General features: G+C 41.6%; 1 protein-coding gene across 1 annotated transcript; it reads left to right on the plus strand.

Annotated features, from left to right (window-relative positions):
- Window positions 1–9,673: 9,673 nt before the first annotated feature.
- On the plus strand, window positions 9,674–57,989 carry NOL6 (nucleolar protein 6). Its single transcript, XM_063453824.1, has 26 exons — window positions 9,674–9,797; window positions 12,646–12,876; window positions 13,170–13,286; window positions 14,850–15,029; window positions 19,801–19,969; window positions 21,550–21,684; window positions 22,716–22,879; window positions 23,274–23,394; window positions 25,108–25,166; window positions 25,774–25,875; window positions 26,015–26,130; window positions 27,384–27,561; window positions 28,923–29,045; window positions 29,828–29,976; window positions 30,249–30,321; window positions 30,763–30,900; window positions 32,929–33,046; window positions 33,846–34,000; window positions 34,479–34,642; window positions 34,833–34,985; window positions 35,248–35,345; window positions 36,674–36,798; window positions 38,647–38,736; window positions 54,260–54,460; window positions 56,182–56,283; window positions 57,432–57,989. The coding sequence occupies exons 1-26, from the start codon at window positions 9,747–9,749 to the stop codon at window positions 57,579–57,581; spliced, it is 3,462 nt and encodes a 1,153-aa protein (XP_063309894.1). The 5' UTR covers window positions 9,674–9,746; the 3' UTR covers window positions 57,582–57,989.
- The last annotated feature ends 14,100 nt before the right edge of the window (window positions 57,990–72,089 follow it).

Raw genomic sequence — 72,089 nt, forward strand, 5'->3', positions numbered from 1 at the left:
GTCCTCTCCCATCTAAGATCCCCACATACATTCCACGGCTTTCTACCACTCGATATCGCTTTACACGCATCAAATAGCAGAACACCCGAAGAATGTACGGATTCTAACACCGTTTTATTAATTAGGGTCCCCTGAGGATCTCCATTCCTGAGAGTCAACCAGATTGTACGAGGCTGATACTCCGGACTGAAGCACTTAGGTTCTCCTACTCTTAAATGGCACACACTATAATCTATATTTAAGTATTTACATCTCGATACATCTCCTTTACATTCGTATTGTGAATGCCAAATTAGGGTTTGGGAAATATGGTTACCTGTTCTCGTAGTCTTAATGCATACCTCACAGCTAGGAGTGTCGGTACCTCTACCTTCCTGAATATAAAAACACATATAAATAAACACTATCAAAAGCACATCTTTCGCCGTCATCCTCAGTCTTCGTCCGTGCGATGGCGCCTCAGCTTCCAGGATGTGAGGGGCTGCAGGGAATGGAGTTCTGCTCATCTTCACAGGTGTCCCTTCGAGACTTGCCTGGCTTATACACTATGTGATGGTAAGCGGACAGGCTTTATTATGGCCTTCTCACTCACACCTGTAACAATAAAATTTGTAATCCACAATAATTCCTCGTTACTCCGACTGAGTAGTACGTTTTAACCGGATCTTGCAGGGATTCTCTGGATCTGCTGTAACTTGCCAAGAATCGACTGCTGCTGGTTTAACCCTGGAGTGATGTATCCACGGAGTCACTTCTGCTACTTTTATTGCTGTAGGGGTAGACAAAAGAACAACATAAGGACCTCTCCACTTGGGCCCTAACGGTACATTATTCCACTCTTTAATCCACACTTGATCTCCTGGATGATAACTATGAACAGGGGGATAAATATTCACAGGTAATCTATCTTGTACCCATTTCTGTACCTCCTCCATAGTCTTACCCAACTCTACAACCTGCTGCCGAGTAATTCCTTCTCCCAACTGACTCAAGTCCCCCCTTAAGTTACCAAGTACGGGAGGTGGTCGCCCATACATGATTTCAAAAGGAGAGAGGCCCATCCTTCTGGTAGGGGTACTGCGGATTCGCAATAAGGCTATAGGTAAGAGAACGTTCCACTTAAGTTGGGTTTCCTGACACATTTTAGCCAACTGGTTCTTTATAGTTCTATTCATTCTCTCTACCTTACCAGAACTCTGGGGTCTATATGCAGTATGAAGCCTCCACTTTATACCAAGCATATGAGTCAGTTGTTGTAGGCACTGGTGAACAAAAGCTGGACCATTGTCCGATCCTATAGAACAGGGTAGTCCATATCGGGGTATTATTTCTCGTAGCAGGAATCTCACAACTTCTCCTGCTTTCTCTGTACGAGTAGGACATGCTTCTACCCAGCCTGAATAGGTGCACACAATTACCAGCAGGTAACGATGTCCACCCGACTTAGGCATCACTGTAAAGTCTATTTGTAGATCGGACATGGGGAGTCCCCCCATAAACTGAACTCCTGGTGGCTTTACTGGTCCTTGTCTTGCATTATTCTTAGCACACGTTACACATCTGCGTACAATGGCCTGAGTCAAGTTGGACAATCTTGGTATGTAGAAATGTTTTCTAAGAGATTCTTCAGTACTGTCTCTCCCAGAATGTGTCCCGTTGTGATAATTTTGGACAATTTCTACCGCTAGCGATGCTGGTATAACTATTCTTCCATCTTCTAGCTGATACCACTTGTTCTCCAGATACTTTCCCGGTTCAGTCTTTAACCACTCCTCTTCTTGAGCTGTATAAACTGGAGTCCATTGGGACAGTGGAGTTGGTATAAGAGCAGCTATATGCCCTACATACTCCTGTCTTCCTGATTCAGCAGCACGCTTAGCTGCACTATCTGCCATCCGATTTCCCTTGGTTACATCACCATCTCCTCTCAGATGCGCTCGACAATGTATGATACCGACTTCTTTCGGCTCCCACACTGCTTCCAATAGTTGTAGGATTTCGGCTGCGTACTTGATTTCTTTGCCTTCTGAATTCAGTAGTCCTCTTTCTTTATACAAAGCTCCGTGGGCATGAGTGGTTAAAAACGCATACTTAGAGTCCGTATAGATATTTACTCTTAAACCTTCAGCCAATTGTAACGCTCGTGTTAGTGCTATTAATTCTGCCTTTTGTGCTGATGTTCCTTTCGCCAGTGGCCGAGCTTCTATCACCTTGTCTATTGTTGTCACTGCATATCCTGCATAGCGGATCCCTTCTTTCACATAACTACTGCCGTCGGTGTAATATTGAACATCGGGGTTCTGGATGGGAAAATCACGAAGATCTGGTCTACTTGAGAATACTTCATCCATTACTTCCAAACAATCATGTTGACTTTCAGTAGGTTGTGGCAAAAGGGTAGCTGGATTTAAGGTGTTTACAGTCTCTAAATGCACTCTTGGGTTTTCACACAACATTGCTTGATACTTGGTCATACGGCTGTTACTAAACCAATGATTTCCTTTGTAATCCAACAACGTCTGTACTGCATGTGGGACTCGTACATAAAGTTCTTGACCCAGAGTGAGTTTATCGGCTTCAGCTACTAGCAGGGCGGCTGCAGCTACGGCTCTTAGACAAGGTGGAAGTCCGCTGGCCACTGCATCCAGTTGCTTAGACATGTAGGCAACAGGTCTTTGCCATGATCCCAAGTACTGTGTCAATACTCCCACAGCCATTCTTCTTTGCTCGTGTACATATAAGTAGAATGGTCGTGTGTGATCAGGTAGACCTAATGCTGGGGCACTCATCAAAGCCTTCTTCACATCTTCAAATGCCGTTTGCTGTTCTTGGGTCCATAAGAAGGGGTCGTGCTCTGTACCTTTGATAGCTGCGTACAGAGGTTTTGCTAGTATCGCATAACTGGGAATCCATATCCTACAGAAGCCTGCTGCCCCCAAGAATTCTCGCACTTGTCTTCTATTCTTGGGTATTGGTATTTGGCAGACAGCTTCTTTTCTCTCTGGCCCCATAATTCTTTGACCTTCAGAGATATGGAATCCTAGATACTTGACAGTTGGCAAACACAACTGAGCCTTCTTTCTAGACACCTTGTATCCTGCCTTCCAGAGAATATGTAGTAGATCGTGCGTTGCTTGCTGACAGATTTCTTTTGTAACTGCTGCTATCAACAAGTCATCTACATATTGTAACAATACACACTCTCCTGGGATGGACTCGAAATCCAATAGATCTTGACTTAGGGCTGAACCAAATAGGGTAGGTGAATTTTTAAACCCTTGGGGCAGTCTTGTCCAAGTCATTTGGCGTTTTGAGCCCGTTACAGCGTTCTCCCACTGGAAAGCGAAAATACATTGACTTTCTGCGGCAATTCGGAGGCAAAAGAAGGCATCTTTGAGATCTAAGACTGTGAAGTAAGTAGCCCCGCCCGGAATTAAAGCAAGCAGGTTATATGGATTGGGTACAACTGGATGTATACTAACAACCGCATCATTGACTGCTCTTAAGTCCTGCACAGGTCGATACTCATCTGTGCCGGGCTTTTGAACAGGCAGCAATGGGGTGTTCCAGGGGGAAGTACAGAATTTTAGGATACCATACCGTATGAACTTATCCAGATAGGATTGGATGTTCTTCTTAGCCTTCTGCGGAATGTGATATTGTCTTAGGCTCACTGGATAAACCCCATGTTTCAGTTCAATTTTTATTGGTGGAATATTGCGGGCCAGTCCTGGTGGGTTGTTCTCTGCCCAAACTCCTGGTATGTTAAACAATGTCTCATCACTCCTAGGGTTTTGGCTAGTCAACACTGTATAAAGTCGCCACTCTTCTTCCTTTGGTACGGATAAAGTCATAATACCTGAAGGTCCATTAAACTTTAAGGATGTTGTTCCATCTGGTAGGAACGTAATCTGCGCTTGTAATTTGGATAGCATATCACGTCCCAGCAATTGGACTGGACATTCAGGCATATAAAGGAATTGGTGTTTTACTACGTGGCCTCCCAATGTACAGAGTCGACTTTTAAGAACCGGTCTTTCAGCACTTCTTCCAGTTGCTCCTATCACAGTAATAGTCCTTCCAGATGGAGGAGCAACTAGATTAGTCACCACTGAATGTTCAGCACCAGTGTCGATCATGAACGCACTCCTTTTCCCCCCTATTGATACATCGACCATAGGCTCCGCTCGACCAAGGGGGATGGAGCCCGGTCGGTATCAATAGTCCTCCATGACCGTGTCAGCCAATCCTACGAAGTCCCTACCTTCTCTATCGCGGGACCTTTGCGCTGCTGGAATATACCTATCTTCCCTAACACTTCCTCTGTTCCCATTACTCCCTCTATAACCATTACTCCCTCCGGGGCCTCCTCTACCTCTCGCTCTACCTCTAAAGTTTCCGTAGCCTGCCCTGGGTTGGTCTCTCTCGTACTGCTCTCTTTGCGGACATTCGTTCCTCCAATGCCCTTCTTCCTTGCAATACGCACACTGATCCCTACTCAAAGGCTCCCTACTCCATCTATTATTGCCTCTATCTGGGCCCCGTTTATCTACGCCTGCGATCGCTACCGCTAGCATATCAGCCTTTTTACGCATCTTGCGCTCCTCCTCTTTCTTGCTTTCTGTTTCCCTATTCATATAGACCTTATTAGCTACCTCCATTAGTTGGGAGATTGACATACCTGCAAACCCTTCTAACTTTTGTAGCTTGCGCTTAATATCTCCGTATGCTTGGCTGACAAAGGCGGAGTTAACCATTCGGGAATTGTCTGCGTCTTCCGGATTAAAGGGGGTATACAAGCGGTATGCCTCCAATAATCGGTCATAAAAGACACTGGGCGCTTCATCGCTTTTCTGGATCACCTCAACTGTCTTCGACATGTTAATGGCTTTCTTTCCTCCGGCTTTCATGCCAGCAATTATAGCGTCTCTATAGGCTCTGAGTTGAACCATATCAGCACCATTTACGTTCCAATCGGGATCAGTGTTGGGATAATGTGTTGCGGCCCATGCTGCTGGATTAGCTTGGTTCAAAGCACGGGCTCTATCCTCTAATGCTTTAATGGCTGCTTGATTTATTCTTGTCCTTTCCTCATTGTTAAATAAAGTCATTAATAACTGCTGGCAATCAGCCCATGTCGGATTATGCGTCTGTACTATTGAGGTGAACAGATCAGTCATGGCTTGTGGTTTCTCAGTATACGAGGAATTGTGGGTCTTCCAGTTTAAAAGATCGGTTGTAGTGAAGGGAACATATACGAAGACAGGGTCAGCTTGTGCCATTTGACCTGCGGCATTAATATAGGCTGACCCGGGATTCAGACGAAGAGGCATCTGATAGTGTCTCAATTGTTGGGCACCAGTCAACTGTCGGGTCTGTATGGGGCTACGTGGAGGGGCGTCAGTCATGGGTTCCGGTCGGGGAGAGATAGGGTATGGGGATGTGGGAGGTTGGTTTTGGGAAAAGGTAGTGAATAGAACACTTCGGGCCGAGCTAGATGAAGCTTGACCGGAAGTCTGAAGTGGCGCCAAATCAGGATATTCGTTTCTAATGGGGGTGGATTCTGGTTCCGGAAGGGGAGATTTAGTACGAGGGGGGGTGGATCCTGTACTGGAGGAGGAAGCGGAAGTGGATGAGGGTAATGAGGGAAGGGTTACAGGACTTCCTGTATTTGCGTCACTTCCTCTTACCGGAAAGTAAGGGGGCGGCAAAGGGATCTCGGACTCAGGGGGCGTGTCCAAAATGGGCCTAACACCAGCCCTAGTGGACGAACAAGTCCTAGCTACCATGAGGCGACACTGTTCCTCGTGGCATGTCCGGAGCCATTTTGGCGAGTCATTTACGGCCTGTCTCCAACAATCAATATAAGGAAACTGGCCGTAAAGTTCAGGCCTACCTGATACAGCCACGTGTAAGCGCTGTACCAGAGTTGGATCCAAACTGCCACGTGGCGGCCATGCCGCAACCAAAGTAGGCCACTCCCTAGTGCACAAAGTGACCAAACGTACAGGGGACATCTTAACCCCAAAATCACAAACTTTGAATCCCTTTTTAAAATTCTTAACCATACATCCTAAGGGATCCGGAATCGTTGACTGCGACGCACCCATATTTAACAGTGGAACGTCGTCGACAACGATTACTATACACGCGTACTATTCAACAGTCACACCCGTTTCCTCTGGCAACAGCACCACGTGGTACGGTTACCAAGTGAAACGTACACAATAACAATAAACACTCAGGGAATTCCCGTACACACACAGCTGCTACACCAGTCACTATATAATCAATATTATGCCCTTTGGCGTAACTACACAGTCACCCACGCTATAATTCTCTATATACGAATTACCCGTCTATAACACACCCCAGTAACATCGTCTTTTACAAATAGCGGTTACAGTACGGTTAGCATAGGTCAAAGCACAAGTTAAGGTCACAATACAATTATTAGTGGTTATGGTGTTAAACATGCAATGGACGACAATGATTAGTACTTATTATATAATGTCAGTAAATATACAGGGTTATGGTACCGTGCACTATAATACAGCAACACACTATTAACACTCTCGCTAGACGGCTGAGCTCGCGCTATCTAACAAGATATACACTTTACTAAAACAATCGTTAACACATTTACAATTCCCAACTAAACTATTGGCCAGTACCTTGAATGGACTACCTAAAACTATATACACCCGTTTTGGTTAGCCACACTGCCCAATCACCACATATACATAGCGAGCTAGAGAACCGAATTTACACAGGCGCCTCTTAGTCGCACTATACAACGAGCTAGAGATCCGAATTTACACAGGCGCCTCTTAGTCGTACTATCAAAAGTCTAGTGGGTTCCAAATTTACACGCCTTCCCACTTAGCCCAGATAGGATGAGAACTAGCGAACCGAATTTACACAGGCGCCGCTTAGTCTCCCGGTCCCTCCGACCTAGCGAACGTAATATACACCCTAGAACGCTAGTCTAGACAAGACACCGGTGTCCGGCTAGGGCTATCTTACACCAGGACCCCGCCTGACTAACCAAATCAAACGGTCTGACTAAAGAGCGTTCGATCGAGCGGTGCGCCTTCGCTCCTTCCCTCCGACAGAGGGGGCAGATACAGATTCAAAAACCCCTTTGGGCCTACCGCACAATCGGTATACCCCTAGCGGGTCCTGCCGTCTAAAACAGCAGTTATCTTACCTCCTCGTTCCTGAACCTGAGTTCACACTCATCGACGGGGACACCCCAGCACTTCTCACGTAGAGGCCGATGATCTCCTGGACAACAGACCAGTGGCGCCGAGACGAAGGGAGGTCCACGCAGAAGTTCAGGGGTGCAGCCGTAGAGAACGTGGGCAAAGATAGACCGTCTCACGCCTCTGCCTCTCAGCTACCGTTGAACGATGAGCTTCCCGGCCAATGCACCAAATGATACCGGAGAAACTGACGGAAGCCAAGCACAGAGAGATGGACACAGGTTTCTTCAGGAAGGAAGAGATTCTTTATTGGATCACCGATCGGGACTCAGAGGGACTAGCGTCACCAAAATACAGCAAAGTCTGAGTACTGAATACATAGAGTACATTCCTTATATAGCACTGTAGCTCCTCCCACAATTAACTACACCCACACATACCCTTAACCTATTTAATGAATAGAGTCTAAACTCATCCATCCGGTCTAACCACGTGGCTCATCTGATACAAAGGAGAGGGACGCGTAATTCCAGTTCTTACATTCCTGCACCTGGTCAGTACAGTGATGACAGTATCTTAGCTACGTGTTATTAACTAACTGATACTACAAACACATATACATACATATGCCTTGTGGCAATCTTAGCCTGCTAAACTTGTATTTTACTGGAATTACATCACACAGGCACAAGGAGACTTCTGGGAAACAGGAAACCACGCAAGGGCAAGGAGGTTCTGGGCTTAGCTGCTTAAATAGGCAGAAATGATTAGCAGCAGGGTTGATTACTACTCACAGGTGAGTAACCGTGGCAACAAGCAGAAGCAGCTCAAGTAATAGCAGCTGCAAACTCAATCACTGAAACAGAAAGGTTTTGCTGTTTAAAACAGCAAAGAAACCCTGACACACCTCTAGCGGCTGTCAGTAAAACAGCTACTAGAGGCTGGATTAACCCTCAGTGAAACATAGCAGTTTCTCTGAAACTGCTATGTTTTCAGCTGCAGGGTTAAAACTAGAGGGACCTGGCACCCAGACCACTTCATTGAGCTGAAGTGATTTAAGTGCCTACAGTGGTCCTTTAAGGGGAAATGTGTATCATGCACTGGAGTGCACAGCGTCGCCATGTGTAGCGGCCCTGGCCTGCGCAGAGTAAGCGCCGGGGGAGAGGGGCCCACAGATCAATTTTTCGCGCCGGGGCCCCATGGATCGTGTGTACGCCACTGTGTAAGTGATTAAAATTATATTTGCACTTTACTGGTATTTTGCATCCAATTTGTACAATTTCATTTTCCAAATATCTATGGGCCAGGAAAACCCAATAACATCTTTAAACATATACTGAAGGCTTGAATTTAACATCCTAAGTGTGAGTGGCCAATTGTATCTAACACCACTTTCTTTATTAAAGGACCACTCTAGGCACCCAGACCACTTCAGCTTAATGAAGTGGTCTGTGTGCCAGGTCCAGCTAGGGTTAACCCATTTTTTTTTTTATAAACATATCAGTTTCAGAGAAACTGCTATGTTTATTAATGGGTTAAGCCTTCCCCTAATCCTCTAGTGGCTGTCTCACTGACAGCCGCTAGAGGCGCTTGCGTGATTCTCACTGTGAAAATCACAGTGAGAGCACGCAAGCGTCCATAGGAAAGCATTGTAAATGCTTTCCTATGCGACCGGCTGAATGCGCGCGCAGCTCTTGCCGCGCGTGCACATTCAGCCGACGGGGCGGAACGGAGGCGGAGAGGAGAGCTCCCCGCCCAGCGCTGGAAAAAGGTAAGTTTTAACCCTTTTCCCCTTTCGAGAGCCGGGCGGGAGGGGGTCCGTGAGGGTGGGGGCACCCTCAGGGCACTCTAGTGCCAGGAAAACGAGTATGCGCTAAGTTGTGCCTTTCTTATTATTTTCCCTATAAGACCTACCCCTATTGTCTGTATATACTTGTGCTTGAAGATTGAAGAAGTCTTCGGGGCTGTTATTACTTCAGAAGGGAAGTCTTATTTATGAAAATAAATCTTTATACATATTTTCCTAATCTTCTGCACATTTCTAATAGGATTGTGATTGTCAATTTGTATCTCTATATTGCACGCGTTTTCCCCCTTGTTTGTCCCAATAGTTGCCCCATAGTACATATCATTCATGTTCTGCAGGAGAGGTCATTCAAACATTGCAGTTGCCTTAGAAATCCTCCTGAAATAACAGATTATCCTCTTGCAGCATCTCAATCATGCCACGTGCCCAAGTAACCATGGTTTGTAGCAGCCTGACACAGAGCTCACTGATTTGTGATTAATTCTATAAAACTGACAATAAATCATTATAGATCAGAAGATCATGTGAACCAGCATTTAGGATGTGTGGGCAAAACTTCCAGTAGTAATCATGGCCGCCAGCCCCCTCTGAGCGTCGTTGCTATGGCAACTTCCAAAAGACGGTGGCCAGAGGGTAAGGCATCACTTCCTGAGCGCCGATTTCATGACGTCAGCTTATCCCTTCCTGGCTGCTCGGAGACCCACGTGTGTGTAAAAAGACAGTGAGCGGCAGACATGAAGAGGAAACGGAGCCAGCCCCGGGTACAGGAATCCGGGCTACCGGGGGTGAGACAGATCTGTCAGAGCAGTATAATACTGGGATATGGCAATACAGAGTAAAAGCCCACTAATCACTCAAACATTTGTTGCATGTATTCCAGCATTCTGCTCTGAAATTCTAATGGAATGTAGGCAGAGTGACAGGGTTCCCACCAGAATCCTGAAGAATGTTGTTTATAGTTTGATAGTGACATGCTCTAGCTAGTTATTGGTTAGTATCTAGACTGTGTTGCCAGTTTATATTACGCTATTACTGTTTAGTAGATATACCCCCAATGAAAACATGCATGTCTTTAGTTACGCATTTTTCATTGGCGGTGTATCTTGAAACGGGCTGCAGATCTCTCGTCTGCAGCCTTTGCAAGCCCTCCCCTTCTAACCCCGCCCAGACTTTCTGTGGCTGTCCAATCACAGACTTCCCAATGCAGCTCAGAGAAGTGAGAAGTCTGTGCAAGACAGGTACTTGGGGCAGTTGTTGCTAAACAACCAGGAAATAAATGGACTGGATGTCTGACAACCAGGGGGTTGTAACAAGATTCATTTATAAAAGTGCCAATTTCTATTATTTATTCATAAAATATTTTACCAGGAATGATACTTTGCGTATATTAAAATAATAATTAAAAAAAAGAGTTAACACTTCACACTTAAACACTTTAGTGTTTGGAATACAAAGATGTATTTCTAACAGGAACTTGTTACTCTTCCCCCATGCTACCCAATTCTAGAGCCAAGGTCCGTCTCTTTTGATGTCATCTGATATGGGTGGGCCGGAGAGGGGGGGGGGGGGCGTCTAATGGGCATGTGTGGCCAGTGCCATGCACATTTTGCCTTCCCCATAGGAAAGAATTCCCCCAATGTTTTCCTATGAGGTTTTCTCTGATGCTGGTCTCCTCATGCAGAGCCCAAAGACATCCAGCATCATTTCACTGAGATTCCGAGAAACTCCAGGAAGCACTCCTAGTGGCTGTCTGGTTTCTCTACAACTGCAGTGTTTTACATTGCAAGACTTTGGGGGACAGGGACAGTGAACCATGACCAATTCAATGGGATGAAGTGGTCTGCATGCCTATAATGTCCCTTTAAAGACCTTCAGCAAACTAAAGTGCTGTAGCTTTTTTGAGTGTTGCATTAATTCTTAGGCTTTATAAATCTAATCTTATTTGACATTCATCTTGGTAACTATGTTTGTCCTATCAAGTCTACAGTCAAAAGATTTAGCATGTAATTATCTGTAACATTTCCTTAAAAATAATCAGCACAAATTATAAAAAAATATGAAATACCCATTTTCCTATTGCATCTAATGGATATTGGCTTCTTTAACCCATGATTGTCTGGTTCCATTAAATTGTGTATGTGTTTTGCTCCTTTTTGGAAATTAAGTACCTAGCATTTAGTCCTTCATTTTCCAACATGTCAGCAAGTTGGATTCATGTTCTATGCCCGTGTTGAAATTAGGGGGAACCAACGCTGGCATATTGGTTTGGAACAAGAAATGCATATTTATTGACATTCTCATTGTACCAGACTTTCATGGGATAGGATAAGTCATTTGTCTGGGCTTTCTCATATCTCATCCTCAACAGTCTGCCTAATTTTTCCCCTTCCTTACCCATTTCCGTGTTCATGATTTTAGAAAAATAAATGCTGTAGTTAAAGAATGTCTAAGAAATGAAAAAATAAATAAAAGTAAACCATGGCTGGATCAAAAATACTTTTTTTTTTTTTTTTTTAACCTGAGAGTTTCTCTTTAATATTTAGGTATTATGGGGTTTATCGACTGTTATTATTATTATTGCCATTTATATAGCGCCAACAGATTTCGTAGCGCTTTACAATATTTTGAGGGGGGGGATGTAACAATAAATAGGACAATTACAAGAAAACTTACAGGAACGATAGGTTGAAGAGGACCCTGCTCAAACGAGCTTACAGACTATAGGAGGTGGGGTATTAGAAACATTAGGACAGGAAATATCAAGTAGGAGTGAAGCAGAGCTGGAGGAGAGAGCAAAGCACTGTCCCATAGAAGAGAGCAAGAGACAGGTATGTAAGGTAGAGATTACTCTGGGAGGCCATACGCTTTCCTGAAGAGATGGGTTTTAAGGCCCTTCTTAAATGATTGAAGACTAGGGGAGAGTCTGATGGCAGTAGGCAAGCTATTCCATAGGAGAGGAGCCGCCCGCGAGAGGTCCTGCAAGCGCGAGTTGGCTGTACGGGTGCGAGCAGCGGTCAGGAGGTGGTCACGGGCAGAGCGGAGGGTACGAGGAGGGGCATACCTATGGATCAGTGAAGAGATATGAGGGGCTGGAATTGTTCAGTGCTTTAAATGTATGGGTTAGCACTTTGAATTGACTTCTATAGGATACAGGGAGCCAATGTAAGGACTGGCAGAGGCGCGAGGTGTGAGAGGACCCACTAGAGAGGAAAATCAGTCTAGCTGCAGCATTCTTTACAGACTGTAGCGGGGCAATACGGCTTTTGGGGAGACCAATCAGGAGAGGGTTACAGTAATCCATGCGGGAAATTACTAGAGCATGGACAAGCTCCTTGGTAGCATCTGTTCTATATGTATGTGCCCTATTTCTTTCAACAAGGTTAAAGGAACTCCTTGTTGGTGAATAGCTGCTCCTAGATTGGACAGAGAGCTCTTATCACTTCCTTTTTTCACTATTCCTTTCAATGCCTTTTTTTTTTTAAAATGAAAATATTGTACCCAAATCCTGCTCCACATTACTGGTATATTTCTGCTATACATTTCCAGAGCTTTTTATGTAAATTGCTAATGTTGTGTGATCAATATTTGTACACAGTTTAATTAATTAAGTCTGTGTATCATAACTATTGACAGAGCAACATTAAGAAAGCGGATGATATTGGCGCAGAGGATTTCGATGAAGATGACCTTGAATTCTTAACAGAGACAAGGAAGCCTGCTGTAAAGTCTGCACCTGAGGATGTGGATATCGTAAGACCTGTGAAACTAAGCAAATCTGAACTCTACAAACCTCCAACTAATGAGGAGCTTAATCGACTGAAAGAGACCGAATACCTCTTCCATTCAAACCTTCTTCGCATGCAGGTACTGCCAGCCAAGAGAGAATTTACTAGCTAGATATCACGGGTATCACCGACTGAGCACATCTGATGGCCAGAGTATCTGGGTTACTAGATCTATGTTTGCTTTGCCAGTGAAAGCTATGTAAATATTGTGATAGCTTTTTAGCTGGAGTCTAGAACTACTGCACTATCGATGGTATGGGGAGCCAGGTTTATTTATACAAAAACCACAGGATCCTTTGACCAGTTCAGAAATAATAAAAATATATCCCGTGCAATTATGTTAAATGTAATCTTCTTGATCCCTGTTTGCAGATTGAGGAATTGTTGCAGGAAGTTAAGCTAAAGGAGAAGAGACGCAAAAAAATTGATACATTTTTACATGAGATTAACTCCCTTCTTGGTGAAATCCCAGAAACAAAGGAGAGAGATGTAAGTATGTGCTATAGAGTTGGGTTAAACCTTTGCTAAAGAAATGATATGCTTGAAAATATATGACCCTACATATTTACAATTCAAACGAGTTAGAACTGATGTTGTATTCTGTTTGCAAAAAAAATCCATGCATTTGGGATGCCACACATTATTTGTGTAATTACTGGTCGGAATAAAGCTGCTTTATACCAGTGATTGAATGCCTGGACCTCTGATTTTCTTTCTCACAATTTATAAGTTAGATAGTTCTGTTTACCTAAAATTGACAGTAATTCAAGTTTTCACTTCCTCACCCAAAGCATTAAAAAATCTCTCAGGAATTTACTGGCTGTATATTGTTGTATAATGTTGGGTGTATTTAAAAAAATAAAAAATAGAATTTTATTTTCATTGGTTTTCTATTCTGAATTCTCAGTTTTCATTCTGTGTTATAAAACAGAAAACCATTGAGGATTCTTGCCAATTAGTTTTTCTAAAAGAGAAACAAAACCCATAAAGCTTCACATTATATAGATAATGGGCGCTCAACCGTTTGGCTTTCCTGGGCCGCATTGAGCGTAGAGGAATTACCTTGGGCCGCACATAAAATCTATAACGTAAATAATTTATTTAATAAAACTTTACAAGCCCCTTTCTAAAATTTGTTTAGTAGATAACTCCCTTATTTGTTATGCTTAAGTGGGATACCATATTTAAGGAGACCAACTTAGGGAGCTATCTACTAAACACATGCATATGTCTATACATATGCACACATAACCACATACAGTCAAAGGCCTATACACACATGATCGGAGACACACACAAACACACACATATATAATCACAGACCTATACACACAGACACATACAGTATATATATATATATATATTTACAGACTACACGCCCATACAGTCACTGATCTATACACACAATCACTGACCTGTGTACACACACACACACCTATACATAATCACTGACTTACACACTCACAATCACAGACATACACACAGACCCTTTCCTCCCACCCCTACACACACACACACACTTACTGCCAAAACATACACAAAAAACTACATGCATACACATTTCGCACCTAAGACGTCCACCCAGCCTCCCTTCCTTGCTCTGGGAGGGCTGGATGGATCTACGGTCCCTGGTGGCTAGTGGTTGCTGCTGGGATGGAATCTTCTCTGTGCTCTTCCTGCATAGATCCTTTGCGCACCCAGCAGTGATGCTGATGCTGGGATGATGTCTTATCCCGGCGCCCGGCTCACTGCAGGGCGCAGGAGGGAGCTGTCCAGGAGAAGCACAGTCTGTAAACTGCTCCTTGCCTCCATCACCTCCTGGCAGTGTGGACTGCAACCAGGCTGCACTGCTAGCGGTCCTGGGCCGCGGGTTGGACACCACTGATATAGTGGATAAACCTCACATTATATAGGGGAGGTTTTCTTGACAGCCTTTCACTTTTTATCATCTATGATCCATTTTAAAGCTGGAACACAGATTTTCTTCTTTTTACTTTGATTTGCTATTATGTGTCACAGGTAAAATGTTGTTTTATACTTTTGTCTTTACAGCTTGTAGACCAGTCATGGCTCCGCAAATCAGTGAAAGTTCCGTTTCTGCAAGTTCCATTCAAAGTAAAGGGCAAGTTTCATTTTCTTCCTCCTACCTCCATCAAGGTTGTTGGAAGCTACCTCCTGGGGACGTGCATCAAACCAGAGATCAATGTGGATGTAGCTCTCACAATGCCACGGGTAATTCTGTCTCTTCATGTTGATTTTTGTAACACGGTACCAAGCTGGAATGTTATTTCCCTAGAGATATATTTTTTCTGTGTTGGATGGAAGCAATTTATCCATTTATTGAATGCATTATTTGCAAGCTTTTTTTTTTTTGTTTTTTTTTGTTCAAAATGGCTTTATTCAGACATAAACAATTCAGGGCGTGCCCTGAGCAATGTATAACAGCATGAATCTATAGATTGAACAAGCAAACAGAACATAGTGGACGCGCAGGTCCCATCGTAGAATGCGTGAACATCACTCGAGAAATTGTATGTACTATACAGATATGGTATTTGGTTACTTTTAGCACGTTAGGGTAGTCATATGAGTGACCGGTTTGCTGCTCGAGGAGAGGTATACTCGTAAGTGTGGACTTTGTGTCTGCCTATTGGGTTCCATTAACGGTACCTTATCACCTCTAGGCCTCTTACTCTTCGGGGTGATGAAGGGTATCGGTCCTGTGGTATTAGTCAGTTTCTGGTCGTAAGTGTGTCTTATTTGCGTTTTGTGATCGCAGGGTGAAGGATCACAGGATGTTTGCTCCTATTTAGATGTGTGATTGTGAGTAAGTGACACAGCCGTTAGTAATCTCGGGTTAAGAGGGGCTGCGGCTATTATTCAATTTGTACAGAAATAATTGTTGGAAGAATTTAGAGAGAAGATGAGTGAGAAATGAGTAAAGAGCGAGAGAAAGAGAGAGAGGAGAGAGGGGAGGGGAAGGGGAAAGCGGATTGAAGGAAGGATGGGCAAGGTGGTGTAATGGGGCGAGGGTCCCCATCGCCCGTGCCCATGGTATCGCACGTATCGTGTCTGATGTTAGTCCCCATTCGTGTGGGGGTGCGAGGTTCCCTGGGGCTGCAGGCAACCGTTCCCAGCAGTGCTTCGGTCCGCCATGTAGAGTAGCCATGGGCTCCACCTCTCCACGTGTTTGTCCTCGAGGCCCATAAGTGTGGCCTGCAGCGATTCCGCTCTATATATATCCTCCACACGTTCCATCCATTGCCTTATCGTCGGGATATTTGATTGTTTCCAATATAGCGGAATCAATGACTTAGCCGCGTTAATTAGGTGTCTACGAATGTTTTTCCTATATATTCCTATGGGTTCAGGCGTGGAGTGTAGAAGGACCACCTCTGCATTGAGGGTTCCTTCTGTCCCCGAGATTTCCACTATTTTCTGTAGAACTTCGTCCCAGTATGGCTTGACGAGTGTGCAGTCCCACCAGATGTGTAGCGGCGTTCCCCGCTCATCCCCACATCTCCAGCATGTGTCAGGTATTTGCAAGCTTTTTACCTATTGATTACATCAGGGTTATTTACTTGGGAATTATTGTTTTGAATTCAGAGGGATTTAAAAAAGAATTTCTAGGGGGGCGGAGCTTGACAGCCAAGCTGAGCGGTCGCACTGCAGATGAGCTCCGGGCAAAACAGCCCCAAATCAGCCAAATTTATGGCAACAAGACACATATTACCTGCGTTTCAGCCCCAGAGACAGAGGCTCAATATGGAGAAGAGTCAAAACAGGGTCCACAACCAACACAGGCGACCGCATCCAGGGGACAGACCTGAGGCCTACCGGGAGGCATGTGGGAGGCGGACGATCCCTCAGCCGACTGCAGCCTATTCTACTATAGGTCTCCTCGGATCACCCTCTCTCCCCCTCCCCCCCCCCTGCCGGTGAGGGATATCCCGGCAATTAAAGCATACAGTCCAGAACGGGGGCACCAACCTCAGATCAGCAGGACCGCTGGCACATAACATGGCGGGAGCCACGTGGACACCAGCACCTAAGCCCTGTCTGCCCCCATTGTCTGAGCGGCTAGACCGCATATTCGCGGACTTCTGGGCCAAGATCTTTCAACGCAGGGACACCTACTACCGACATCAGTCTCAAGGAAGCCACCAGCACGGGCCCGGAGAGTGACCTGGACGGCGGGGAGAGAGAGAGTCGGGAAACCAGAGGCAAGCTCCAGCACCCAAATCCTCGCCCACTGGTGAGTCACCTAAAGCCTCCACAAAGACATGGCAACGCCTTCGCCGCTCCTCTCTAAGGCATACAGTCTCAGCTGGGAAGCAGCGCCCGGCCAGAAGGCCCCGCAATCTCAGGCGAGCCCCACCCCGTAACAGCTCACCAAAAAGTCGAACACCCACCGTCCGAGTACAAGCGAACACTCCGGCCTCCCGGCCGGGAACGGCAAGTGGAAGCCGGGCAACGGAACACACCACTGCCGCAATCTCTCCCTATCTTTCCCACATGGTGAAGGGAGACTACTGCCCCCTGGGGGTACCCAACACGCAACACCCTGGACCTCAGCCTGATCCAGATCCTGATGGACATGTACACAAGGCACCTGAGATGCAGGAGCGGCATTGGATGAAGCCAGGCCACTCACTCCAGGGGATGGCCCCTATATCCTTAAGGCTCACTATCAGCTAACATAACTGTTTTTTCTACTCATATGGTCCACACTCAGAGACACCATCTAAAATCAAATAGTCAAGCTAGCAAATTTATATTTTCATTTACTTTCTTTTGGAGTTATGTTCATCTGGTCTCCCCAGATTCCATGCCGTACTGGACGCTGGAGGGGACTGGTTAACTCACACACCAGCTCCAATATGCTCCAATGCTTTATCTTCTATGCAGGGACTCATGTCTCTCCCCTATCCAGACCCAATAAGCAGTGAAATGTTAGGCCTGTTTTCAGGGGTTTAAACAACTACTTACAAATCATGCATGGTATTTGATAATAGTTATGTTATATGTCACTCACTGGAACAATGCTTCCATTCACTACTCTCATGATCAGCAAGCTATACCATAGACAGTGTATAGGACTAATGTATTTTATGCACACTCTATCACTCCACAAACCATGAAGGGCGGGGGCCAAGCCGGGGGATAGTGCTAAGCAGCTTAGTATGGGCAGGGATGCTGGCTACCTGTGTGGCTTCCTTGTTTTTACTGTATGCTTTTTCTCATGCACCGAGCTATACAAGATTATCTTTAACTCGAGTCAAGTTCGAAAATGATGTTAATAGCCAGAACGCATTGTTAAGAGTTTTACCTCGCATGACTAGTTATAACCTAATTTTCTTGCTCACCTTGTACCGCACTATGCCATGACATGCATGCTCATCCTGAAAACTTAACATAAAAACTGTGCAATGTCTTCAATGCCATACTGTTAATATCGTGTGTACATCGTTTAGTTTGCTTCTGTTGTTGTGGCAAAGCGCAAACCCATTTGTTAATCACATGCACAAACAAAATAAAGAATAAAAAAAAAAAAAATTATAATTTCTAATCTAAGGCCTAAATAGCTTTTTGGTCTTAAATTTGAAACTCTCTTTGAATTCTTGACAATTCTTTCTTAAAGGGATCCTATAGTGCCAGAAAAACAAAGCCGTTTTCCTGACACTATAGGTTTCTAAGGAGCCCCCCTCCCTCCCACGGGACTGAAGGGGTTAAAACCCCGTCAGTCACTTACCTGAATCCAGCGCCGATGTCCCTCGGCACTGGGTCAGCTTCCGCCCACGTTCCGGCTGCTGTCGGTAGGAGAGACCTAATGAGCATGCGTTGCTGCGCTCGCTTTAGGATTTCCCTATAGGAAAGCAGTATTCAATGCTTTCCTATGGGGAATATCTGACACTGGAGGTCCTCATGCAGAGCGTGAGAATGACCAGCATCAGATAACGTACCAAAGGTCCGTTTCAATTCCGGAAGCCCTCTAGTGGCTTTCTAGTAGACAGCCACTGTGGGCAGACTTGCACTAGGTGCAAAAGGGACACTGCACCCAGACCACTTCAATTAGCTGAAATGGTCTGGGTGCCTACAGTGTCCCTTAAAATAAATTATCCAGAATGTACTATATTTTCTGTGGGGTGCGCCTCTGTTTAAAAAGAGATGAAGAGTTAAAGTGGTGGTAATTGTGTTTTTGTATTGGTATCAAAAAACAAGAGTTAAAAAAAAAACAGTGTTCATAAATTGTGAATAAAACAATATCCGCCAATTTGGGTTAATATCTACTTGCTAAGCAGTTCCAGTCTGATAAATAAAAGATATAAAAGATCTATAAAGATCAGATCTGATAAATAAAACTGCTGCTGTGCGCATGCACAATAGCCTCCCAATGCTTTACTATGGGAAAGCCCTGGATTGGCTGAAATCATCAATATTGATGATCTCAACCATGGAGGGGGGCCAGCTGCGGTGAGACCAGCGTGGCGGGGGAGAAAGGTAAGTAAAAGCTACCTTTTATCTCCAATATGAGAGGGGTGGGCGATCTAAATAGGTAGTCCAGCTTAGGAATGGATGTTTGTATTTCTAACACTATAAAGTGTTTCTTTAATGCTTGAAATCTCGACTTTCCTAGCTTCTACGATACCACCCAGTGTTTTAGTGCAAAGTAGGAATATTGCGCCTTAGCAGTGGTTATTCTTTTATTACAAAGTGCTTTAAGATTTTTTCGGAGTGTAATACATTTGAAAAACCTAGACACAATGTTTCTAGTGATGTAGCTGTGAACACTCAATATCTGATGTGTGAATAGTCTGCTCTGTACCAGCTTCTCCATCAATTAAAAGAAAAGTAAGTAAAACCTATCTACAAAAGCATAAATCATTTTTCCCCCTCCCCCAAACATTCAAAGACCATGTTGTGCACTGATTTAATAAAACAAAAAGTGCACATAATTGTCATTGACATTAATGCCTTTTTTATTTTTTGCTCTTCTCTACAGGAAATTCTTCAAGAAAAAGATAACTTGAATCAGCGCTATTTGAGAAAGCGAGCCCTGTACTTGGCGCACATTGCCGGTCACCTTGCCGGAAATGAACTTTTTGGTAGCGTGAAATTTGCCTATCTGAACAGCAACCACCTTAAACCCATCCTCTTGCTCAGGCCTCGTGGTAAGTCATGGTATGAGATGAGGCGTGGATAGGGCACAGTACTTGTGGTCTGTCTTGTATCCAGATGGGCTTGTCTTTGTTTTGAATCCTGAACCAGCTTTAGAAGGTGCATACTAGTTGTAATAAGGAGGCCGTGTATTTTGGAAGCACCGCATGCGCCTGTGCAGTCACTTATTGCACCCTTAGATGCAATCCTTAAAGTGATTCCATTGGCTAAAATCATAGTACATGTATTTTACACTGATTTGCCACAACATTAAAATCACCTGTCAGTGGGTGAGATATATTGGGCAGCAAGTTAGGTCAGTTCACAGTGTTGGAAGCAGGAAAACTGGGCAAGTGCAAAGATCTCAGTGACTTTGACAAGGACCAAATAGTGGCGGCTTGCAGTGCCAATCACTATGGAAGGGGGGATGGCAATGGTTACCGTAGTGTAATACCCACAGACCCCTCTGGAGGGAGAACTAATATAACCATTCCATTAAGCTGACTCCACTCAAGGGATATGTGACATACTGACACTCCCTCTAGCATGTAAGTGACCAGGGCCCTCAACCCCTCTGTTCCTGTGTGTCCAACTTGCCTTACAAATACGTGTCTGTTAGTCCACCCATTGTACAGCGCTACGGAATTTGCTGGCGCTTTATAAATAATAATAAAATAATAATCTAGCGGATATGTATTCACTACTTGACATAACTTATCAATGCGATAATTGTGAAAGAATAGATGATATACTGACATCTAGTGGATATTATTGGTACAACAACGTAGTTATTTTACGCAGCTGACCACCTATGAAGGCAAAGTAAAATACTGGCATCCAGAATGTAGAATCCCTTTGAAAACATTAATTGTGGGTTTGAGATTAAAGATTAATTTAATTCAATTATATGTTTGTATTTGTATATTGCTAACAGTAGATGTTCAGCAATTAAAGCAGGCATTATAATAGAGAGGACTGTATATGTGCATTCCTTAGGTCCTGTATAAATTAGTCTGAAATGTAATCATTTATTTGGGAGGGGAGGAAATTTGTAGTTTTTGCCATTATTACAATAATATTAATAATTATAAACATAGGAAATACATTTGGTATATTTGATACAATCCGTTTATTCACTAAACGTTGAATGTTTGTGAATTACTTTCAAATGGCAAAACTAGCCAAGCTGTGACTGTTTTAGGCAATGTTACCAGATTAGCAATTTTTTTTTTTTTTTATAGGTTACTGAAGAACCCTGTATATTTTGCTTAAGGGATGGTCTAACATGGATCTTAAAAGCCCTCTACTCTAGAGCTTGTGGTAGTCGTTTTGGTGCAAAGATTATTTGCATGTCCCTTATTTTATAAAATGTCACTAAAACCAAGACTCTCCCTGATGCCCACAGCCCAGCCTCTCTGCTGCCTCTTCTACTTTATCAATCCAAAAACTGTCCAACTGTTGGCTTTGGTAGCTGGAAACCAGTCATGGTTAAAAAAACAAATTCTGTTTTGGAACAAATAACTACTATGCACCCAAATAAAGAAAATGTTATTTTTTTATTTAATAATTATGGTTTCTATTTTGTCTCCTTTAGATAAAGATGAGAAATTAGTAACAGTCCGTTTACATGTCTGTCCTCCACATGGTGTCTTCAAGCCAAGTCGACTCTTCCCCAACAAGAACAATATCCGAACGGCCTGGTATACAGAGCAGCAAAGCGTCATTGAGGGTAAGGAACGTGTCTGAGATTATTAGATGTGAATGCACAACTGTCAGGCTTTGAGTCCGCATCAAACATAGGTTAACACGTATTCTATGCAGTAAACTCCAGCTTTATGTCCGTGGAATTCTGGGACACAGACACATTTTGTTTTCCAATGGCTACATGTTTAGATTAGTAGAATAGAAATTGATTTATCTGTAGATCGTGATAGGCAAGCATGTTGTTCCACTGAGCTACTCCTGGGTTTCTCAGCCAGCTTTTTTATTGTAGTCTAGATTTTCAGCACCATGTATTATGCCATACATCTTTGTTTTTTTTTTGTAAATATGTGTATTAAACTGTTCTTTGTTTATGTAGAATAATCCATCCAACAACGAGCTACCGGTGTTCACTAAGGTCATAGTGGCAGTTACACCATCAGTTCACTTGATGACAGTGATTACATTCGGTAACTGCTTCATGGAACGGGATGGATGTAGGGTTTTCATAGATTTCAGGCTAGAGATTTGGCTTAAAGGGCAACTGTCGCTTCCAGGATTATTAAAACTATGCACTATTCCTGTGGTGTAACCCTTTGTATCTCCAAAGGAATACTTACAACTATATTGGATTTCCTAGCTAGTAACCGAGATTGTGCTGTGCTTTGTGGACGGCTCTCTTCCAAGATTTCATTATTTTCCTCCTTTTCTTTTGGACCAATGTCCAGTTGGATGTCTGCTTGGTAAAGACAGTCTTTTATATTCTATGTTTCAGCTCCACAATATAAATCCATATTAAAGTTTTATGCACACTATGGCAACATGTCTTTCCCTTCATATAACTAGTAGATTGTGAAATGATGATTCCCTTCATTACAAACAGTGTTTTCCTTTCCGTTCTTTTGTTGCATTATGTTGGTAATATAGGGGCTTTTTCACACAAGGGCTTTTCCTGATTTCTTGCTGTCTGCGCCATAGTCTGTATCCGTAATTCCAGTGATATTATAATCTAATTTATTCTGCTAGATTTATCTCTCTCTCTTTCTCTCTGTCTATCAGGAGTCACTGAGCCTCCAACCCCACATTATAATAATACCATCCTATCTGATCTGGCTCTCGAGCACCATCTACATCACCTTTCCAGTTGTGCCACAGACTTCCCTGGCATGAAGGATGGGATCGCCATACTCAAAGTCTGGCTGCGCCAGAGACAGTTTGATAAGGTAAGAACGGGCTGATGAGTAGGCTGTAGTTTAATAGCAGCCATCTCCCTGTTAAAGTACGCATTCCATAGCAAGAATTTCACTTCCCATAAAGTGAAATGATCCACAATAAAAAACTTTTAACTAGTCCATAAATCTGTTGCACTGCAACATCAATAATTCTCTGACAGCAATTTTATTTGTTCTGCTGCCATTTTCTAATATATAAAATATACATTTGCTTTTCTCTCTTGGTCAAAATGCTTCTTTTAAATGATCGGTTTCCTTAGTATGGAAAATGATCGGGTCTCATCTGGTGTGTGGATCAGAAAACGTCCAACGTACGTGAAACTTGCCAACGTTTATATTGCGCGTTACACTGCAATCTTAGTCCCTTTCTTTTCCTTCACCCTAGGGTTATGGAAGCTTTAATGGTTTCATGATGTCCATGTTGGTGGCTTACCTCCTATCCAAGAATAAGATCAACAAGGTGATGAGTGGATACCAGATTTTGAGAAACACGCTGCATTTCCTAGGTGAGTTCTGAGACCATACATTGTTACTCACTGGTGAACACATAACCCCATAAATACCAAGGATCCACCTCTCCTGAGATGATCAGTTGTGATGATCTCATTACCATCTAATGCTTTTTATCATTCTGAACGTGATGATGCTGAATGTGAAGACTTTTGAGTTTCGAAGGAAATGACTCACGTGGCTGTCAGTCTGAATGGCACTAAACGCATTTGTAAACACAACTCTTTCTTGCAATTGGCTGTTTTACAGGGTTTATGCGCCAACACTTAATTAAAATGGAGTAGTTTTGGTGCTTAGTGTCCCTTTAAGAATTTAAAATGCAGAGTAGAAATACAACAGAGAATGATCAACCTTCCTGGGGTTTTTAACATGTTCGTAACATTATTGTCTTATTTCATGATGCTGTCCCAGTTAACTTGTTGTAGGCTGTCCTTCCGTAGAGGCAGCCAGATATCACTGAAAATGGTTCAATACTGATTTTCACAAGAAAGAAAACAAGTGAAAGGAAAAAAGAAATGGAGCCTATGGTTGCAAAACCTCCTAGTTGGGGGTTAACCCCTGTGGATTACTATACAAAAAAGGAGAGTACGATGATGCAACAAAAAGCAAACGGGAATGGAATTCTAAATGGTGCAATGTCCGATATTACAACTTAACATTTAATAGATCTAATAAAAAGTCTAAATAATGGGGTCTTGAAATAACAAGAACTAGCAACAGAAAATAAATAAAAACAAAAATGATAGTGCTATAATACCGAGAGACAATAGACAGAACTACACATAGAGTAAAAAGTGTAACGCCTATAATAGCCCTCTAGTGGAAGTAGTAAACGGACACCCTAATGGAGTTCTCGGAAGAACATTAAATAGTGGACATACGGTATGTATTATGGTGTCAGACTGCTTCCACAGTTTGGCTGCAAACATATGTATAGATCAACACACACACTAGCACAGTAATGTAATATGGACTACTGTATCCAAGGTCCCATATTCCCTGCGCTCAAAAACTGAGTATAGGGGTATATTGGGCTTAACTGATCTTGAGTGGTAACAATAATGTAACAATAATGCAACGTTAGTGGTGACAATTTAACAGTACCTATACTCGATCTCAGCAATAAATTCGGGTAGAATACAAAAGTATATTGTGAGCTAAACCGCTCCAATATAAAGTATGACACAATGTTGCAGTAATTGTTGCACAGTATGGTAAAGTAGTTGCAAAGTTCTATGATCGGTCTATCCGCTGCGTGTGGAAATGCAGTGACAGGGTGTCTGTAGAATAACAGCTCACATTTAGTAGGAATGGTACGAGTAGGGGAGTACACATATACAGGAAGAAGGGAAATCAGAAGATAAACTTGCACCCCTTACCCCGACAAAGACTTGCCCTGTACTATCCTGCATAATAGGTATAGCCTCCCCCCAGAGACTTGTAAAAAAGCCTGGTGCTATTATAATAGTAGATTGAATCACACTGAGACACTGCAATGGCATGCAGCTGTGAAATGCTCTAAGGACCGTTGGTAGAAAAGATAAATAACTAGTAGTCTGAATAAACTGTCTAAATGAGCCTGGTAGCACTTCGTTGGTAAGATAAAATAACAACCAGAATAAGAGACCATTAATAGGCTGATATTCTGTTACTGGGAGAATTTGAATACAAAGCCAATAAAATGGTTCCACTTATGTGTTTTCTTGCAGCAACCACAGATTTGTCTGTTAATGGTATAACTATGTCCAAGGTCGGTGATCACTCCCTGGTAAGTGAGAGCTATATTGTACCTACCTGCATGTTCTAGACATAAAAACATCTCATCAATTGCAGTTTAAATGATTGTACTAACTACATTCAGAATCTACTAACATCCAAGCACTTTTGCTTTTAGCTTTACTTGTTCTTAAAATGCTTACATAAACGTTCTGAACTATTTGTAGTGCAATGTTGAATCAGTAAAAAAAAAAATAAAATAATAATCCTAAAAACTTCCAGTAAAGTGTAAATGTTTTAGACCTGGTGATTGATGGACATGACGCATGCATTGTTATCATAGAGAAATTCAAAGGAGAACGGTGTTTTCACTATAGTTTGCACCTAAAGCTTTAAAATGTCCTTATATTCCGTTACTATGGTAGTGCCACGCAGAGCCATTATAGCACCAAACCAGATGGCTGTTCATATGATTAAAGATTCCTCGCAGTGTTTTTCTCACAATCGTCAGAACACTCCGTAGCATGACGATGTATAGGTTTAAAATAGATACAGGAACATTACAGTGTAGATAAATGTGACAGACGCACATGGCATATTGTTATGTAGGCATATGTTGATGGTCTATTGATTTATTATTTTTTACTCTCTATTTCCAGCCGTCCATTGATGATTTTCAGCAGGCCTTTGATGTGGTATTTGTTGACCCACTAGGACTTGTGAATCTCTGTTCTGACATGACTGCTGCCAAATACAAACAGGTAATTTAGCAGAACTAAGCCATGTTCACATAAATATTGTAGGGCCCTAACATTGAATATTCTGTATTTAAGCTTATATACATTTTTTTATCATATCACTTTAACACTGCTTAGGAATATTTTCTTTGATCTTTTTCAGGTTCAGTTTGAAGCCCAGGAATCTCTGAAGGTTCTGGATGACACAAGCACAGATGGGTTCCATCTTCTACTCATGGTCCCCAAACCTTTCATTAGAACATTCGATCATGTCTTCCAGTAAGTGAGCAGTTTAAATGCATGTTTGTTGTCATGGAAAACGAAGGCACAATAATTGCTGCTGCTATAGACGTTAATATGAGTTTGCTGCTTTGACACAATGAGTGTATCAGTCATTTTCATTGAGTCTCCTGTGCAATGTGAGGATAACACCAAACTGTGCCTGTTCAGGTCTCCTATATACTGATTTGAAATACCTTATTTGAAGTATTACCAGAAGGTAAAGAGGAGTATCAGAAAATCTTTATGGCCTCAAGCATTCCTTTTATATATATATATATATATATATATATATATTTTTTTTTTTTTAAGGGACACCAGGACAACTACAGCTTTATGTAATTATTCTGGTGTTTACAGCATGTCCCTGCAGGCATTTTAATGTAAACCTGCCTTTTCATAGAAGTGGCAGTCACACAGATGGCCAAATAGAGGTGCTTCCTGGGTGAGTAATCTACAGTGTGTAGCACTGATGTTCAGCATATCCACGCTCTGTAAGGAGGTGCTGAATGCTCGTCATAGAGATGTATTGATTCAGTGCATCTCTAAGGGGATGCTGATTGACGCAGCGCGGTGTTTTGCTGTGCAATAGCTTCCCGATGCTTTACAATGGGAAAGCATTGGATTGGCTGAGATCCTCACATTTGATGATCTCAGCCAACCCAATGCTTTCTCATATGAAAGCATTGGGAAGCTATTGCACAGCAAAATACCGTTCTGCGCCAATCAGCATCTCCTTAGAGATTCACTGAATCAATACAAAGTTATGCTCCTTGGACGGTAGGAGAGGAGGACACAAAGGGCTTAAGGCTTGATTTACTATTTTTAATATGTGATCAGGACTTGCATATGAATGTTAGATAACATTGTCATCTTGTATTCCCAAGTGTCAGTATGCACGATATCAATGGGATGTATTACTATAACAATGAGAATGCTCTTTGCAAAGAATTCAAAACAAAAAATGTTTGTCCCCATTTCCCCTCTTCTTTTCTGTATCCCAGTTCTTCAAAATAACAAAAAAGGTCAAATATTACAAAATTAAAATATCTTTCGTAATATTAAATCATTTTCAAAGTTTATCTAAAAATATTAAATCATTTGGAAAGATACTAAATCGATGCCATAGTGGCTTAGTAAGTTGCACTAAGTAAAACCCATGGAGCTTCAGCGTACTCATTGACTTGCGTTGTCATTACTCTGATAAATGTTTGCGAACGTTTATTAAATGTATTCTCCTTCTCGCATTCCAGCCTGACAGACGTGATGGGGCTGCAAGAATCCTGCAAAAAGATGAAACTAGTCAACGAGCTAATGGATCGCGGTGGGGATTATGTGTCCGCAGTGCTACCGTTCCTCCTGTCTGTCCTTGCACGGGGCCTGGATCAGAGGATCACCCTGCTGTCTCACACTCTTCCACAGAGGCCAGAGGTAACCTTGACCTAGATTGTCCTCCATTCCTCTGTCATGATAGAGAACCATCGGCTTGGCCACACAAAAAAAAAAAAAAAAAATGGTTTGAGGACCTGGAGAAAACTCCAGAAAAAGTAATTAAAAAAAAAAAAAAAAAAATATATATATATATATGTTCTCACTATGCAGCATAAAGCCCCATACTGCTCAGACAGTGCATGTAAATTTAGAGAACAAAATAGAAAAAATAGAGGCTGTGCAAATAGTTGCTTTGTTCACCTAACACAGTGCTACTACTATTTATTTAGAAGGGCAAATAACAGCAAACATCATGTCCCTGCCTCTATTTTTCTATTTTGTCCTCTGTCGTGATAGATGCAAACCAGCCTGCCTGGTAATCTGTGGAATGATTGTATTCATATACAGCTTTATTGGAAACATTACACTCTAATAGGAATAAGGGTTCTTAGGTGAAAGGCCATTTTTATTTATTGCTAATTCCTGCTGCCAGACAGCTGGCTCCGTATTGTGAACCTTGGCAATCCGATGGTTTGTACATTTCTCCTTACATGAACTATAAATGGTGACTCTGATGAAGTTTAAAGATTCTGCCTCCTGACATGTTGGTCTATGCCCATATAACCCCTTACCCAGTGATTCCACCCTTTGATAATGTTACCTGGTGAGAGTCCTAGAAGACACGATTCATTGCAGGACTGTCTTTTTATGGCATGTAAGATCTGAAGACACCAATGCAAAGTGTCAACACAGAATGTGTGTGTGTCCCAAAACAGGGGAAAAGGCCTCAAAATTGTTCAGGGTGACTGCAACATTTTAATCTTTAGTCACCTATAAAGGGGACTTGAACTGCAGATATAATCGGAAATAAATGGTTTTTTTTTCTCCCAAAATAAACTTTTCACTCCAATAAGTTGTATTTCTTTTTTTATTACACTTGGGGCACTGCCCGATCTATCTCTATGGATCAGCCGTTTAGTGAGAGTAGAATATGTAGTGGAACTCCATGGACAGTGTGTTCAGCTAAAGACCTCCTGCTTTGGTATTATCTTGGAAAGCAAATCTTCCTGTGTGTATTTTAGTGTATTTCCCTGTTCATTAGGCATTTATCTCCTTTTGACCCTAAATGATTACCACTGACAGATCACTTCTATGTTTCAATTATAATTTCTGTATCTCTCAAAATATTTTCACAAAAGCAATTCACCTCTGTTTCCATTAGTTAGGGAGGCGGGGAGATGCAGCAGATCCATGAGAAGGTCCTGAATACACACTCAGTTTTGTTCCACTTTAGTACTTTATGTGTTTAGCATGCATTCCCTGTGTCTGTGTTGTGGTTTATACAGCTCTTATTTCTCTAGTGGGATATTGGACAGGCTCCTGCCAATCACAAAGACCTGGGCTTTCTCTCTGTGGGATTCTTGCTGAGTACAGAGTTCTGCAGCAGTGTGCTGGAGAAGGGACCAGCAGCAGATACACCAGAGGTGAGACTCCCCCCAATTCAAATAACATGTTTAGCACTGTGCCAAGCCACCACGTTCAGGAAACTAAATCATATACTTGCAATAATAAGCAATATTGGCACCTAACTGTCTGTTCCTTTACCGTTAGTTTTTTTTCACAATAAATTACATTAGAAATCTAATTACATCTTATGGAGGTAGTTTAGCATGCTTTTCCCAAGTGGGATGGTGCAGTGAAGGGAGTAGAAAACTGGGATTGAGATTAGGCCGTATGCTCAATCTCCGCTTTGTATTTCACGTTATGAAATGGAACATCATATATGTAATGCATGTATAGTGTATGATCTGCATGGGGAATTGGCTCATTGACAGCAGCTGCTGATAATGATATGATGGGAGAATCTGAGGAGATAGAAACAGTGATATTTTGACTCCCCGGTTCCTCTGTCCATATATCACTATCAGGAAAGGACCCGAATTGATGGTAGCACCTGCATATAATTGCTGCTGCCTGAGGGTTTAACTCCCACCATTCTCAGGCATGCACGTCTTACACTTCCCTTACCTTTTATGGAGTCGATTCCTATCCATTATCCCACCGCCATTATTTGCCATCCTCGCTGTACAGGTGTATGTTGTGTTGTGTAAGTGAGGCTCTCTTTGGGTTCAGTGAACTTACTCGTACAAATAATTTTAAAAACTTAATCAAAAATGTAAAAAAAAAAATGCTTATGGCTGAACTGTTTCAAAAGTGTTTGTTCCCTCTGACAATTTTGCTTTCATTTTGGTGCCGGTTTTTGCAGGCAGCGGAGTTTCAGAAGTTCTGGGGAAAGAAATCTGAATTGCGTCGCTTCCAGGATGGCTCCATTTGTGAGGCGGTTGTGTGGCCCGGGAAGGTGCTGCACGAGAAACGCAAGATCCCAGAGATTATTGTGAAGCATTTATTAACACTGTAAGTCAGATATACCACCACTAGTAACTATTGATCTGAATTCTCTTTCTTTGTATGTTATCCACTGGGCTGGAAAGCAACCACCAGCCCTGAAATGTAATAAATGTGTGCTGGACATTTTAAGGGCATTGTTGCAGACTTCTGACCGTTAATAGGAAATAAAATAAAAAATTTAAAAAAATCGTAGAACATTGATAGCTAATGTGTATAGAAATATTTTTTATTAAAGTGCTGATAAATAACATGTTTGTTTTTTTTCTGCCGATTTTCAGGCATGCAAGTATTCCTGAATCCTCGATCAACTACTCTGGAAATTTTATTGATTGTGTCCTTATGAAAGAAAAAGTAAGGAGTCACTGGGGATATAACCCAACCTTAGATTCAAGAGATCTCAAGCACACTGCTAGCGTAATGGAATGAGATAAAAAGGTTGAATGTGCGTGGACCATTACATGGACACCAAGTGTCTTTCTAGGAGCTAGCAGATAGTGATTAATCAATGGCTGGAGCTGATGGAGGGTTTGGTTGTATTGTTATATTATTTATTTTAGATACCAAATTCTTTGTCCTCTCTCTTTACCAGCTTATCTTTTCCACGGGGCCATTACTGGTGGGTAGGGAGACCAGAAATGTATTTCCGTTACCTTCTTTTCTGTCTTGTGTTCCGTGCACATAATATTTTCTTTACTGTGTAAAATAGGCAGGCAGACTGCTGACCCAGAATGGCCAGAGCCTGCTTGCATTATTTATGGCACAATGCATAACACTTCCTGATTTCTATTTCAGGTAGGTACTGGTGAGGAGCAGATGGTGAGCATTGTACAGTCTTATGATGACCTGAGCCGGAAGCTTTGGAGTCTCGATGACCTTCCCCTCACAGTTACTTCTGTGCAAGGGACTCACCCCTCTTTCCGCTACACAGATGTGAGTATTTTAGAACCATATACCCCACCATGGCTCAAAGTTTCAAGTCCTACACTGCTAGACGGGTTGTAAAAGTTACTTGTCACTGCAGGCATGGAAGGTCCATGGCACAGTCACTACTCGATAAGTCTGAATTTTTCCTTACAACTGGCTAGTAGGAAGTGGAAATTTGAGCCTAGACCTTACTGTATTAGTTTTGACCACTTCTGCTGGTGGGTGCCTCTGTGTACTTACCACCCCTTTTTATAAAACCGGTATCTGCACTGGGATAGTCAGATGTTTGTTTAATTTCACAATCTTTCTTTGGCCGTGCTCGTGTTGGAGGATAGTTTTTTTTTTATATATATATATTTCCTTCTTTCTTTTAATTATTTTAAATAATAATCTTAGGATATATTCGAAGCCACACTGAGAGCATGAGTTTTTTTTTAATTGAATGAAGCATTTAAAATATGTGCACGTCTGTTACTTAAAAATTTAAGGAAAGGAATATCTTTATTCATAAACATGAGTGGTAATCTTTATCGAGGAATTGCCTTAAATGTAAATTGTTTGGAACTCTACCCAAGTGAAAACTTAAATGAACACTGTAGCATTAGGAATGCAAATGAATACTATTATTATTATTATTTAAAGAAAAATATGATAAAGGAGTCTTTGCTTTCAACATTTCAAGTCCTATGTTGCTAGCCAAGCCAGGAGGGCCCAAGACACACTCACCAGGAGCTAAATTGGCTAGTGGAGATTGGAATTTTTCAGCCCTGTGTATGTTTAATCAAGGTTACACAAGGTTACACAATCTCATAAGAATCACACAAAACCATGAGAAGACTACCGGTATATAGCAATGTCTGATTACACAGGGACTGGACTATGGTTTGTGCTGGCTTCATGACACATTGTTATAACAGTACAGAAGCCTTTTCTTCTTTGTCGAGAGCTTGTAGAATGCCCAGTACTGAATTAGACGGGTTGGAGTAATTTACAAGAAATACAGAATGTGTGTTGTTAAGGCGCTTCCAGTTAGTAATGAAATCAACAATACTAGCTGCTACCACTAAAAATAGGGACTCTCAACCCTATGAGTTAAAACATAAAATCAAGTGTACACTCAGCGTAGGAAATTAGTGATAAAGAACCACCACTGGTGTGCATGTGGAGCGCTTACAATTTAACAGACTCACCCCTATGGGTTAACATACACCTGTATGAAGACGTATATCGTGACAGTGTATCTGTAACAAATATAAATACAGAAAATGGTGCAAGTAACGTTGTGATAAATGTAGTGAGAGAGTGTAATCTATATGATCCCACTCACATGTAGCAGAGCCCTATAAGATAGGCTCAGGTCTCAACAGCCTGCGTGTACTTATGGTGACGCGGTACCCAATCCATCCTTACGGCGTCAAGAAGTCCTTATGCATACATGTGAAAGAAGAAAAACAAGGGGAAAGAGGAAACCCTTAGTGTAGATAGTTTCAATATATAGTGCTAGATAGCAAACAAAATGGCTTCTCACCTGATAAGGAGCCCTATACCTGGCTCCTGGTGTAAAAGTATCTGTGCCTTTAAGGAGGCTACCACCCTTCTTTCAGCAGCAACACACGCTGTATATAAACACACACACACACAGTATATATACAGCCCGTGTTGCTGCTGAAAGAAGGGTGGTAGCCTCCTTAAAGGCACAGATACTTTTACACCAGGAGCCAGGTATAGGGCTCCTTATCAGGTGAGAAGCCATTTTGTTTGCTATTTAGCACTATATATTGAAACTATCTACACTAGGGGTTTCCTCTTTCCCCTTGTTTTTCTTCTTTCACATGTATGCGTAAGGATCGATTTGGGTTGGAGTAATTGTCCAATGGCTGAAGGGGATTCCTTTACTCAGCCCTGCATTGTTGTTTAGTTACCATGTACCAGAGATGTCTGAGAAGTTGGGCAAGCATGATATGGTTCCCCCCTTGAATTTACACACAGTCAGTTTTTGTTTTATTAATGTAACACATTTTCTTTTGATTACAGGTTTTTCCCCCTTCTCCTGTGAAACCTGATTGGTCATTTCACAAGGTTGAAAAGGATAAGAAATGTCTCGTTCCCTCCCTGGAAAAACCTTGTCCGGCATATGTATCCCCAATGAAAGGTAAATCTGCAAAGGAATAGTGCTCTTTATTAAATCTTAGACATGTCTCAGTGGACTGTGGGTGCCCTGGGCATTATAGTCAAGGCAAAAAAATAAATTTCCAGGCGACCTCTGTGGAGGTCGAAACGTTGCTGCTCTTCCTGTTCCATTTAAAATCTGCCTGTGGCTTTAACACTAGAGTGCCTGGAAATTTATTTTTGCCTTGACTTATTGGGATTGCTGGTCCTGTTCCAGAGCACCGGTGGGTGCTGGGGTATGAGTGCGGTTCCTACAATCATCTTTGCTGGGCATTATAGTGACTTCATATCAATAAAGTTGTTATAGTGCCTGGAGGTACTGGGTTTTTTCCCTTGGTACATGGGGTAGGCTGGGGGCGCCATTTGACATTTTCAGCCTATCACTGGCCTCACATTGAGTGAAATGCTTTAGGAATGTACGCAGCACAAAGCTGGATTCAGTGCTTCTTACACAGAAGCATTGGATTCAGTGCATCTTTATAAGAAGCATTCCTTGTTTAGTAAATGCTGTCCATGTGCCCATCCTCCCATTACTTCTTTTTGAGAAGCATTGAATTGGCTTGGAGATCATCCGTTCCAATGATGTCCTTGAGGTTAAGGAGCTGCGACAAGCAGACTCTATTCCCATTGGTTTAGAGATAAGTTAACTATGGGGAGGGGGGTTGACCAGTAACCCAAACTCCAGTATTACAAATAAATGCACCTATTTATAACAATTGAATTTTCCTGTAATGTTAAGTGTTTTTAGGTTTCGTGCTTATGATTTTTCCTCCTATTTGCAGTGATTTGCCATATGGAGGGAAGCGGGAAGTGGCCACAGGATAAAGACGCCATAAAAAGAATTAAAGCTGCTTTTCAGATCCGACTGGCTGAACTTCTGAAACAGCAGCATGACCTCCTGTGCAAAACCACTGCAACTTATACGGATGTATACAAGGTAAGATGACCGAAGTAAGCTTCTTAATTATACAATGAAATCTCTTGTGGGATTGACCTCTGAATGATACATTTTGTTATTCTCCAAAACCTGAAGGTTCCCCATCCTTCATGATAACAATAATTAGCCCTTTAGATACTAGGGATCAGTCTATGTTTTATCTATTACTCTCGTGTCCCTAGGGCAGTGACTCCTAACCTTGGCACACCTGATGTTTCTAAACTACACACACTTGGCCAGCCTAAAGATTAGCCAAGCATCATGGGGAATGTAGTTCAGAAACATCAGGGGTGCCACGGTTAGCCATCAATGCCCTTTTGGCTCAAGCATATGAAAGTAATTTTGAAATACATTTATTAAGCTTCTCCAGGTCATGTGCTTACAGATGTTAGATATCCTGTGTACCAGCCTTACTAATGAGTAAATGGTTGCTGGTTATTCATCTCTCTCCAATCTCATCATTTTGTATCCGTTTTAGGATGGTTACGTGTTCCGCATTCAAGTTGCATATCACCGTGAGCCGCAGTATATGAAGGAATTTATCACCCCTGAGGGGATGTTAAAATCTCAGGATACCGTGCAGTCCCTTCAGCTGGAAAAGGAGACTATCCACTTACCATACCTAACCAGCACACTGCATGGGTATGTGTTATTAACCCACTGTCTGTATGTACATCCAGTCACTTCCTGTCTGAGCCTGTATGAGATTGCACATATGGAAATGGTATTTAATTTAGGAGTTAAATGTTTGATATTCATTTTTATTATGCCATAAATGTCTAGTGATCAATTTCTTCAGTCTTCTTTACGTCTAATTTGACTCTCTCTGCAGGCTCCATCAGCAGCACCCTGCCTTTGGTGGCACTTCTCGTTTGGCCAAACGGTGGATCTCAGCCCAGCTCCTGGGAGACAGCTTCTCTGAGGAATGTGTGGATCTTTTAGTGGCTTATCTTTTCTTGCAGCCAGCACCCTTCATTGCACCCAGGTACCCACTGCAGCATATTTCCTCCTACTACCCCACATTCAGTGAATACAGAGGGACCGGTTTCCTCTTGTAATATTAACTATATCACACCAATCACATCATGGTAGTAGCCTTGCCACTGAAAATCATCTCCTTCAGATCTACATATTGTTTCACTGTTCCTGTTTATTACTGTTTTGTCTGATACACATTTATCTTTTTGTAAAAAAAAAAAAAAAATGTCTTTACTGAAATTCTTTTTTTTGTTTTGTCTTGTTTACAGTTCTCCCCAGGTGGGATTCTTGCGCTTCCTTTATGTTTTGGCCACCTACGACTGGAAGAACAGCGCCCTCATAGTAAATCTTAACGGGGATTTAAAAGGTGAGTTTGAGACTTTAACCTCCTTGTAAGGCTTCTACACCGACCCTTACTTCTCCTTCTCCATGTTGTTTGGTAATAACTGTTAATACAAGTCGGTGAGACCTTTCAGAGAATTGGAAAGCTTCTGGCAGCATTGACAGAGACCTCTCTCGTGAGTCTTATTGTGTAAAAACTTGTATTAATGGTTGCTATATTCTCTGAAATGGATTTAAACTGGGGTTACATCGTCTTCTACTAAATATGTAGGTAGAAGCCGCCATATTTTACAGGATGAAGTCCTTCCTGTCTTACCATGTTCATACATTGATCTCATGATGTTGGAGGCACCAAAACACAGAGAGACAGATTTTTTTTTTTTTTATGAAATGCTAGAGTTTCGAAGTATTGGTATATTAAACAAACAGTTAATTGATTCACCTTTCTAGAAGTGGAGAAAAAAATGTATCTAGACAAAAAAGTAATCTGTGCTGCCGTACATTTACACTTGCTAGCGTGAAAGACAACTTTACAGCAAATTCCGTAGTGCGTCAATTTGCTTGCAGTCGAGCGAGCACATTGGAAAATATAACTTGCAGAACTATCACTTCTGATGGAGTCACTTTAAAAGAATGGGAAGCAAGCGGCTATTGGCTGGGAATGTTTTTATTTAAACCAGCGAGTGATTTTACCCAGCATCCTAATCTCACAGACACCACTATCAGTCCCGGCCAGGGTTCTGCCTTAACAAGAGATAACAGCCCTTTCAGATCTCCCGGAAGGTTTATTAGCGCTCACTGTTTTTTAAAGGATGCTGTATCTTTTGTGGTCGCCTTATTACATTTCTGCTTTGTGTGGCTGGGCAACAATATTTTGAAAAGATCGGTTCCCTTTTAACCCCAAATGAATAATAAGACTGATTTAGCACGTCCTCTATCACGAAGGGCTTAAAAGTACATTTAGTTTTCATCAAACAACCCCAAGCAAACCAAACATCCCTAAATTTGAATTGAGAATGCGATTGCATACGCTAGACTGTTTTGTCATCCAGTTGTTCTCTTCTAAAGTTTTAAATTTCATTAAACTCTCCACAAATTCCATCCTTTTCACGGAATAAAACTCTACTTTCTTGTAACAGCTATTTTGCTCCTTTTTAACATTTGTTTTCTTCTTTCTTTTTTCCTTTACTTTTAGTTATCAGGAAAGTGAAACTGACTTAGGTTATCAGTAGAGTTCCTCTTTGTGGAAAAACTTGTAAACCTTGCTGTGACACATATAGTTGGTTTAATTTTTGGCAGTAATAGTTTTTCTTGTTTGTGGGATTTCTTTTTTTTTTTTTTTTTTTTTTTTAGGTACAGACTGCACAGAAATCCAGAATGACTTTGTGGCCTCACGCACTCGGCTCCCTGTTATGTTTATTGCAACACCAAAGGACAGGAAGGATTCGTTGTGGACCAGGAAACAGCCTTCGGCACAGGTGAGTCCCTGGACTCTACAGAGATATGCTTTACAAGCATATGCATGCTTGGGTATTACATCTATAGTGCTATATGTTGGTGTTCTATTCATTTACATGGTATGCCCTGGTTGTGCCAGGATGGCCAGTTCTACAATGTAAATAAAAAACTTTACAAAAGTTAATAAAATAAAAATGCAACCCATAGATACTTTTAAATCGCTCTAGATCAAAAAAATCTCACTAGTATAACTTTAAACGCTTCTTGGAGAATATTCTTGATTTAAATGATTTACCTCTTGATCACCCTTTCAGACTTTTTCACCTGTGGTCATGTAGGGAAACTCTTCCATGTTGTATTTGAGATCATGTCTGAAATACTACAATATCCGATCAATTCTGACTGCCAGGGTAAGGATTTGTTAGATTTAATTCTGAAATATTGAATAAAGTCCTTGTTGTAGTAGTCTTGTTTTGCCTAGTCCCATGTCATACTTCATGATGGACGCCAGGCAGGACTTTCATGATATATAGGGATGTATTGTCATGAACAGGTTAATGATGGTATTTGACATGTTCGTGTCTTATCATGTGCCTCTTTGTAACCTATTATACAACTATTGACGGTCCTGAAGTCAAACTATGGTGAGAATCCAAAAACGCCCATAACATGAAAGATAAGCCGTTTTAAAGCTTTAATGAGTAATGTGAGTGCCATATCCATTAAAGTCCTGGGGGAAGTTGTGTAATCCAGCTGTGGTCACAGGTAGCTCCCTAGTTTTGTTCAACTAACCTACATCTCACACAAGGCTTTGCCAGACTCTGACTCCAGAATGCTATAGGAGATGACAGAATGTTGGGAACAGTTGGAGTGCATCATACATTTGATAATGGGAAATGTTGGTTTGCAAAGTATTGCATGTGCTACCAATATGGCATGTTCAACGTGAAGATTATTTCTTTACTGTTTAACTGATGCCAAGTCCTTCTGCAACGGTCTCCTCTGATTAAGTATTGAAACGGTTACAGTTCTTGGCATCTGCAGCCCTTGACAGTATAAGGCATGCAGGAGCTTGGCTAGCTAATTAATGCCAGGGTGACAAGACTCCATAGAAAAGGAGCGCAATGCAAGACCCTAAAAAATGCATTTTGTCTCCGAGCTCAAATCTGCGAGCGTCACTTTTTTTTTTTTTAAACAATAAAGCTTTGTTAATGAACATAATTATACATTTTAATAAGCAGTGACTGGCAGACAAACTTTACATGAATTACTCCATGTATGGGCTGTTAATTTCAGCTATGTTTAAAAGCCGTACATGGAGCGATTGGAATTCAATCTGGGTCTTGTGACGTAAGGACAATTAAAAAGAAACCCCAAGCTTTTATAGTTCAACAAACAGACTCTGAACATTCTGGAAATTGCTTGGCCAGTGGTTTCCAATTTGTTGTTGTAGATAACCTATTGGTCACAGTCTGAGGCTTATCAAAATATCCTGATGGCCAATTGGGCGAACTTAGTCCCTTTAAGCAATACTCCGGACCCTCTATATGTAATGCAAATCTTGATGCTCACTTTCCATCACAGTGCGGGGTTGTCTGTATACATTGAATTTCATAATACTCTATATATTATACTTTGTACAAATATAACCGTACTTTATCTGAAAGATAAAGATAGAAACATGTCTAGTTGGCGGATTTCACATCTTTACTGTCCATTCTGTACATAAATGGCTGTAGCTTCTTCAGTATTGGAATGCAAGCATTGTATGGAACTGCTCCGTTTACAGCGTTTTGTATATTTTGGGTAAAGATGACATATCCACCAGTGAGGGAGGCTGCGTGTAACCTATACTTATTTCTCCGCAGATACTGCAACGTCTCATTCTTCTGTCTGCTGAGTCCCTTCGAATTCTGGAAAACCAGCTCATGGATCCACTTGGGAACCACGACATCAAGGTTAGTAAACACAATTAAAGTAACACTAAAGTGTTCCTCTGCCCCCGCACCCTTCCCACGGTTAGGAAAGGGCCAAGAATGCCTTTTTTTTCTTTTACCTTATTACTCCTTCTCCACCTCCTCCAGCGTCATTGTGAGAGGGAACCTAAAGCTTATGTGTCACACATGCATTAGGCCTTCCCCATAGAAAAGCATTGATTCAGTGCTTTTCCATGGAGATTTAGAAAAGGCTGGAGTCCTCATACAAAGCGTGAGGACGTCTAGCGATGTTTCATGGAGTTAAACGCCATGGAACAGCAGGAAGCGCCTCTAGTGGCTGTCTGGGAGGCAGCCACTAGAGGCAGTCTTAACCCTGCAATGTTTTAAATTGCAGGGACAGTGCACCCAGACGAGTTCAATGAGATTAAGTGGTCAGGGTGCCTATAGTGTCCCTTTAATTCACGCTGCATGTGGCTCTCTTCAGAGCAGAGATGAGCTTTTTCTGTTTAGAGGGTTTTAACATGCCTAGTGAGACTTTTAATAAAGTGAAAAAAAAAAACATTTTTATCCACAAAGCTTAAAAAATAGTTGTGCCTCCAGTTCAGTTTTCTTTAGCTTCTATAAAGTGTTACTTCCCCAGTTCCGTCCATACCCCTAATTTCTAATTTCCCTTTAACTACATCTACTATATCGGGGTTATTTACTAACCTGTGAATTGAACAGGAAAATAGACATTTTAGACCTAATGTTCCACGTTGCTTATATCCGCCACTATTGTGGTCTTATATTTTAAATTCCCTGCTAATTTCCTGGCAATTTATGTCCTGTAGTTTATTACTTGGTATACAGTACCCCCTTCTGTGGCATTATTTTAAACAGACCTATTATTTGTCAACAGCAGAGGGCGCTGTAGCTGCTTGTGTTATCATAGTCTGTCATAAGTGTATCTTATGTACGTGATGTAGGTCTTTACCACAAAATAACTTGGAATGTGACCCATAGCTGTTGTCCCATCTGACTGTTTGAAAAGAGGAAATGGAAAAAGGGGGATTTTTATTTTTTTAAATGTCTTTATTTCTTTTCATTACGGTAATCCAAACACCCACAGGATTCGGTAAACATTGCAGTCAAACCGTAAAACGGCAGTATGCTTTGGTACAGTGGTTGCATGTATACAGTGCAGTGTCATTGCATTACCTTTCGTATATACAATTTTATGTACATTTTCGGTACTTTCTGTGTATTGTCAACTAGCCCAACCTGTACGCGGTTAAGATACTTCTTTGTTGGTTGCTAATTCCGCAGCCTATGTGCCGCTCTATGTAGGTATGCTCCCTGAAGACCACTATGGAGCTGCGTTTGGGTGCTTTAACCCCTTCTGTAGTGCTGCCTGAGTGGACACCGGGTTTTCGGGGAAATTCCAGCTCGGGGCTGGATGTAAGGACTCCTATAGAGAGGAGAAAGAGACAGAGTATAGAGAGGAGGGATTACTTAAGACAGGTGTAATGCCGCTGTGGGTCTTGCTCATTTCAGGCTATGTAGGTGGAAGGTTTCTATTGTGACTACGGATCCCTTTTGACATGGGGTTGATACGTCTGGGGCTGCAGTACTTATATACGCATTCCCCTCCAGCCATTCGTTCCATATGCCCTAGGCAGACAGTTTTTTGTTGTGTCTGTCAGAACTCTTGTGAGCCGTTAAGAAAGATCTGTTGGATCACTTCCCCTATGGGGGGAAAGTTCCCTGCTATCAGTATGTGGAATGCCAGGGTCCCTTGTTGTTTTGAGAGGTGTTCAGGAAACATGAACAGCTGGAAGAATTCCGCTGATTTCTGAATTGGTTTGTGTAATACTTCCCCAATTAGCTTGGCTATTCCCTCCCAGAAGGGTTTGATTATCGAGCATTCCCACCAGATATGTAACATTGTTCCTTTATCTGTGGTGCATCTCCAACATTTGTCAGAGGTGTTTGGGAACATATGTGCTAACCTTGCTGGTGTTAAGTACCATCTGGTGGCTATTTTCCTTATCAATTCTACGTGGGAATTGCATCTCGTGTATTTTTTATGTATCTTAAAGGCCCCAGTCCATGCAGCGTCAGGTATCGTACAACCTAGGTCTTTTCCCCAGTCCATGGTATATTTAGGCATAGGGAGTTTGCCATCCCTCAGAATTACGTCATAATATGTCGCTATTACCTTCTTTTTTGGTATCAGTCCTGCGCACATTTTCTCCATAATGGTCATGGTTTGTACTGTAGGCGGGTTGAGAGATCCTGCCTGGTTAATGGTTTTCAGTAGGGATTTCAGCTGTAAATCTGGTAGGCAGCCTGTGTGGGGTAGGGAAAAGGGGGGATTTTTAATTTTTTTCTCATGCAATTTTATTTGTTGACCATTGCACATTATGTGATTTGTGGTACCGACAGTGCTGTTCGGATTTTGTTATGTTGAGAATATTGTCTTGAAGACAAATGCAAATCCAAGATAAACTAGTGTTCCCCAAAGGGTATCTTCATTCAGCTCAGGTTGAGCGTTGTTGGGATACATAGAATTATTTCCAGTCTTTTGTTTTCTTTCCTTTAAACGTGATAACATACAGTGTGCATTTTATCGTAATCCTTTTGGATAAATAGGCCATGTAAAGCCATTTATTGTGGAGTTAATCGGAAGCAGTCCTACTGAGAGGCCATACTGTATGGGGTTAATTTTTCGGGCCAGAGGGTGTTTTATGGATGGGTCATTCATTGACCCATGCCTGACCTCTTATACCAGAGAGACAATAGCTGTTCCTGGCAAACCCACCGTTTTCGCATCTAGTCTTACAATCACACTCAGGATGTAAACTCTGAAACCCATTCACAGATGAGAAAATCTTTTTAGTTCTCACTCCCTTCCATCCTATCCAGCTACACAATACTCGGACGCATGCACTTAGTCTGAGACTCGATGCAAGATGACCCTGTCTGTTCCCACAGCAATGATTAGAAGTTTAATTCTGCTAAATAATGAGCAGGTTCGTGTTCTCTATGACAGGATGGCGGGCGGTCAGTTTGCCACGGCCCGAAGAATTCGATGACTGTATACAAAGAATAGGGCCGAGCAGCTCTGCATGTATTCTGTAGTTACATTGAATGTGTAAACCTGTGCATTTAAACCAAATTTTAAGAAGCTTACATCCAGGATGAGCACTTTAGAGAATAAGGCATTTGGCATGTGTAACTAATTATTTGTTCAAATCAGGCGATTTCAGCTCAGAAAGTTGGAAGGAGATATGTAAGGGAGGCTTATAGATACCCAGAAAAGTCCATATAATCTTACCCTCTTTATGATGGGCATTTTGTTTTACCATTCCACACCCTCTCCGTAGTCCTGTTAGAGTATTGTTGTGAATTTACTTTATCTGTGATATTTAGCTGCTCTTGATTTTGAAGGGGTTGACCCATTTTAATATGTTTTTACGGAATATACCTCGAGTATTTTTGATCCATCTTTGTGCTGAAAATGTAGACATGGCAGTGGCGATGCTGCTTTTCCCACTGTACCCAGAAAAGAGTTTATCTCCTACACATTGGGAAGCTGTTGCCAACATAATTCAATACATGACAAGATCCAGTCTCTATTACTTTGGCTTCCTCCACATTTCTGATTTGTATTTCTGATGCCAATGATGAGTGCTAGTGCAAAGACCAGAGGCATATATAATCCACCCTCCCCCGATATATCTTTATTGTAAGAGTTTTAAACCGTAGAGCACAGTTGTGTATTTAGGTCTTTTTATTAGGTGCCTCTCCTGGTTATAGGTAGTCACTACTCCCAACTCATTCCTATGTCAGCTTGTGCTTCCTTCATTTATGTCTGTCTGTCTGTCACCTCTGCTGGACTCCAAAGCAGCGACTGTTGAGTTTTTTAAAATTTTTAAAAAAAAAATGAAATAAATGTTAAACAGTTGAACAGCGGTAACAAGGCATCATGTCAAAGCAATATGCTGCACATTTTGCTGCCCCCCTTCCCCCTCCCCCCTAAATCCTGCTCTCTGATATGCTTAGTTAGCTTCAGTAAAGATCTGCTTCTTAGGAGTGAGTCACTGTTTGTACTCAGTCCACTCAGTCATCATAGTCACTCGCTGGTGATTTCACTGCTGACTACAGTTAAAATGAAAATTACTTTCCATGGTAGTTTTTCCAATTTTAGATTTTTTTTTAATCTACCATTTGCACCATTTAACAAAAAAATCCATCCCCTATTATGTTTGCAAAATTACCCATACATGTTTGGATTGAATGTGATACTTAACTTGATGCTTGGCTTTGAGACTCTGCATTGTGGGAGGGAATAGGCATGGGTGCCTACCATTCTTGAATTTTGTGCAAAATCTTTATTGACAGGCATAAGGCTATCCTAACTATAAGATAAGGCCAGGGACTAATGAAAATATTTAGAAAATTGGGCAGACTAGATGGGCCGAATGGTTCTCATCTGCCGTCACATTCTATGTTTCTATGTTTCTATCTACCATCCTTGAATTTTGTGCAAAATAGCAAATATGTAAATAAGCTTTGTCTTTCGTTACATAAAATCACAAAAAACAAAGCTTATTTACATGTTGGCTATTTCTAATATGCCGCCCTGGCTCCTTTGCCCCCCTCTATATATTGTGCACACCCTACTTTTAGTTATTCTATAACTCCAATTCTATATTAAGTTCATGCCCTGCAAAAAAACAAAAACAACCCAGGATAAAACTTGTCTTTACTCACTAAACCCTGAAATGTAGTAAATGGAAAGCCAGCGCACAAAATTTAGGCAAAAGGTGCTCCACCTTCCGGTATAATTACAGCTTTGGGTTTTTTTTTAGCCTAAGCTTGGATTTCAATTCACTTTTTACATTTATTTTATTTATATAAACCCCAAATATTCTACAAATCTAGCAGGGTTTTTCATTAAACTCAGAATTTTCATGTATTAACCTTGCGAGTGCCTTTGCCACGTTGCTCCGATTTGCTCTGTCCATTTCTCTGCAGTTGATTTGTGCTGTCTGGTGGTGGGGATGTTAAGTGTTTTTGGATAACTGACAGCATTATTAGCAGTGTCTGTACGGTGTGATACAGCGACATTTAATTACAACGAGCCGAGGTGTGGCCTGTTATTTTTGTTTTAATCCTCTCGTTTAATGGGGTTCCCGCAGGGAGTCATGTTCCCCAATTCTAGGTCGTTTCCTTGCACAGCCACCTGTGATAATACAAACATGTTTTCTGACTCACTGCACACATAGCAGCTCTTCCAGATCTCCACATCATGGATTAAAATCTAGCATTCCATCTTATACAGAACCTTGGGACTTTGATTATACTCATGAGTAGCATAACAAACACCAGCCTACTTACATACATATATTTATGTGCATTATTTGGCAAATTAAATGGATCCATATTTTTCTTTGTAGAACTGATTTCAACAAAACTGATTCTATTATAAAGCATTAAAAACTGTGCAGTTTCTGTTATGTGGTAAGTTATTTAACCCCTTAAGGACACATGACATGTGTGACATGTCATGATTCCCTTTTATTCCAGAAGTTTGGTCCTTCAGGGGTTAAATTGATGTGAACTGCCCTGTTTTCATTATACGTTATGGGTATACTGGATGTTTCTCTTAACCAGATACAGTAGCACATCTGTCATGAGATCTACAGTCTATTTTCTTGTGTTATTTGTCACTCTGCGATCTGTGCATCATTAAAGGGAAACTCCAGTGCCAGGAAAACAATCCGTTTTCCTGGCACTGGAGGGTCCCTCTCCCTCCCACCCACAAATCCCCGGTTACTTAAGTGGTGAAAACCCCTTCAGTCACTTACCTGAGGCAGCGGCGATGTCCCTCGTCGCTGTTTCCTCCTCCGCGCCGCTCCTCCCTCTGATTCCGTCCGCCGGCTGGCGAGACTGATCCCGCCCACCGGCCAGGGAGACCTAATGCGCACGCGCATTAGGTCTCCCCATAGGAAAGCATTGAAAACGAATTTCAATGCTTTCCTGTGGGGAAATGAGCGACGCTGGAGGTCCTCACACAGCGTGAGGACGTCCAGCGACGCTCTAGCAAAGAAAATCTTTGCTAGAAATCAGGAAGTGACCTCTAGAGTTAAGAGTTTATTAAAAACTGCAATAATTACACTTGCAGGGTTAGGAGTAGTGGGAGTTGGCACCCAAACCACTCCAATGGGCAGAAGTGGTCTGGGTGCCTGGAGTGTTCCTTTAATGCATCCTCTACCTTCAAACTGGATAATCAAATTCGCACCCATAAGATTATCTGACAGCCAGGTGGGTGGCTTTACTGTGTGTTTATGCTACAAAGGACACAATAACTTTAGCTTAATTGAGTGGTTTGGGGGTTTTACAGCAAGCCCCTGCAGTCCAACGGCTCTCTGCCATTTAGGAGCTAAATCAATTTGTTTATGCAGCCCACTTATACATTAAATGAGCTTGCGTTAGGGATAACATTAAATGAATAAGGGATTTTTTTTTTTTTTTTTTTATTCTTTATTTTTGCATGTGCATATAAGTAACAGACAAGCTTGCAGGGCCACAACAGCAACTGCAGGCATATTCATAGCATTTCAATGAGTGGCAAATGATACAGCACATTTTTCTTTTTAGACATGAGAACAACAAGTTGTGTTACATTAGTAGTGATTAGTGAGTATACTAGGCTAGACATGCATATAACATTCCTAGGTGCTCCTAGGGTTAAAAGTATGTGGCATTGTATTCTTGAGTGGGTTAAACAGTTATATTTCAAGCTAAGACATGCGTCAAGATGATAAGATTTACATGTTATATTTAAATTGAGGTCTAACAAGTGTGGTTATAAGTATGTACTGTCTAGTGTTTTGACATGTAGTTTTGCCAGCGTTCGTCCTATATGTGTTAAAACAGTATTAGGTTAGCACATTGGATTTACTACACAGCACATATAACATAAAACAGTTGCCTCAGTTGATAATAGATTAATTAAATGACAAGCATAAGTAAGATAGAGCAGTGGATAGAGCAAAGAGTGTGATGTAGCATGTGTGCCACGGAGGATCCATAAGTCTCTTATGGGTAAGTGGTGCAGGCATTAGAGACTGGTGCCCAGCTGAGAGCTCATATAGTATAGTCATCCTACCCCTTGCATGGGGAATGCATAGTCCCGCACGGACTCCTGAGCGCTTGGATCTATTGTAGCGCAGCAGCGCGAGGGATACCTCCAGCACTCGGCATGCGAGAGGGTGTGTATCTCTGGACCGCCTCCTCTGGAACATCTGGTCGGGTCTGTGGGTCTCTTGTTGGGCCGAAGCTTGGTGGTGTGTATGAGTTCGGACAGCTTGTTCATGCTTGAGAAGGTGGCGGTCTGTGGCTGGAGCCTCGTGGGTCTGCGCTCTTGCTGTCGGTTTCGCTTTCGTCTGCGCGATTTTCGCGCTCCCTTCTGTCTGCGAGGTGTGCCTCGTGGCGGAGGGTGCGAGGAGAGTGCCATCGGTAGGTGCCCTTTCAGAGTTTGTGCCCCAGCCAGCCGTTCTGCCATTTTAGTCCAGAAGGCTGCAAATGAGGCCTCCAGCCGCGCGAGGATGTCAGGCCAATATGCTTTTTCTTGTGGCTCTGGGGCATTTGCCGCCATTTCGGGTTCGGTAAGCGCTGCTTGTGTGTGCTTCCCCTGGGGCTGTTGGGGTCTGTCAGGGACCGGGATGACCCCCGCCGGTCCATAGGGGGGGGAACTGGGGTCCAATTGCCAGCTGTTTGCCTTTGAGGGCAGCCGGGGAGCGGCCGTCTCCCCAGTGCCATGCAGGTTTGTAGGCCGCAGTTGTCTCTCCGATGGTTGTTGCAGGGATGGCATCATGTTTGGTATCATTGTGAGCCCCGCTTGTTCACCTCTCGATTTGTGACCCTTTTGGGTCATTTGCAGGCCATTTGTGGCCTGTATGCAGCGATTATTGCCTCGATAAGCAGGAGTCATGCTGTTCTGCATCCTCTCTGTTCAGTGGCTAGGCCCCGCCCCCTGAATGAATAAGGGATTTAACAGCATGTAATGCCTGTCTGTCATTGCAAAAGCTAGTAAGATGCTTTTGCCCATAAAAGAGGGGTATTGATTCACGTTGCCAAAATATAATTTTGCCTCTTTTTAAATCGATGGTAAGTAAGATCCCTGTGTGAATATGCTGTGCAATTATGGCCACTGGTTTTAACCCCCTAAGGACCAAACTTCTGGAATAAAAGGGAATCACGACATGTCACACATGTCATGTGTCCTTAAGGGGTTGAAGAAGGATATTGAAAAACTAGAAAAAGTGCAGCAGCGAGCTTTAACATTAGTAAGGGGGATGGAAAATTTTAGTTACAAAGAAAGGCCAGACGAACAGGATTCTTTTTTTCTTCTCTAGAAAAAAGGTTCCTCAGAAGGGATATGACGGCACTTTTACAAATATATACAGAGTCAGTATGTGCTAACCTGTTCATTAGTAGTCACGTACAACAGATAAGAGGTAACCCATTGGGACTGGATGAAAGGGTCCTTTACAGTAAGAACAATAAAGAGGCTGCTTAATCAGATTCTATAGATTTTTTAAAAAAATGGTCTGGATGCTTTTTATTTTTTGCATAAACCTAATATTTAAGGGTATGATTGAGATGTATGTGGACAGGCGGTTGATTCAGGGAGAAATCTTATCGCCATTATGGAGTCAAGAAGAAGTTTCCCTTTTTGTGGCATAATTGGAAATGGCTACAATTGTTTTTGTTGGCCTTATTTTGTATCAACAGCATAAACAAAAGGTTTATGTACTTTAGTCTTTGCCAACATAGACTATGTAACTTTGTAACATCTCCACTTCACAGCCTTCCTACACATTTCCTGTAAAGAGAGATCTAATGTTTAAACTACTTTTATTGCACAGTCTGTTTACTTTAGAGATTCTCTTCTCCTCCTCTGTTTATAGCCTGCTTGACCCTGCAGGAGCCTCTTGTGTGTTATTAAAGTTCATGTACTTTATTTATTTTTACTTTGAACTGTTTCTCTTATTGAAGTGTGCCTTAGCCCAAAATAGTTTACAGGGTTATTTACTAAAGGGAGAATACCAAGCTAATTCAACGAGAATTTAAAATTCAAGGTCAAAATAGTTTAATTAGACCGTTGTTTTCAGTTTGTCTGCTTTGGCCTTAAATTAGAAAATCACTTTGTATTCTCACTTTAGTGAGTAACCCTGTTAGCCTATGGTCAGCTTTATATATCGCCAAGATCTTATTTCCCCGATTGGTAACAGATAAGGAAGAGATATTTTTGTTTTAGGCATGTGTTTCTCCTGTGGATGTAGGGTGAACCTGTTCTGGAACATATGCAGACATGTGTAGCTAACCTGTGTAGCTAAATACTTGGCTAATAAAAGAGGGGCAGTGGGTCCAAAGAGCGACAAATGATGTGCATCTGTATCAAAAGGCATTTCTTATTCTGTTTTATAAGGAATTCAGATATCAAAGGGTGTCTTGTAGTCCTGTAAGCGTATAAGACAGAAAGCTTTGCTATTTGTGGGAGATGGGAGGAAAAGCAGTTTATTAGTGACATTTGATCTGAGAATCTGCCGTATTGATTTCCCGGTCTTGTCTGCGGTTCCACGTGCTACAGCGGTGGAATGCAAGGTTTACGGTGTTGCGTTTCTCTCTGTAAAGCACAGATTATTCCTTAGAACAAGGACATCCCCAGCTCTTTTGTGTATGGCAAGTAATCTCTTGTAATATCTTAATATGTTCAATCTCTCTGAACAGGTATGTCCAATTAAAGGGCGTTGGCGGGGCAAGTGTTCCCTGCATTTATTGCGAAACGAGGAGTCCTACCTCCGGCTCTCTGTGCCTCACTGATTTAGCTGAGCGCTGCTCTGCTCAATAGAGCTGGGCATGTGTTGGCTTTCAATAGATCAGATTTGTGGTTTGGGTTATGTAAACGACAGAATTCACATGGCACCTGGAAAGCTTTCGTCTTCAGTGACTCTGAATGTAATATAATCTGCGGTGGAGCTGTAGTCTGTAATCTTAAAAATTGTACCCGAGCCAGTAGTTTAAAATGATCTAACAAAAAAAAAAAACTGAACTTGAAAAATATTTGTTGTGCTGGCTGCGTTTGTTACTTTTCTAATGAGTGCTGAAATACTGGCACAGTAGCCGTATCTTTCTAAATGCCACCACGTTCCCCAGTTTTACGCAATTTATTACCCATTACCACCTGCTATCCATTTCATCTTCAGTAGGAGTAACTGTAATTTCTGCATTGACTACTGTTCATAGGTTACTGTGCATCAGCCAAGCTGTATTGCAACCCCACACAGAACAAATGTTGCAAAATGTCAGGGATTTTTGTTTGCTGTATAACGTGTGGAACCTGTGTGGCTCGCTGTGATATCTCTGTTAACTCTGTCTTCCTGGGTATGTGTTTGAGCAGGTGTTAAAGGGGAGCATTTCAGTAAATTGGTGGGTGATAGCTTGATTTGCTTGGAGAAGGGAGTGTTTGTACAGGGTAGCGTTTCTAGTACAGCAAGTTCCCAATCATTCAGCCAACTTTATGGTGGAACTTTTAGATTAGAGTAGCAGATGTCTGCCTATCCCTTGTGGTTCACACCACTTCACCGGATTGTTTGCTACATCTCTCCAACCACCTACCGTGGACGGCAAATGTCCTTGTGATCAGCTGGTCTTCAGAATAGAGAGGCCCATCATTGACTAATTAAATAAAGCAATATTCTATTATCAGTACTGCAAATTAGACATTTATAAATAATTAAAGCTTGTTAAGGCTGCAGACAAGAGAACTGCAGCTTGTGTGGGCTGTTTTTTTAGACATACCCCCAATAAGAAAATGCATAATTAAATGCATGTCTGTTTTATTGTTGGTATATCTACTAAATAGGGATTTAATTTTATTTGAGCATCGGAGTGTCCTTTTTCTTTCAGCCTTCGAAGCTGAGAAGGTCTAGATTAAGTTCTCGTTCCATCTTTCCCTAAATACTGTAAACCACAGAAATTGTAAAATGTGTAATATAAGGCCAGTTTCACTTGTAATGTGATTGTGCATTACATTCATGGAACACCGCTGGATCTCTTGGACGTTATCTGTAGCTTTTAATGAAGTGTCAGATACACAGCTCTTTCCAACCATAGCAAGGCTTTGCCATCTGAGGTGGACAGTGGGATATGGCACAGTATACAATGTCACACATGACAGGGTGTGCACTAAGCAATCAATCAATATCTTGTTGCGGTAACAATATGTTCTCAAGAAATTCTATATTGTTTACGGAAAACACTGGTTTCATTTAGAACACCATAAGACCACCCCTCCCATCATGACAGTAATTTGAGTCTTTGATAATTTCCAGTAATGGTTGTTTATAAAGTCTCGTCATTTGGACTGTGAATTCCCAGAGCATCCCCATGCATTTATGTTAAAGTCTACAAAGGCTGAGATTGATGGACACGTGTCTCTTTTCAGCCTACATAATTCCTTTGTTTTTTGTTTTTTTTGTCAATCTTTCTTTTATTGAAGCATTTTTGATAGGGTACAGAAGGGAAGGAGGGAAACGCATAGTTTGATTACAGTAGAGGGTTGAAACATCGTCAGCTTTAAACTATTAAATTTCTGGGATAGCGATGCTTCGTTTTTGTTTTTTTTAAATCAGGTTGAGAAAACAGGTTCATAAATCAGTCATAGAAAACAAGATTCTAATACAGGCGTTTAAATCAGGCTTTTAAATCAAGTTATTAAGTCAGGCTATTAAATCAGGCTATCAGATCAAGCTATGAAATCAGGCTATGAAATCAGGCTATGAAAACAGGCTATGAAAACAGGCTATGAAAACAGGCTATGAAAACAGGCTATTAAATCAGGCTATTAAATCAGGCTATTAAATCAGGCTATTAAATCAGGCTATCGAATCAGGCTATCGAATCAGGCTATCGAATCAGGCTATCGAATCAGGCTATCGAATCAGGCTATCGAATCAGGCTATCGAATCAGGCTATCGAATCAGGCTATCGAATCAGGCTATCGAATCAGGCTATCGAATCAGGCTATCGAATCAGGCTATCGAATCAGGCTATTGAATCAGGCTATTGAATCAGGCTATTGAATCAGGCTATTGAATCAGGCTATTGAATCAGGCTATTGAATCAGGCTATTGAATCAGGCTATTGAATCAGGCTATTGAATCAGGCTATTGAATCAGGCTATTGAATCAGGCTATTGAATCAGGCTATTGAATCAGGCTATTGAATCAGGCTATTGAATCAGGCTATTGAATCAGGCTATTGAATCAGGCTATTGAATCAGGCTATTAACACAGGATATTAAATCAGGCTATCAAGTCAGGCTATTAACAACATGACATTAAGCATGCTAGGCTAGTAGTGAAAACGAATTACCAAGAGGCGCACAGCAATGGGAGTTAGACCTAATAGGTACGAGTGAAATTACTAAGGCAGGCTGGTAACATAGTATGTATCTATCTGCTAGCTGGCAATCATAAAGTATTAACTGTATAAAGAAAAATTAAACATTACGGAGCATGGAAATTTGTATGGGTAAAACCCTCAGGGTGTAACAGTGTGTCTCTTGCGGTTACTTGGGACAGTCCAAGGCCTCGAGCGTAGCAGGTGTCCATGCTGTTATTCAGCCCACCCCACATGGAGGAGTTGTGTTGTAGCACGCACGGTCCAATCCACTTGGTCGTGGGGGGCTGCCTATTTGTTCCACCGCTCCATGGAGGCCCGGGTCCGTTTCTCTATAGTGGGCGTTTTGGCCCGCTGAGTGCTTAGCCCTCTGGGTTAAGGTGCCCCTGGTGTTATTCCTAGTGCGCTGCCGCTTGAGTGTCCCTTGTCTTCGGCCCAAGGCCGTATCGGAGACCCTTGCCACAAGTCCATTGACCCCATCTCCAGGGTCGTGGGCCCAAGGCTTTGCCGGAGTCCGGTTGTTCCCTTGGGTGTATGGGTGGCGGTGAGGAGTAACCCTCGGGTGGGCTCCCAGCCCGGAAGAAGAGTGGGGAGAGCTCTTGGGTGCACACCTGGATGTACGGGGGGGTCCCCCGTGGTCTGCTGCAGTGCTCCGATGCTTGTTTCTTCTTTATGATTACGCCTGCAGGCTGAGGATCTCTCCTCCTGCGGCGCCATCTTGGGGCTCTGTGCCTTTTAGGAGTGAGGCATCGCCGTTATGGTGCTGTGTTTGCTCCTGGCTCTGGCGTGTGTCCTGTTTATTCAGCCATGCCCGGCGCTCCAGTTGTGCCCAAAAGGCATCGAAGAGAGCGGTGAGTCTGGCTTCGTAGTTTGGCATGACTGAGTGGTTTTCATGTAGCTCACTTGGTGCTTTCACGGTCGCCATTTTAGCAGCGTCTCGTGTTCGCCGATCTTGTTGCTGTATTGCCCCATATTGTAGGCTCAGCTCGTTGCCGCTTGTCCAGTCGCTTGTTGCAGACCGAGGCTCCAGTGGGCCTCTCGTAGCTGCTGTGGGTGCTATGTCAGCCATTGTTGCCAGTCTGCTTGCTGTGTGCCTCTCGCCGCAAGCCGCCATCTTGGGCTCGTCTTGTGAGGAGCTATCACTGTGAGGCAGAGGCCCAGGCTTGGTAGGTCGTGCCAGTTGGTAGCCCTGGTGTCTAGTGAGGACCGGGATGACCCCCACCGGTACTGGGGGGGGGGGGAAGATATGCAGGCACGCCGAGGTTTCTGTACGTGGCTTTGTCTTCGAGGAGAGCGGCCGCCTCTCCCCGTCTCAGTCTCTGGTAGGCCTCAGGCGCGTTTTGTGGGTTTCCGGGCTTTGGGGTACTCGATTTTGGTGTCGTTTTGTGCCCCCGGGTGTCCCCACTCTGTCTCTTACCATCCGGCTGGTGGACGTGCCGATTTTCGGGGTGTATACCCCGGTTTTCGTTGCGTTTCGGCGGGAGCTGATGTTCAGCACGTCCTGCCAGCTCGGCGGTTAGGCTCCGCCCATAATTCCTTTGTTAATCTGTTGTAAAATGTAACCATTTAATATTTTCTAACCCTCTCCATAAGTACGATCTCCTCCTCCAAAACTGAGTTCCATCTACAGTACATAAACATTGTAATATAAGCTACATGTATTATTCAGCCTACAAATGGGACGTCTCTTTGTAAGGCTCCTGATGTAACCCTGCTTGTAAGCAATAAACCCTTCATTTATATTAAAGAAGCAATTTCTCCTTATTGCCTGGACCAAAATGATGTAAAGATTTAACACCGAGACACCTGAATAACCATTAGTTTCCACAACGAACATCCCAACTCCGACAGGCAGTTCTAGTCAACGTATTAATTTAGTTTGCATTTCTGCAGTGGTCACTTTTGTGAAATTCATCGAGAGGCAGCATTTAAGGCGGCACTGTCACTGTCTTGAGATTTTGCAGATTTGCCGGGAGGCCGGCAGGTAAATTTGAGTTCTACTTACCTGTAGCCATCCCTCGCAAGTGCCGCCATCTTCTTCTGGTGAGTTCTCTTCCGCTGACATCACTGCTGTACTCTCATGCATGCGCAAGAGTATAGCTCTGAGATCTAGGGAGGTTCCCGTGAGACCCTCCATAGACAGAGCCAATTCCCGGCAGCCATCACTGGTGACAGCTGTTGGGATTGCAAACAAAGGAGAGATCCGCACTCTCGACACTAGTAGACCTCGGTGCACTGTACCGAGAGCTGGCAAATCCCCATTCCATATAGTGCAGTCAATGTAGAAGGCTGTCGGAAATGACACTGTAGCTCTGCCCAGTGTCTAAGTAAGGTCTGTGTCAGGTCTATAAAAAAAATACATAAGACAAAGTAGTCCTCACTTTGATGTTTTTAGTTGGAAATAGATGAAAACTGAAGAAAATAGGAAGAGAGGAGGAAGCGATTGTAAAAGTGAAAATATGGTGTGACCGTGCCGCTTTAACATTTACTACCAACGTTTAGGTTTGTGTGCTGGAAGTTCTCTTTCTGAAATGCACAGGAATGGCTAAATGTTAGAAATGAACACTTCTGTTCTTATGCTAACACAAACTGTCAGTTTAATTTTTGTTTACACTGTGTGAACGGATTCTTTTCCCCCATGAATATCGTTTACCCAAATAATCAAAGTAAAACATGTTATGGGCGCATGGCCGGATTTCCCTTTAGGCAGAGTAGGCACCTGGCGTGTTCAGCACAATGTACCTTTTTGAGCTGAAATAGAATGGTTTGGATATTACCAGGAGCCATAGATGGTGTCCTCAGTAGTCCGTTCAGTTTTAGAGGTTGAAAATGGTGACCTAAATCTATGGCATGATTTTCTTCCCTGTGCTATCCGTTCATGTTAATATCTCAAAATGTGTAAAAATGGAATTGGTTCTATAAATGTTAAATAGTAGGGACATAAACCTAATTTGTGTCATGTCACTGGGTGTTTACATTGATCTCCAGTGATGTCAGCGTCACTGAGCGTCTGAACAATGCAGTTGTTTTATTATAATGTTTGCACGGTGACTACAACCTATAACTGATCACGTTTTCTCTTTTGCAGGTGGTTTTCCGGCCTCCTCTGGATCTCTATGATGTCCTGATCCATTTGAATCCCAAGCACATTCCCCGACACAGGGAAGCAGTGGATCACCCCGCAAAGTCCTTTGTACGGGGCTTGTTAAAAACGGAAGCTGAAGTGCTGAACCTCTTCTTTCCGGTGGTGGATTATGACCCAGTCCAGTTATACTTGAAGGAACTCCGAGTAAGATATAGTCACCTGTAATATGAGTGCTTGCCCAAGCAGGGATGGCTAACTTCTAACTCTAACCGCAAAAGCTGGAAATCTATCATTTGCGCTATCGCTGCGAACTAGGCAATATGACCCATTACGTTAACCGTAATGACATCCAATGAATAACTTAATATTAAGTTATTAAACAAATTTATAACTGGGCAGGAACAGTCCTCATTGTTATTACATATTGCATTTATTCATTACCAAGTTTAGGAGCTTTAGGTCACTCCTCCACATTTAAAGTAACATTCCTAGCACCATAAGCACCCCAGTGTAAGTAATCAAACCATTTGACAATTTATCTGGGGTACCCGCTGGGCCCTGCTCACCTTATCAGGGAGAGTCAGAAGCTCTCTGCGTTTGGCCAGGCTTAGCTCATTGGCTCAGAGTGATCAGCTGGGTTTAGTTTAGTTGAGTTAACGGAAGCCCCCTGTAAAGGACATGCCAGTAAATTTCAGGTTAAAACAATTTGAGATTGGAGTGTCACTATTTAAGTCGTTTTTTGACACCCATGTTAAAATTTGTGTAGGACCCACTGGTTTTGGGGCAGTGTAACATGATAAGGGCATATGGTGGGACTGTATATCCATGTTTGTTTGCTGAGATAGGTGATTTTAAGTAGCCATTGTAAACTGTATTTTTGTGTGTGCGCTGTTCCCAAATTTGAATTTTGTAATAAAAATCTTGACTTCATAGGCAAACATTGGTAATCTCACATACTGTATTTGTAGAGCTGGTTTTAAACATTCAAAGTGTGCAAAAACTTCGGATTAGTGATTCATCCAGCCAAGGGGGGACTTAACAATAGTAGCCACCAAAGAGCAGAGGTTAGACACTGAAGAGGGTGTTTTGCTTCTCTCTATGCTTAACACAGTAATACACAGAGTGGCTATATGACACTTTCAATAACACTTTGACATGATGATCATTTTCCTTTAAATTAGTGTTCACGAATTTAAAATGACATTAAATGCTCCCAAGAAAAAAAGTTTAAAATTAGCAGAAGCTAAAGGTATCCTTCCTGATTCTCCTAATTATATTGTTTTACTTTTGTAAAAAGAGATTAGCAGAGAACTTTAATTAACTTGGCTGGGGATGATGTATACTGTTTTTAGCGCCTTATATGGCTAGGGAATTAAAGGGTTACTCCAACCTCTATGGCCATTTCTAATTTTAGAATTGGTCATTGAAAAACAATCTGTATGTGCAGCATTTCTCCTTGAAACGGTGCCTACATAGTTAGTCATTCATTTCTGCCGGTCTAGTTACACCTCTGACTTAACCCCTTAAGGACACATGACATGTGTGACATATCATGATTCCCTTTTATTCCAGAAGTTTGGTCCTTAAGGGGTTAAGCAGCTCGGAACTTTGTTCCCGACAACCATATCTCAGTTGTTTGAAAAAAATTAAGTCTGTAGTTAGAACGCTCTGCTCGTTGGTGACCGATGAAATTAACTTAATTAATCGTCCCTTTTTCCCCGTTGCCTCACAATATTTGTAATTATTATTAAAAATATATTGCTAAGATTGCTTAAACTTTTTAATAATGCTTGTGCTTAGTAATACATCTAACACACTCCTTCCCAGAGGAAACAATAACAATGTAGTACTCATTGCTGACCTCGTCAGACTGCCAGGGTTAAATGTATTGTCAGGCATGACAGTTGTCCTTTTTTCCCCTTTAGGAAGCCTATGAGGACTTTGCCCTATTTTTCTATGATTCCCATGGGGGTGAAGTAATCGGCATTCTGTGGAAGCCATCAAGTTTTGAGAAGCAGTCATTTAAAGTAAGTATCTGCCACTTCCAGTAAGGCATGATTCATTTGTAAAGTGTAGGACCTTGATTGCAGGTTCCCAACATACCTACCTGCTCCAGTTGGTTGGTCTAGCTATGTAGAAAAACTGATGTAAAGATCCTGCCCGCTGCAGCAGTATACCGGTATATTTCCCCCCCATATATTCTATGTTCCACTAAACACTTTTATTGTGTTTAGATTTTCAGAATACAAACGTATGAGGTCCTTTTTGCTTAACATCTATAGATCGCTCAATGAGCAGCTCTTTATTTTAAAACTGTGTCTGATGTGGATTGGAATAATTTTTTTTAATTTTATGAATATAGAATACTACTAATCCCAGAGCAAATCTTTAGCTCAAAATCTTGGTTATGTCTTTATCATTGAGCAGACCTAGACAAATCACTGGAGGCTGGTACTGCACTCATATCCGATTCCTTTACATTGTCACGGCAGTAGAAGGGTCTAATCGATGTAGGTCAGAGTAGGATTCATGGAACATTTAACAAGGTCTATAAAAGTTAGACTATTAAGCTCAACAAAGCCTGCATAGATAATTGTGCTCCACAGATTTATCCTCATTGCTAAGGCTGCCAGGATCAATCTGTTTTTATTAAATGGAAGCCGTAATGCAATGGAGAAGAACAATCAGGCAGATTGTGAGACAGATAATTAAAGAGACGCACCAAGTATCATAACTTATGCTCCTGTCCTAGGTTATAGTACCCAAGGTCCTAAGCCCATGCTACCTGCACAGAATTACATATAGCAGCAGAGAGTGCTTGTGTGATGTGAACATTCTATACTGGTCCCCACCTCCTCTGATAGGCTTCTTCACGGCTTACTTGACAGTGGGGATAGAACTACAGCAGAGTGCAGAGCTACTTGTCAGCTCCCTGATTGGCTCTTGATTAGGTTGTAAATTCCTGGTCTGGGCAGAGCTTATTGCAGAACCCATAAAGCAAAGGGGTTTGCAGTTATGAATATTTTGTATTAACGTCTAATGTGCCATTTCTAAAAGGCATTAAAAAAAAATTGTCCCTTAATTGCTCCCATTGACTGTGTAATATATATATATTAGGTTTCATAATTGTGAGCATGAACTGTATAAGTTAAGTATATTTACCGATCTTTTGCAGACAACCAACGTTAATGGGAGACTAATGGACAGCAAGAGTGATCGCTCTTTGATGATACCTAATGTAGAAGCCATTTTGGAAGATTTTCAAATCTTGGGAGAGGGCCTAGTCCTTAAGGTGGAGAGTCAGACTGAGAGGTGGAACATCTAAAAGGCTTTTCCAACTTGGCTTTCTGAAGCTACAGACAATAATTCACTATCCATTATCATTGAAGAACATTGAAGATGTGCATTTAACTTTGCAAAATCTATTATTGCTGGACCTGTGAAAAATATTCCAAATATTTCATTGATTCTCTGTTTTGTTTAAGGACCTTTTTTTACAACATTCTTTTGATCTCTTGCATCCTACTGTTAATATCTTGCATCTTACTGAAGATTATTGGTGCACAAGGGACATGTGAAGTGTGCGCGTAGTATTTTAATGTAGTTTTGACATGGCAATCGCAAAAGGCTTTATACCATCTCCCATCTACTTAAAATAAACAAGGTGTTTCCAATTATGTTTTTCTCTTCTCATTTTACTGCATTTCCTCTGAGTTTTGAGGTGAAGACTAAATCATACATATATACCGTATATACTCGAGTATAAGCCGACCCGAATATAAGCCGAGGCCCCTAATTTTACCCCAAAAAACTGGGAAAACTTATTGACTCGAGTATAAGACTAGGGTGGGAAATGCAGCAGCTACTGGTAAATTTCTAAATAAAATTAGATCCTAAAAAAAAATATATTAATTGAATATTTATTTACAGTGTGTGTATAATGAGTGCAGTGTGTGTGTGTGTATGAGTGCAGTGTGTGTGTGTGTGTATGAGTGCAGTGTGTGTGTGTGTATGAGTGCAGTGTGTGTGTGTGTGTATGAGTGCAGTGTGTGTGTGTGTGTGTATGAGTGCAGTGTGTGTGTGTGTGTATGAGTGCAGTGTGTGTGTGTATATGAGTGCAGTGTGTGTGTGTATATGAGTGCAGTGTGTGTGTGTGTGTTGCAGTGGTGGGGGGGTGGGCAATTTTATTATTTTATTATTTTTTATTATTTTAATATATTTTTTTCATTATTATTTCTTATTATTATTTTTTATTTAATTATTATTTTTTTTTCGTCCCCCCTCCCTGCTTGGTACATGGCAGGGAGGGGGGGGGGCTCCTTCCCTGGTGGTCCAGCATTGGCAGTTCAGTGGGGGGGGGGGGAGAGGGGGCTGGCAGAGATCTTACCCGCCCTGCAGCTCCTGTCAGCTCTCTCCTCCTCCGCGCCGTCCGTTCAGCTCTTCTGTCAGCTCACAGGCTCTCGCGAGACTTACACTGGGAGCTGACCGAGGTGCTGAACGGACGGCGCAGAGGAGAAGGGAGCTGACAGGAGCTGCAGGACGGGTAAGTAAGATCTCTGCCAGCCCCCTCTCCCTCAGTCTGTATTATGGCAATGCAAATTGCCATAATACAGACTATTGACTCGAGTATAAGCCGAGTTCCGGTTTTTCAGCACAAAAAATGTGCCGAAAAACTCTGCTTATACTCGAGTATATACGGTAAATTCTTCACTGAAAAATATAAAACCTATACGCATCTCTCTTTTATTATTCTTATCCTAAGCATGGTGGTGATTGATTGTGCTGGGAATGCAACGTAATAAATGCTATTTTGAATTTCCAATGAGCAGAGTGTAATGTTCTCTTTTGCTGGCATAGTCTTTTTATATCTGGTTTATTTGTTGACAATTGTATTCGCATGTCTGCAGTTGCGTCGTCAATTTCGATACTTTTTTTTTTGTTGCAGAGTAAAGCGAGAATCCAGTTTCACATAAGTACTTGCTGGCGAACAGTTTTTTGCCCCTTACAGAGCCTTTTAATGTCCCTCACAGAGCCTTTTAATGTCCCTACCTAACAGAGCTTTCCATGATAATAACAGAGCTTTAACTATCAGCTCCACTCTCTATCACTCCTCTACCATGAGTAATAGAAAATGGCGGCTGGCTGGCTGACGGCTGGGCGTGCTCTCTCACGGACGAGACAAACTAAGTGGCTGGCTGATGGCAGGGCTGGCTTAAGATCGCGGTTGCACGATCTGTGCTGTTTCCAACTTTCTGGGAACAGCAGGTAGCGGCAGCCATTTTGGATGTTGCGAAGTGCCGCGGAACCCCAATTTTTTTCTTGTGGAATCCTAGGGCTCTGCGAAACACCAATTGGGAAACGCTGTCCTACAAGATACCACCTAGTATTGTGATAATGCTGCACCAATTTAAATATGTTATATTGCTACTAACTCCTTTGATGGGCTGTGCATCAGTAATTTATGAGATGTACCTCCAATCTTTATAGCACGTGAATTCGAACATGATTCATCTTTCAAATATCTCTGTAGGTATAGCCACAGGCATGGTGTGCTTACTACCATTATTATGTTGACCATATTCCTCCATCTCACTTTACAGCCATAGTTTTACTTTATATAAATGATCTTCTGCATCTCAGAGAACAATTTAAATCAGGGGTTCCCAATTAATTCTTCCTGTGGAACCCTTTGGCATACTGTATCAAAATAATTTTGCGCCTTTCTGCAGGAGGGTGACTACCTTTAATTCTGCTGGCTGAGGACAGTGTGCCAAGTCGGCCGCTGCTCAGTCCCTGCTGCTCCTTCCAGCCGGCCGGCGTGCTCTATCTATCACTTCCTCCCAGCATCCAGGGGTCCGGTCGCAGACTTAGATGGCCGTGGCGCCTGACTGGATCCCTGTTTAGCGATACCCATCAGATGGCCCTAAATGTTTGGGCCGCCAATGGGCACATCGCCGTGGTACCCCAATTTTGAACCACCTAGGTTTTTTGCAGAACACCAATCGGGAAACGCTGACCTAAATCAACGTAAATAGACTGTCTGTGACATGTTTTATTTGATAACATTTTAAAAATAAGCCTCACAAATTATTTCTGCTTTCTGGAACTTTCTGTACAATGCTCACTCAAAGTTACCGCAACCACTCCATGTGCCTAAAATACCGTGTAATACAGGGAAAATTATAGCTGGTAGAGACAAATATTAAGCACTGTTTCTCACATTACATAATATTGTTCTTATAGGGCCTCTGGCTGTAAGCTATAATTTGTTCATGCATTTCCATGAATTTTACACCATATATTATTGTAATTAAATCTAATTATGTATTTGCATCTAATTTTATGTCAATTTCCCAATACTGTTAGACATTATTAGAGACTTTTTATTTTATTAAAATTGCTACATTGTCTGCGCCACATGATTAATGCTTGGTATTAGTATGGAGGATTATTGACATAAAATGAGTTTTGTTTTACTTTTTTTTTTTTTATTAGCGACTATTTTCTTCTAATCTAAAATTGTAGGAATTGGGATTCTCACCATCACTTAGTAAGGGTAAGAAGTTGTTGTTAAGATAGTCACCGTGGTATGACACTCACACCCCATGTGAATAGGGGTGTGTGCAAGCATCCTTTTCCTGTGGTCATCTTGGAGGAGTCAAATGCAATCTTCATTTAAGTATATTCTGTTAATCTATACATTGGTGACCGATATAATGTAAAGATGAATTCTTACATTTAAAAAATTGAAGTACAAGCACTAATATTTAGTAGTTATTCAATATTGCAATTTGTAAAATCAATTTTAAAGCAGCTGCTATATCACCGTAATCTCATTTTATATTCTAGAATGGTGAAGCGCTATATCAAGTTTCAGTGAAAATTTAGTTTGAGAACTATCCGGTGCAGTATAGTAATAAAAATATATATACACCTTGAATAGTTATCCTACTTTGAGATCCTAATGATTAATGTGTTGTTCCTTTAAAACATAAACATTAGATAGCATGAAAATGCCGTTTGTGTGTAAAAAAATTTATTAACTCTTACCAATTCATATAAAAATATAGAGATATAACATAACACTAATTCAGCAATATAATTCCAGTATTTCAGAGTCTATTCCTCACGTTTCCCTCTCAAATACTGGACTTATATTGCTGAATTAGTGTTGTTTTATTTATATATATATATATATATATATATATTATCTCTATATTTTTATATGATTGGTAAGAGTTAATAAAGTAACAATTTTTTAAACACCCGAACAACATTTTCCTGTTATCTAAAAGGAGCAATGTGGTCCTTAACCTTATGGTATCGTATTTGAGCCTATTTGGAAGGCTCTGGGTTTGTGAGTACCCCATTTATCTTTCATCATATATTCTATAAAGACTACTATATTGCACCATTTGCGCTTTTTCTTGAAATATCGTATAGGACAAGAAATACCAGAAAACTATCTAAAGAAGGGAGAGGGTCGCCTCTACGGACCCTAGAAGCACATGAATTGAGCTAAACTTTTTAGCTCTAAAAATTGTGAGTGGTGAATTGACTTTACCTTTTATTTGTTAAACGTTATGATATGGCTTTGTGTTTGTTTTAAAGGAACAACACACTAATCATTAGGATCTCAAAGTAGGATAACTAACTATACTGCACCGGATAGTTCTCATATACAAAATTTTCACTGAAACTATATATAGCGCTTCACCATCACACTGGTTGTAATTGGATGTATACATAAAATATTTGATAATACTTTTTTTTTTCTTCTAATTTGTGGTTCGTTCTGCAAGAAAAATCTCCGTAGCAGTTTCAACAATAGATAGGGAAGTTGTTGCCACAATTATGGCAGAAGCTTGGTGTAAAGTAACGTACCATATGTTCGAAACTCATCTTAGCACGCGTCTACACAGTGTATGGAAAGCAAACAATGCAAGTTTTATTATTTTTGACAGGGTGAAGCACAAACATGTAAAGGAATGCCCCAGGCACTATAACTTCAGCAGAAGTAGTTTTGATGTGGCTTACCTCAATGGGTAATCTGTTTATGAAATGGTTAAATCCGGTGCCCATGAACCTCCACCTCAATCCAAGGCTTGAATCAGGAAGCCTTGGCTCCCCACTCACATAACTACGTGAGAAAAATACGTACATTTCTCAAGCCGTTTTGTGAAATGTAAGCTACTAATAGGCTGATTGCTAGCTGACCGTCTCAGCCTTTTAGCAGCGCCACTCTCCTTGGCAAGGCAATCTGAGGCTTCCTGTTTAAAGATTTCAGTGAAGCAGAAGAACATGGACAGCTCTAAATTCTTTTGAAGAGAACACTGGGGATAAACGATTTGTGAACAATTTAATCCGTAAAGTTAAAGGACCACTATAGTGCCAGGAAAACATAGTCGTTTTCCTGGCACTATAGTGCCCTGAGGGTGCCCCCACCCTCAGGGACCCCCTCCCGCCGAGCTGGATGGAGAGTAAAGGGTTAAAACTTACCTTTCTCCAGCGCCGGGCGGGGAGCTCTCCTCCTCCTCTCCTCCCATTCGGCTGAATGCGCACGCGCGGCAAGAGCTGCACGCGCATTCAGCCGGTCTCATAGGAAAGCATTATCAATGCTTTCCTATGGACGCTCGCGTGCTCTCACTGATTTTCACAGTGAGAATCACGCAAGCGCCTCTAGCGGCTGTCAGTGAGACAGCCACTAGAGGATTTGGAGGCTGGATTAACCCATTTATAAACATAGCAGTTTCTCTGAAACTGCTATGTTTATAAAAAAAATGGGTTAACCCTAGCTGGACCTGGCACCCAGACCACTTCATTAAGCTGAAGTGGTCTGGGTGCCTACAGTGGTCTAAGCCGGAACCAGGGAATGAAGAGGTTATGGTGCCCAAAATGTTTCTTTTATTAATTCTTTATTTTAAAGATTTTCTGAGGGGGTACAAAAGAAAGGGAAATGGGTAGCATGAGTGATGGTATAATTAATCTCCAATACGCAGATTGGTCCTGTTTGTCATACCCTTATACAGTGTCCATTTCCATGGTTTCGTTAGTGTTTGGATAATTTTTGCTAGTGTAGGCGTGTTGTGGTTTCCCCATTGTTCTGCTGTGCTGCGTCTGGTGGCGAGAGCTATCTGCGCCACAAGTTTGTTTTGTGCTCTTGGTAGATGGGGTTGGGGCAAAATGTTCCTTTTAATACCAAATTAATAGCAAACCAAACTGACACAACGGAAAACATTTAAATTTTTTATATCTACTGCCTCAATGTCCCTGTAAGGTTATATTTTAGAATAAACTTTACGTTTTTACTAAAAAATAATATGCAATGGTCCAGAGATGGCCGCACCCCGCCCAAGGCTTTCCGATTTAAGACTTGGACTGCTGCAGTTAGTTGGCATGCCATATTAAACTGTACACAGGACATATTAATAAATACAAGTTTAGTTGATATACTTGCACATGCCATGTGTATACATTTTATAAATTAAGATTGTTCCACCCTCCTGGCTTTCAAGTAGACAAGAGGTCCTGTTACTTCCTAGTCTGCTCAGTGGAGCTAAACTCAAGAGGCAGCAATTGCACAGAGCACCTGCCTTGTAAATGCTTCTCATTGAGCTGCATTGGGAAGTCTGTGATTGGACAGCCACAGAAAGTCAGGGGAGTGAGAAGAGGGGGTTAGATGGGGACAGGGCCAGCGCGTCCATAAGACGGCACAGGCGGCCGCCTTAGGGCGCACCGGCTCCGGGGGCGCAAGATTTCAGTGACCGTCAGGAGGGAAGCTCTCCCTCCTGCCGGCCACCATCTCCGCCCCAGTGCGGCAGTGCTGCGATCAGGCGCTGCGAGGGAGCTCTAACCTCTCTGCTCTGCTCCCTCGCGCGCTGTCTAGTGATGCCGCGGGAGCCGGAATATGACGTCATATTCCGGCTCCCGCGGCATCAGCAGACAGCCCGCGAGGGAGCAGAGCAGAGAGGTTAGAGCTCCCTCGCAGCGCCTGATCGCAGCACTGCCGCACGCCGCCCAGCAGCCCCACTGGACCCCAGGGAATGATCCACACCAGCTCTCCAGGTAGGGAGGCTGGGTGGATATTATTTATTTATTAAAATAATTTGTGAATGTATGTGATGTGTCTGTGTGTGAGAGTGTCTGTGTTAGAGTGTGTGTGAGAGTGTCTGTGTGAGTGTCTGTGTGAGTGTGTGAGTGAGCGTCTGTGTGTGTGTCTGTGAGTGAGTATGTGTCTCTGTGTGAGTGCCTGTGAGTCTGTGAGTGTCTGTGTGTGAGTGAGTGAGTGTGTATGTGTCTCTGAGTGTGTGAGTGAGTGTCTGTGTGAGTGAGTGTGTATGTGTCTCTGTGTGAGTGAGTGTCTGTGAGTGTGTGTCTGTGTGTGAGTGAGTGTCTGTGAGTATGTGTCTCTGTGTGTGTGCGTGAGTGAGTGTATGTGTTACTGTGAGTGACTGTGTGTCTGTGAGTGGGTGAGTGAGTGTATGTGTGTCTGTGAGTGTGTGCGTGAGTGAGTGTATGTGTGTGTATGTGTGTCTGTGAGTGTGTGCGTGAGTGTATGTGTGTCTGTGAGTGACTGAGTGTGTGCGTGAGTGAGTGTATGTGTGTCTGTGAGTGACTGTGAGTGTGTGCGTGAGTGACTGAGTGTATGTGTGTCTGTGAGTGATTGTATGAGTGTTGCATGTGAGTGTGTCAGTGTATGTGTGTGTCTGTCAGTGTGTGTTTGTGAGTGTCTGTCAAATCAGTGAGAGTATCTTTGTCATTGAGTCTGTGTGTGACTATCAGTGTGTCTGTCAATGAGTGTCAATCAGTGTGTGTGTGTGTGTCAGATCAGTGAGTCTCTGTGTTTGTCATTGAGTGTGTGTGACTGTCAGAAGAACACTAAGGGACAGGGAAGGGAGGGGACCAATAATGGACGGGGAGAGGGGCTGGTTAAGAGGCACATAGGTGAAGATGTTATTTTTGAATGGGGGCGGGGGGGGGGGCGGAAAAATACATCTTCGCCTATGTACCCAAAAATCCTTGCAACGGCCCTGGATGGGGATAGTTAGTAAAGGCTATAGACCAGAGATCTGCAGCTTTATTAGATGTACCCCAAATAATAAAAAAAAAAAAAGCTCAATAAATGCATGCATGTTTTCACTTGGGTTATACAGTCATGGTTAAAATAAAGTACACCCTCTTTGAATTCTATTTACATCTCAGGACATAATTACAACCATTTGTTTCTTAGCAGGTCTAAAAATTAAGACGAACAACAATACATAACATATTATTATTGTTGCCATTTATATAGCGCGAACAGATTCCGTAGCGCTTTACAATATTATGAGGGGGGGATTTAACTATAAATAGAACAATTACAGGAAAACTTACAGGAACGATAGGTTGAAGAGGACCCTGCTCAAACAAGCTTACAGTCTATAGGAGGTGGGGTGTCATGATTTATTTAACAAACATAAAGCTGAAAGGGAGAAGCCATGTGTGGAAAACTAAGTACACCTTATGATTCAATAGTTGGTAGCCTCACATTGTTATCGAGTAATTTTGGCCCACTCTCCTTTACAATGTTGCTTAAGTTCATTTAGGTTTGCTGGATTTTGACTGGGTCATTGCAACACCCTGTTTTTTTTTTCATTTTCAGCCTTTTTGTTGTAGATTTGCTTGTGTGCTTGGGATTATTGTCCCATTTTCGGCCAAGTTTTAGCTGTTGGATAGATGACCTCACATTTGACTATAGAATTCTTTGGTATGAAGAGGAGTTCATGGTCAAATCAATGACTGCAAGATTCCCAGGTCCTGTGGCTGCAAAACAAGCCCAAATCATCACCTCTCCACCACCGTTCTTGTCAGTTGGTATGAGATGTTTGTGCTAATATGCTGTGTTTTGGTTTTCACCAAAAGAGGCGCTGTGCATTATGGCCAAACATCTCCACTTTGGTCTCGTCTGTCCAAAGGACATTGTTCTAGAAGTCTTGTGGTTTGTTCAGATGCAACTTCGCAAGACTAAGCCGTGCTGCCATGTTCTTTTTATAAGAGGCACTCCTTCCAAACAAACCATACTTGTTCAGTCTTTTTTGTAATTGTAATGAACATTAACATTTAACATGCTAACTGATGCCTATAGATGTAACTTCGTTTTTTTGTTTTAATTCCTCTGAAATTTGCATGGTCTGACATTTGGATCAATTTGCTGGGAAGTCCACTCCTGGGAAGATTGGCAAACTATCTTGAATCTTTTCCACTTCTGAATAATCTTTCTCACTGTAGAATGATGGACTTTAATTTGTTTGGAAATGGCCTTATAGCCCTTCCCAGTTTGGGCATTCAACAATTGCTTCTCTAAGATCATTCCTGATGATTACTTAGCCTCTTAATTCCTATCTAAGCAGTAAGGGTGTACTTCATTTTTCACATATGCCTTCTTCATTTTGGCTTTATTTTTGTTAAATAGTGTAATATGTAATGTGTTGTTGTTCATCTGAGGGTGTATTTACCTAATTTTAGTTGATTGTTATGTCTTGATATGTAAAACCATAATTCAAAGAGGGTGTAATTTTTTCCATTACTGTATATACTAAGCTGATTTTTTACATTTTTTTTATATGGGCCGTGGAGTGTCCCTTTAACATAGTCACCATCACAACTACTTAAGCTAACAGAAATAGAAACATTTCAATCCACAAGTGGGTCTTTGTCAAGCCTATTTCTGGTATCTACAATTGATGGGATTGTGCTGGCCCATGGTCCAGTTTAGCACCCTTGGCTTTTTTTGTGGGTTGAGATCGGTTCCTATGAATATCTTGCATATCTTTCTCAATATTACACCATACACTAGTGTCTATAGTTATTTATGATGAAACAAATCCGAATTATAACTATTAAACAAGTAAAAAAAAAATAAAATAATGAATCAAACCTTTAATCTGCCTATTCACGCTAAAAATCTTTATTTTCAACTTGGGAAAATACCTATTCTGTCTAAGACTCAATGCTAAAATCTTGCTGATTACTGGGTCCTATCAATGTTTAATATTTTGGACTATTTTTACCACGGCTTAGTAAACCAACAACAAAAAAACCCTGAAATAAACTAGTGGGAAACAGAACCCTATTTTTCAGGGAATGCACAAGAAACAGGAAAATAGACCAAATCAAAGTAATTAAATTACTAACCTACAAAAACAGGGTGTTTTGCTTCTTCTACATCAAAAGCCTGTGGGAAGGTGCTCCCATTTGAAAAGAAATCAAGAGAAATTCTAATTTTGTCCGTCGTCATTGCTGATCAAAGAGTAATACAGAACACAGATAACTATTAAAAGGAAATACACAGAATGCCCGAACGCTTAGCAAAGTGATACATTGACACGAAAACAGACTATGATCCTAGAATAATTCTGATGTTAAGAGGTCCGCTGCCCCATTGTACTTGTAGACAGTGGCATAACTATAGTGGTTTACAAATAATGTCATATTTGTCTGCCCATTTTCTTTCATTTGGTAGAAGAGGAAGTCTCTTCCAGCCCCGAGTGTCCCTTTAATGTGTAGATTATATCTGCAATCAAGTTGTTGTTCAGGAAGCTCTCTGATGTTTCCACAGAGGATGCTAACCAGTCAACTAATAAATAAAAAATACAAATCGCCCTCCTTTGTCACATTCTAGGCTACCGTGTCTTTGAACCCAACTCATAGAAGTTCCCATTAGTCATGTTAGGTATTGATAAGTATATTGAAATATTAAAATTTTTATGTGTATTGATTACAACAATAAAATCATTACCACTCCTCTCTGAAAAGGCACCGATAGGGCATTTTATGCAAATTAAGAAACTTATTATGATCCTCTGGTAAATGACACTAAGTCAAACCACATGTTTTGCTGTCTTTGTAATTTTGCGTGAGCCATTTCTACAAATGTTAACAGCTTTGGAATAAAAAAATGAATCCATGCTGACAGATTTGCTTGAATAGCTATTCACAATAGGGAGAATGCAAAGTGAATTTAAATTTAAGGTCAAAATTGCCGAAACGTAACAATTCTGTAAGTCGGCTCTGCTTCCAGTTCTACTCTGGCCCTAAATTCAAAATTCACTCTGTTTTTTTCACTTTTGTGAATAACCCTGATATCAAATTGGTTAACTTGGATAAAAAGTAATGAATCTATCTTTAGATCTTCTATTTGCAATGCCCTCTTTTCTGTTCATTGCTTGGACTCACACTGTTCCCATGGATAGTCCCCTGTAAGGGTTTAGAGCAGGGGTAACTAGCAAGACGCAAGCTATATAACTATATAAATCCTAGGATGCTCAGTTGCCTTCAGTGGTCAACTTTAACTAAAGGCTGGCCCAGCATCGTGAATACAAAGGGGCGAGAACCTGTGCCTTAGTCCCCTCTAAAAAGCTACAGGCACCTACATCTGGCTCACAATAAGGGCTGAATGAGTGACCACGTCTACTTACTCCCCAGGTGGCTGAAGTCATGATGTGTGGATGAGTTTATGAGTGGATGTAGGTATTTGTCATTGTATGTAAGTGTGTGGATGCATGCGTTCACTGTTTAAAATCTGCCTCAGTATCCAGCAGTGCCCGTCTCGAGTTCAGTCTCTGAATCCGCACCTGGCGCAGGTAGGTACCTATAGGCTACCGCTGGATTAGATCATTAGAATCCTATGTAAACTGGTGATATTTTTATCTTTTCATAAGCACATTGACTTAGTAAATAGTTATTTGTCTGAATGGGCATTTATTGCAATTCGCTGAAATTAGTTCAAAATGCCAAAAGATCATCTGGACTGAAGCACTTAAGCGTTAATTCCCAAACCTGGGCATTATGCAGATTGAAATCTCATATTATATGTCAAAATGGAAAAGATAACTGTGTTTGAATTTTCTTTTTATTTTTAAAAAATGTTGGAAAATTCACAACAATTGCTTGTTTTTGTGAATAATTCCGAGTTGATTTTAGTGTAAGGATTGGGAGCAAAGAAAAAAAAAATGTCCAAAAAACAAAGAAAGTTTTCCCACTCCTTAAGATCACACCCACTATATTTCACTGTTACAGCACATTAAAAGGTAACCTGCTACCATCTTGCTATGCGCACTTTAATTTACCTGTGTCTGGACAAGTTTAGGTTTTCTGGAAAGATGGCGTTGATCCCATTGCTGACTCAGACTCCCAGTTAGGACCAGCTACAAGGCCAGTGCCAGTACAAGCCTGACTCCTAATTAGCCAGAGACCGCCAATTACTCAGGAGGAGCCTTGAGAATTGCAGAACAAGGCTCATTACTCAGACTGGGCATGTGCCAATGATTTATGTCTGTCAGGGTGCAGCAGCCTGGGGTTAATTTGTTGCCAATATGTCATTTAAAATTACATTCAAACGATGCGTGCTGTCCCGTAGAGGCACTGATGCTGTCTGCTGATTCTAATTTTGATCTAGTGTTTAAATAATGCCACATGCGATGCTCCCTTTTCATTAAAAGTGAAGGGTCCCAACAGATCTCCTGCTTCAGTTATTATCATCATGTTTAGGAATGACTGTAGTCTGTAGAGAAAGTCTAACTAGATAGAGTATTGAATGACTTTCAAAAGCATTCTGTAAAGAAATTAAATGATAAAGTATCTGGGTTAGAAGATTCCATTCTCACTGTAGTATGATATCCTGTTTAATGCATTTAATGATGTGTTGACTGTCACTGTTTATGATAATGTTCACCCACAGACTTTCTCTTTTTATATAAACTGTATATTTTCATACACTTTTTAAAAAAAATTCTACCTGACTTTTGCCTGAGCAAGTGACGAATGTACATCTTGTGTGTTCATCAAATCATCGACCGATCCAAAGAGAACTAGGATTTTTGGAAGAGGTAGGGCTGCCTGAAAATTCTGTTCCTACAAGCACCTGGTGTAAATCGGATCCTATCGGGTTCCTAGTGCGTACTTACTTAAAAGGGTAATCCAGACATGGACACCTCACTGACGAGGCCCAAATAAGGCTGAGACGATCGTCTGAGGTTGCTGTTGGGGATAAAATCAGCCCGGACCCTTTGTGGATGATGGATATTTGCCAACTCATTCAGAGCTCTGGAAATTGGAAATGAATAGCAGAGACTTGTTCAATAACCAATTCAAAGTTTATTATACAGTCATATGCATTTATACCCCATTTTCATGTCGGTGGGGGCCATGAGCATTAGTGACATCATTTGTTTTTCACAAGTTATAAACAGCTGTTTCTAGTTATAATCTTTCGTCATATAACGTATCACATATTTGATTAAAACCAGATATTTACAAATACCGATATATTGGACAATTAACAAGAACATTTCGAAATCAGTATTTTTCCAGCAAAAAGGATTTTATACAAATCCATTTTCCGAGAAATAAAGATGAAATGCCAAATTCATTCTTTGTTCAAATTAACTCTTATATGGACAGCTAGGATAGATATCAAAATGGATATTTGCATCTACAGTTCCCCTCTTAGATCATATCATGATCTATCTTACGGTAAATATCCATGGGAGGCCTGCGGCAGAGAAACAAGAGGAGGTATATTCAGACGTGCTAATCACGTCTGCGGGACTTTCATTATTTCTTCACCTCGATTTCCCCCATTTGCTCTGTGCCATAGGTTTTCCCTTAAAGAGGAGTTCGAGCTGTTGATTTCAGCTTTTTCAATTATCTGCTGATCTTTTAAGTGTACATCATGTTATCTGTATCTTGAGTCTTGGGTCAATATAGGCAAAGTGTATTTGTGAAGGCAAAGTGTTATTCCCAACAACGGGAATATTATTATTATTACAATTCAAAATGTAAGCTCGTATAGTCAAAACGGGAATAAGATCCATCCCCTCTTTGGACCAGGGTCCTGGATTACCATTCCACCCGGTGATCTGGGGCCAGGTCAAAAAACCCAGTGGCAAAAACTCATATTTGAGGAAAAAAGCACATCTGGGGAAACTCTGAGTGAGGGCCATCCCCTCACGTTGACAGCATTAGTGACTTATAAAACCCTGCATTTGTAAGTAAATAGCTGGGTATCGGGATTGGGAAACATTTCTTGATTCGTTTCAAAAGGCCCATTTACATATTAAATCATGAGATAACTTATAATCAGTTTGTAATTCTAACAATAATCCCAATCATGACCTTGCATCCTATGTCTCCTAATTACATCCCTATTTCGATGGTCCAGTCATATCCACACTTAAAAAATGGGAATCCATCCTTGGTACACTCAACATACATCAATGACACACATAGTACATCCATGCCTGAGTAAGTAAACACTTCCTCTCTCTCCGGCTAACTCTACAAAAATAAAAATAACAAAATAGTTCAATAGTCCAGCATAGTCCAGCATAGTCCTAAAAATAGTCTTTCAAGGAGAATAAAGAATGTTAGACACCATAAACTTTGTTCCATAATCTTAGACACCATAACATAGCTAAGGGTAGCAATATGGCTGACAACAAGACAATGTCAGCTTCCACATAGTTCTTAATTCTTCTGTTTGCTGGATGTTCACCACAATGCTCTTTGCAACACCCCAATTGTTGAAAGGGTTAATACAGACATAGCGGCATTAGACAGCACTGCACCTTCAGGACTTTCCAAGTCAGTCTATGTACTCATAAGTAAGCATTTTAGTTTCTTCGGCCAGCATGGATTTTGACCAAACAGATTTAATTGCAAAAAAAGGTAGGTAGGTAGGCAGGTAGGTCAGCCAGAGAGATTGGTGTGTAGTCCCAAATATCAGGCGGCACAAATACTCCAGTATGGTCTCTATAATCATACAAACACAAGGATCAGTACGACATCAATAACT

This window comes from Pelobates fuscus, chromosome 5, assembly GCF_036172605.1.
Source record: "Pelobates fuscus isolate aPelFus1 chromosome 5, aPelFus1.pri, whole genome shotgun sequence".
NCBI lineage: Eukaryota > Metazoa > Chordata > Amphibia > Anura > Pelobatidae > Pelobates > Pelobates fuscus.

Excerpts from the sequence above, each read along its gene's own strand:
- NOL6 (XM_063453824.1), top strand. The coding sequence starts at position 9,747 with ATGAAGAGGAAACGGAGCCAGCCCCGGGTACAGGAATCCGGGCTACCG. Across the intron at positions 29,046-29,827 it reads CAGCAGCAGATACACCAGAG|GCAGCGGAGTTTCAGAAGTT; the intron begins GTGAGACTCCCC and ends CGGTTTTTGCAG. Across the intron at positions 35,346-36,673 it reads TCTTAACGGGGATTTAAAAG|GTACAGACTGCACAGAAATC; the intron begins GTGAGTTTGAGA and ends TTTTTTTTTTAG.